Source organism: Phaseolus vulgaris, chromosome 8, assembly GCF_000499845.2.
Source record: "Phaseolus vulgaris cultivar G19833 chromosome 8, P. vulgaris v2.0, whole genome shotgun sequence".
Taxonomy (NCBI): domain Eukaryota; kingdom Viridiplantae; phylum Streptophyta; class Magnoliopsida; order Fabales; family Fabaceae; genus Phaseolus; species Phaseolus vulgaris.
Window position 1 is genome coordinate 59643408 of NC_023752.2, and position 51184 is coordinate 59694591.

The 51184-nt window shown below is 29.3% G+C and overlaps 5 protein-coding genes across 5 annotated transcripts; all 5 read left to right on the forward strand.

Moving 5' to 3' along the window:
• Positions 1 to 6738: 6738 nt before the first annotated feature.
• LOC137823724 (trans-cinnamate 4-monooxygenase) lies at positions 6739 to 10467 on the forward strand. Its single transcript, XM_068628961.1, has 3 exons — positions 6739 to 7767; positions 8596 to 8729; positions 9642 to 10467. Exons 1-3 carry the CDS (start codon positions 6983 to 6985, stop codon positions 10238 to 10240), a joined length of 1518 nt encoding a protein of 505 aa, XP_068485062.1. The 5' UTR covers positions 6739 to 6982; the 3' UTR covers positions 10241 to 10467.
• Positions 10468 to 16480: 6013 nt separating this feature from the next.
• On the forward strand, positions 16481 to 22661 carry LOC137825908 (B3 domain-containing transcription repressor VAL1-like). The gene is made up of 12 exons (XM_068631712.1): positions 16481 to 16593; positions 16816 to 16897; positions 16988 to 17089; positions 17833 to 18443; positions 20089 to 20185; positions 20343 to 20517; positions 20720 to 20799; positions 20905 to 21318; positions 21460 to 21509; positions 21974 to 22041; positions 22170 to 22198; positions 22280 to 22661. Exons 1-12 carry the CDS (start codon positions 16481 to 16483, stop codon positions 22583 to 22585), a joined length of 2127 nt encoding a protein of 708 aa, XP_068487813.1. The 3' UTR covers positions 22586 to 22661.
• Positions 22662 to 24439: 1778 nt separating this feature from the next.
• Positions 24440 to 25963, forward strand: LOC137823725 (probable O-methyltransferase 3). The gene is made up of 2 exons (XM_068628963.1): positions 24440 to 25354; positions 25516 to 25963. The coding sequence occupies exons 1-2, from the start codon at positions 24584 to 24586 to the stop codon at positions 25816 to 25818; spliced, it is 1074 nt and encodes a 357-aa protein (XP_068485064.1). The 5' UTR covers positions 24440 to 24583; the 3' UTR covers positions 25819 to 25963.
• Positions 25964 to 30257: 4294 nt separating this feature from the next.
• Positions 30258 to 32306, forward strand: LOC137825825 (uncharacterized). Its single transcript, XM_068631616.1, has 3 exons — positions 30258 to 30793; positions 31021 to 31124; positions 31864 to 32306. Exons 1-3 carry the CDS (start codon positions 30284 to 30286, stop codon positions 32117 to 32119), a joined length of 870 nt encoding a protein of 289 aa, XP_068487717.1. The 5' UTR covers positions 30258 to 30283; the 3' UTR covers positions 32120 to 32306.
• Positions 32307 to 38628: 6322 nt separating this feature from the next.
• Positions 38629 to 41743, forward strand: LOC137825648 (transcription factor RF2b-like). Its single transcript, XM_068631371.1, has 4 exons — positions 38629 to 39389; positions 40014 to 40146; positions 40664 to 40748; positions 40879 to 41743. Exons 1-4 carry the CDS (start codon positions 38881 to 38883, stop codon positions 41241 to 41243), a joined length of 1092 nt encoding a protein of 363 aa, XP_068487472.1. The 5' UTR covers positions 38629 to 38880; the 3' UTR covers positions 41244 to 41743.
• Positions 41744 to 51184: the final 9441 nt, after the last annotated feature.

The following is a 51184-nucleotide window of genomic DNA, read 5'->3' on the forward strand; positions in this document are numbered from 1 at the left end:
TTCAGAGTTCTTGTGTTAATTTCACAAAGAAAGGCTGAGGGTCATGACATGTAGTTCTTGAGAGGGTTGAATGATCAATACAATAATGTCATGTCACTTGTTCTTCTTATGGATCTCATTCATTTAATTACTGTTTTTTTCCTATGGGAAAGACAATGGTTATTGGAAATACTTCTTCTCTGTACAAAAACCTAAATCAATGCTACTATTATAACATCTTCTCATTGTGAAAGAATTGGACATACTAAATCTGTATTCTATGGACAAAGAGTCATCTTTGTGGTATCTTAGGCTTGATCATATAAGTGAAAGGGGAGTGAATTGTTTATATAAAAAAGATGTGCTTTCAAGATTGAAAATTGCTGAGTGGAAAAAATGTGAAAAAATATTCTCATTGCATGGCTAGTAAGCAAACAAGCACATCCTTTAATAAACAACTTTTTCTAAGAAATTTGAGTTGCTCAAACTAGTTCATTCATATGTTGGTCATTTATGATTGTTCTAGAAAGTTATTAATTTATGCTTTAAAGACAAAAGACCAAGTGTTGGAGAGGTTCAAACAGTTTCATGCTTTGATTGAGAACAAGGATATGAAATGAACTCGTCCTTGCGAGTATTGTCTGAACTCGTCCCGATTTTGGCGGGAAATCCCTGCATTGATTGGTACTGGTATGAGTAATGGGTAATGGGTAATACCCTATTTTTTAAATTGGGTAAGGGAATGTGGATGGGTATACATACATTCGCTCTTTCCCTGTCCCCATACATTTCCCAATACCATTCTCGTCCTCATACCCGTTTCCGTTTTAAATTATTAAAACATCTTTAATTTATCAAATAACCTACAAAACTTATATTAACTTTTCTTCAATCCTTAGTTTCATAACTTATTTATAGGTCATACATTTGATCATTTTTTTTTATAATTATTTAACCTTTAATCAATTGATATGTGATACTCTCATTTGATATTTACACAATTATAATTTCTTTCTTGTTATTTGACATTGGAGAAAAAAAAATGTGTATCCTTTCGACATTAAATACTTGATAATGTCATGTTTCCTTTGAGGTGATTTTATTATTTTTAAATATAAATAATAATTAATATTTGGAAGATTAAGGATGAAGATTAAGGATGTAGATTAAGGAAGTACGGGCACGAGTATAGCTATACCTATTTTCTGTTGGGAATGAGACAAAAAAAAAAATCCGTTGAATATGAGATGTAGAATAGAGATGAGATAGTAAAACTTGCACTTTTTCATCATGTTGCCATATGTAATAGAAACAACCATATAAAAAGTTGGTGGTGAGTATTGTGGAACCTTTTCTTTTTACTCTAAACAATATGGTATTGAAGTGAGAAAAAACCCTTCTCCTAAAATTCCTCAATTAAATGGTTTAGTAAAAAAACCAACTCCTAAACTCCTAACTTTTTCTTTATAGAATCACACTTTATAATATTATTTGTAGGAAGTAATTTTGCTCGAATAATTTAAGATCAATATACACGACGCCTTTTTTAATGCTTAATGTAACTGTGTATTCAAATTTTAAAATCAAAACTATTAATTAAACTAAATAATTTTGTATCTAGTTTATACGGTAAAACTTATAAAAGAATGATTTATACCGAGTGAAAAACTAACCCAATAAATAAACCAAATAATAATAACGCAAAATTTAATGTATTAACTAAACCCAAATTTGCCTTATGTAAGTACTTAAATTAAATAAATACATCTCTGCATGTTAGTGGTCAGAAGGTATCTGTTATAAATGGAAAGCTAAAAAAAATAATTATTATAATTAATATTAAGCTTTAATATATTGCCACTTGACTAATATTATGAAATGAAGGAACAGAGAGAATTCAACAATGGCTGGTTCAGCCGTTCATAGTCCACTTTGGTTGACACTTCCCCAATATTATATATACACACACACGTTGACTGAGTTTTTAATGCTATATATTATATTCCACTTCGTATGCACTTCGGATAAGCCTATGTAACATTCAAGCTTTTTTTTAAAAAAAAAAAAAGAGAATAAAATTAAAATTAAATATTTAAAAAATATTCTAACTCGTTTCAAGCAAAGAGCACTTCTCACACCAGTCCACACAAAAAGAAACAAGATTTGTTTACAACTATATAAACCCCTTCTATTTAAGTTATCTTTTGTTGTCACTCTATTTTGTAGAAACTTCCAAGCTAATAATTGTGTTGATGATAAAACCTTAACCTTCCAAAATATAAGAAATATAAATATAGTTTAAGATTTGAGTTATATATGGATTAAAATCTATGTAAAAAAATATATGTTTTAAATTAGCTTTATTTGTTGTTCTTGTTTACTGTATTTGTTGTTATACTGTAAACATAGAAGTACACATTCTTCGTTATTAGGTCACGTGGCGATTTAAGTTTAGTAAAGGAGAGTCGTGGTCATGGGGTATGGTTAATTAAAGAGTGACAGCTTTATCATTAAACCCACCATGTTAGTCTCACCATTCATCTTCCTCAGCTGCCTCTCACAATCACAACACTCATTCTTCAGTTTCTCTGTAGGTAATAAAGTCTTAGAGAATGAAAATTAAAGACAACTTATGACCTTTTTATCAATTACAATTTTCAAAATAAAACTGTGATAATTATATATTAAATATTTGATGCATAAGTACAACTAGGTTGATTTGAAATATAACATAAGTTCTCACTGTAATGTTATTGAATATTATGAATAATTTATTTCTCAACGTTAAACATATTATATAAAATAAACAATAGTTACTTATAACCCTCTCATCCTGATACTAAAAAAAAAATATTTAACAGTGGTTTATTTTTCCATTATCTAAGGTTAAAACTTCTATTAAGTCATTCACTCAAGATTGTAGTTTCTCCCGTTAAACCATCATAGAAAAATGTGTTCCATGAGTTTTTTTAAATCTAAAAAAAAGTCTTTCTTTCAGAATCTCTCTGTTAAATAACATGAGTTTAAGAATCTCCGTGAAATAACATGAGTTTAAAAACCTTCTTAAAATAACAATAGTTTAAAAACCTCCATAAAACACTCTCATTTTAACAGTAAATTACATTCCAACCATATCTGTATGTAATTATTAAATATTGTTAATATTATTAAAGTTATTAAATATTATTAATATTAATAATAATATTATAATATTAACTATTAATATTATTATTCATATTTATATTAATTTTAATATTATTATTAATATTAATATTGTTATTATTATTATTATTATTAATATTAATGATAATAATATTAATATTATCATTAATATCAATTTTAATATTATTATTAATATTAATATTAATGATATTATTAATATTATCATTAATATTAATATTATTATTATTATTAATAAAAATATTAATATTAATATCAATAATAATATTATTATTATTATTATAATTATTAAAAAATTATGTATGTAATATTTTATACAGAGATACAATTTCATGGTGTCAAAATTACATATTGATTAAACTTGTATGTAATAACTTTTGACTTATATTAAGAAAAATCGTATATAACATTTATTTACATACTAAATTAATTTTGTTTGTAAATATCCATATATAATCACTTTTGGTTTATATACGGAAAAAATTATATGTAATCACTTTTATTTTTATATACAGAAATTTTTTTATGTAATCATTTTTATTCTTATATACGGAAAAATCCGTATGTAATCACTTTTATTTTTAGATACGGAAAAATTCGTATGTAATCTTTTTTTTTCTTACATACGAAAAAATTCGTATGTAATGTCTATTTACATGCTAAATTAAATCCGTATGTAATAATCGGTATGTAAATAATTTCTATTAAATATTAAAAATTATAACTAAAACTAAAATTGCACATAAAATATACGTGCATCAAAAATTAAAACAAAATAAGTCAAGATTTATGAAGAATGAGCGCGTAACAAAAATAAACTAGGAATTATATAAGTCAACTACCAACAAAACTACTAGCAAATACGGTTGAAATATTTATTATCCAAGATTAGTTGTTAAAATTCTTATTATCCAAGATTATTTTGGTGAGTTTTTAAAATAAATTTTTGAAACTTTAAAAAACTTATTTGTAACGTAAAGTTACACTTTCAAAATTTTAGAGAATTTAATTATAAAATATATTAAAACTATATAGTTTTTAATTATTTATTTATAAATAGATTTAATTATATTTATTTATTGAAGTTTAGAAAATTTGGAGTGTTTTATTGAAGTTCTAAAATAAATCTTTGGAATTTAACAAAGTAACATAAGTTATTTTGATGAGGTTTTAGAATAAATCTTTGGAATTTAACGAAGGTTTAAAAAACTTCCGTTATTTTACTAAGATTTTAAAAATAAACCTTTGAAATTTAACAAATGTTAAAAGAACCTTCGTTATTTTGATGAGGTTTTAGGATAACCTTTGAAATCTAACGAAGGTTAACAAAACTCTGTTGATTAAATTAATTTATAAGATGATAAATAACTTCCGTTAAACTTTTTTTTTTATGTGACATCAATGTGAAAATTATAAATAAAAGATATACCTAACTATATACAAGAAACATTTGTTTTTTTTTTCATATTGATTAAAGTAAAAATAAGGTTTTTCTTCCATGTGAATATTAACATATTTTACGAGGTTGTGATAAAGTATCTCAGTTGCACAACATGATAATGGTTGTTATCTCTCATATACTTATTCTCTTAATAACGTATATTGTATTCCTACAAGAAAAAATATTTTTTTTCCCTTGTGCATTGTCTCTTCTAATAAAACTAGCTTCACTTTTACATGCCGAACAAGTGCAGGTCATAGAATGGAGAGGAAGGCGAAAGTTTTGGTATTGTCTTCTCTCATGTATGTGGAAAGCTTTGGGTATCCTCATTGGAATGTAAAACAAAGCCATAATCTAGTTGAAAAATGTGTGGAATCATATATACTCAAAGCCGTAACTAAGTTGTATAATCGTACCCACAAAAAAAGAACATTAAAAACAAAATTGAACTTCTAAAATAAGGATATACTTGAAGTTGTCCACGTCCACGTCAATTCCAATCTCTTGAATTAAGTATGGTTCAAAGTAGGAAAAAAAGGGTGGCGAAGAATCACAATATGTGATATGAAAGCCTGTAAAGTGGATTTTACATTCGCTTGTTGTTTTAGTGCAAGAAATTAATTGAATTTCAAAGCATTTTGAGAAATGGGAAACAAACAATGTGGAGATTCGAAACATGGTAAGTGCATAACTTTAGCTTTTGTTGACTAAAATATGAAGATCATTATTACGCATGTGTGCTAATGGAGGCACTAGAAGTATCGTGACACCTCGCAAAACATATCATGCATGTTTTATTACTTGAACTGACACGACAGATGAATAAAAAATTTGCAAATTTACTTTACCAAATTCTTATAATAAACGGATTAATTTATGAATTTTCAAAATTATCCATGTCCAGCTACAATACACAGTCGTACAATGTGAATTAGCAGGGATGTAACGTGAATAAGAAACTCCATTCAAATTAAGAAGAAAGTACTTAAAAAAAGAATATTACATCTTCCTGACAAGGAGATGAAACTAAGAATTATTGAAGTATTCGTCTTCTTCATTTCTTCAGGCACGTTGTTAGAGTTTCGTTGGATCCTTCTCGTTTCTGTGTTACTCATTCGGCTCTCAGTCTCAGGTGAATGTCAAATGGGAAAGGTACCTGCAGAAGACACTTCGACGCTCAAGTCATTAAAGAGGGTGTTCGACACTCGGTAGGTGTACTGTAATAATGACCTACCTTGTTCCTTAGAATGTGTACTATTTATATTATTTTAATGAACTTACCTCATTGGACTTGATTAGTGGAATAAATCACACTTATGATTGTATTACCTAATTCTTAATGATTGTTTAACTTTACTGACCTTAATTTAAATGTTAATAATTATATATGTCGATTGACCATATCGTCCAGCGCTTCAAGCTCCCGCCGGACCCACTCCCCGTCCCCATCTTTGGCAACTGGCATAAATACCTCAGTCAACACGTCAGCATGTCGATCGGACATACCAGTATAGTACAAATAACAAATTATGCTGGTTATATTAACTCATAAAATGTTCCCTTTGGTATAGAGAAAAAATAAATGAAGTAAAAATTGAATATAGTTTATATTTATTTTTTCTGAATGAAGTATCATTAGTTTGTTAGTGTATAAAAAAATGAAAATGGGTGAATGGAATGATTGGAGAAGGAAGATATTTGATCGAAATACAAAAGGGTGTGGCAGCCACCAACCCCTCTTCACCTACTACAACCAAAACAACGTCATAGGTGCGGCCACCCTCATCACTCTCTCTGCCTACCATCCACTCATCTTCCTCAAAGTCAGCGTCATTTAACGCCGTCACCGTTACATTCTAACTCAAAAATTTAAGTTTAAATTAAGTGTAACCTTGTTTTAACTTTAATAAGAGTGGCCAAAATGCTTCAGTCCCAATTAATTTAATTTAAATTTTTCTCTCACCAACTCACCTAACAAAATACACCAGTAAAAATGGGTTCACTGCAAGAATAGTTAATAAAAAACGGTGGGCTCCTCACATCCACTACTTAGTAGTACTACTACAATCACAATTAAAATAATTAATATAATAATTTGGCATGTCCATTCATTGAAACTAGATAAAATTAGTCATTTAAGAAAATAAAATAAAATAAAATGATTTGGTTAATAAATGGTAATAAAGAAAATAAAGTGAGACGTACACGTAGTACGTAAGAAACACAACACACGAACCACAAGCTCCACCTAACACCCTTCGAGCTACCGTTACAATCCCTTCTATAAAACCCTCACAAACCTCTCAGAATTAACAAGTCACTAAACAAACCAATCCAAACTTTATTGATTTTACTCAATTCAACACCGCCACGCCACCAATAATGGATCTCCTCCTCCTGGAGAAGACCCTCCTCGGCCTCTTCCTCTCGGCGGTGGTAGCCATTGCCGTCTCCAAGCTCCGCGGCAAGCGCTTCAAGCTCCCGCCGGGCCCACTCCCCGTCCCCGTCTTTGGCAACTGGCTCCAGGTCGGCGATGACCTCAACCACCGCAACCTCACCGGACTCGCAAAGCGCTTCGGCGACATCTTCCTCCTCCGCATGGGGCAGCGCAACCTGGTCGTGGTTTCCTCGCCGGACCTCGCCAAAGAGGTGCTGCATACGCAGGGCGTGGAGTTCGGCTCCCGCACCCGCAACGTCGTTTTCGACATCTTCACCGGCGAGGGCCAGGACATGGTCTTCACCGTCTACGGCGAGCACTGGCGCAAGATGCGCCGCATCATGACCGTCCCCTTCTTCACTAACAAGGTCGTCCAGCAGTACCGCCACGGCTGGGAAGCCGAGGCCGGCGCCGTCGTCGACGACGTCAGGAAGAACCCCGACGCCGCCGTCTCCGGCGTCGTCATCCGCCGCAGGCTCCAGCTCATGATGTACAACAACATGTACCGCATCATGTTCGACCGGAGATTCGAGAGCGAGGAGGACCCTCTGTTCCAGCGTCTGAGAGCGCTGAACGGCGAGAGGAGTCGCTTGGCGCAGAGCTTCGAGTATAACTATGGCGATTTCATTCCCATCTTGAGACCCTTCTTGAAGGGTTACTTGAAGATTTGCAAGGAGGTGAAAGAAACGAGGTTGAAGCTTTTCAAGGATTACTTCGTTGACGAGAGGAAGTAAGTGTTCTGTTTCCTTTTCTTCCTTCGTTATTTCACCCTTTCTGCTAAATTCAAACTCGGTGCTGCATCATAAATATGATTTCATTTTGCTCTTTTAAATCACAGTAGTAACAATCTCTCTACCCCTCAAATTTGAGAGCTACACTTTCATATCATTTCTAAAGATCATAAAATTAAACACTTTCTAAGGTTAATTTTCTGATTTTCACTTAAATTTTGTTATCATAGATTATCTTTCTGAAACAGCGAATTGAAGAATTTTGTACTGTAATTCTTGGTAAACGGTTCTAACAGAGGGAAATATAGAAAGTGTTCAAAAGCTTTGGGGAAATATTAATTAATAGTTTGACATTCCTTAAATATTTTTTTCTTGATTAAAGTTTTCCCTTATCCCATGTGTTTTTGTGTTTTCTTTTTCTTTTGTCTTCTATTTTCAATCATATAATTTCTTCTCACTTTTCTTATTCATTAGTACTTTTCTCTGTTCCTTTTGTCAGATTCCTAACTAGTTTTGCTGCTTGGTGTGGGGCACAAGTAGTTTTGATTGAGTCAGCTAGTTTTTTTTCCTCTCTCTTTATCGTGTGAATGGTACAAAAAGTGTTTAGTTTCAACAGGGGATGGAAACTAAGTTTTGTTTTACTTGAAAAGAACCCTCCTACTATTTTCTTTTTGCTTTTGATTAGTTTGGTCATTGATGACAGGGTCCAAGATTAAATAGCCAATTTTAGTGATAGAAAATTGACGTTAAGGAGTAGTTAAAAACATAATAGTGAGTTAAAGTTTGGTATTTATTGTAATTAATTAAATAATTGCAAATTAAAACAGGAATATTGGAAGCACGAAGAGCACCAACAACGAAGGACTTAAATGTGCTATTGATCACATTTTGGATGCTCAGAAAAAGGGCGAGATCAACGAAGACAACGTCCTTTACATTGTCGAGAACATCAACGTTGCTGGTAAGATGCTCTCTCTTCTATTCTATTGTTACAAAATACTACAACACATAAATAAAATAATTATTAATTGTATATTTTAACTTCAGCTATTATCCCTTTAATTAATTATATTTGCACTATCGTCAACGAACGCCAACTAATTTGTTGTTTTCGAAAGTTACCACAAAACAACAATTTGACCCATTCTTTTTCGCAAAACCAGTTTACTTAGTCTATTTTAATAAAAGAGTATGAGATTGGTACGGAATGAAGAAAAGAAAAAGCCATAAAATAATGTGTGTATTTGATTTTTGTTTCTATAACCTACAGAGCAATTGCAATACTAATATTCTTCATTTTTGAGATACCAAACATAACTGTATTTAATAATAATAACCCCACAGGAAAATTTCCGTTTTGATTTATAGGTTTGAAAAAGGTACACGTAGAGATTTAGGTATTCATTGAATTTATCCAAAGTGTGGATTAGGTGGAAGCTTTAACTGCAGCCTAGCTACTCGTCCGCAAGCCATGTTGGGCCACTCTTATTTATTCTGAAATGTCACCTTACACGGAGACTTTTCATTTCTCTCTCACTTTTTACAATTTTTAATTTGTTTTATATTTATTTAATTGGTCCTCAATATAAGTTGGGTGAAGTGGTAGTAGTAGTAGGTAATGTCGGTGACAACTTGGGTAGGTGGACCTACATTAGCCAAAAGTCTCAGGTTGTTTACTTGTTTTGCTTTTGGATTAGAAGGTAAAAGAATGATTGATCAAGGGGAAAATGAAGAAGAAAATCATAGAATGATTAACATGCAATCATGAAAATTCAAACCTCCTTTATATATTGTAAAATTTATTATTGAACTAATTAGTTGGTAAAAGTTGTGAGTAAATTATTCTAATGTATGAAATGTGTTAATGGAACAGCAATTGAAACGACTCTGTGGTCAATTGAATGGGGTATTGCTGAGCTTGTGAACCACCCAGAGATCCAGCAGAAAGCGAGGGAGGAGATGGACAGAGTTCTTGGAGCAGGGCACCAGGTGACTGAGCCAGATATCCAAAAGCTTCCGTACCTTCAAGCAGTGGTGAAGGAAACCCTTCGTCTTAGAATGGCCATCCCTCTCCTTGTCCCACACATGAACCTCCACGATGCTAAGCTTGGTGGCTTTGACATCCCAGCTGAGAGCAAGATTTTGGTGAATGCATGGTGGCTGGCCAACAACCCTGCACACTGGAAGAAGCCAGAAGAGTTCAGGCCTGAGAGGTTCTTCGAAGAGGAAGCCCATGTGGAAGCCAATGGCAATGACTTCAGGTACCTTCCCTTTGGTGTTGGCAGAAGAAGCTGCCCCGGAATCATTCTTGCATTGCCCATTCTTGGCATCACTTTGGGACGTTTGATCCAAAACTTTGAGCTTTTGCCTCCACCTGGGCAGTCCCAGATTGACACTAGTGAGAAAGGAGGACAGTTTAGCTTGCACATACTAAAGCATTCCACCATTGTTGCAAAGCCAAGGTCATTTTAGCCTCAACTACATGATCATTACCAATCAATCCCCTTTATTATTTTTTCTTTCTTACTCTCCTGTATTATCAATGTTTGAAAATGGGGTTGCTCAATGTCATGTATAATTCGCCTGCTAATGGGTAGGTGTTGATGTTTCTGTGTTGGTCCCATTGTAAATCTCTCACAACTTCAACTCATGGATGGTTTTGAGATGGTTTTATAATAAACCCACACTTTTGTCTCTAATATTCTCCTTTCAAACATAATACTTTCAAAATCCTAAAAATCTTAATACTCACTTCACAACCAATTTTAATAATATAAAAAATATATTAAAATATTATTATTTTAAATTATTAAATAAATATATATGTTTTATTTTTTACTGGTGTTAACTTTTAGATTGTTGTCTGTGCAATCATCTCTCTTGAAAAATTGCAAACGTGAACCGATAAACACTAAGTTTACATAAAGTTTTTCAAATAAAAAATATAAATTATTTTAACTTCTGAATCTATTAAATACTGTATTTTTTAATCAAAATTTTAATTTCTTTAACAGATACTCTTTAGTCATTAGCTAGAAAGACCTTAGGAAATAATTTGTGAAAGTATTTTCTTGTCAAAGAATTACAATTCACATACATTAATTTAGGGGTTGGATTCACCCCCAACCACCATCATTCATCTCTCTCTTCTTCTCACGAGTGTAGGTACCATGTTAGGTGTGAGGTGATTGTTTTCCTTCAATTTTAAGGTAATAGAAAAAAATAATCCAAGAAAATAAAAAGCTGTTACAATTTTTTTATTAATAATGATTATAAAGGTTTAATAAAAACAATATACACAGCCATTTCATATTTAGTTTTTAGTAGAAAATAATGGCATTAAAGTGTGTGTTTTCTGAAAATCTACATATTAAAGTTGATGTTGGTCATCATATCCATTAATTGAAGTCAAAATTGTATGTTACTGTGCATGCTAAACATTTCCAGCATATAAAATAATATAAATATGTGTTGAGTTTCAAGTTTTATAGAATGTTATGTTCAGTTTGATTATTTTAAGATTTAATTATAAAATTAATTATAATCATAAATGATTTTTTATGTTTTCTTAAAGTATTTTCATACATTTTCGTATGTGGATTAAATTATTAAAAAAGATATGTTGAAAATATTAATTCATGTTAAAGATCCTTATATTAAATTAAAAAAAATATAAATAAAAATTCATAGTTTGAATAATATTTTTATTAATATTTATGATGTTTCAAGTTCTGACTATTAATAAAGAATAATTTTATTATGAAACTGGAGAAAAACATATTCAACTCTTTATTTTTTATATAAAAATATGTATTTAAAGTTTAAAATAAATTGTTGAAAAAACAGTTACAGGTTTTTGAATTAATAAAAATAACGTAATTTCCCAGAAGTTGTTTTCACAGATTTCAATTACTATTTTAAATACAGCCGAAATTACAATTTTGTATTTTGAAAATAGCTATATATATATATTTTCAATAGTTAAAATTCCCTAAACAAACTTTTTCCACATCTACGGGCGATAATGAATCGGATATTATTATTTTAAAATCATTACTGAGAAAAAAGGCTCAACCTATGTTGCCTAGGAAGGATAAATACAATTTAGGTTTAACTATATTTTTATTTCTTCAAAGTATTGTAATTATATGATTGTGGTCTTTTCATGTTTTATTTATTTACGTCATTTGAGTTTCTCAAGCACAATCGTGGAATGTGTGTGTATTATTAACGAGCTTTTAATTAACACTAAATTTATAAAAATATCTCAACTTTTAAATGTCATGGTTAGTTTTATCCAAAACATTTTTGTTTGAAGGGTGGATTGGTATTTGTTGAGTTGTCCTTGTCCATCATTAATCCTGAAAACCAAACTTTTGAGGCTACCATCCATAGTAATTGCATATTGCATAAATCATTTTCAACATTGCTTTCTTTTTTCTCTCTTCAAAAAAATTCATCACTAATTCAAGTGCCAGTTAGGAAGCACCTAATTTTCTTTTTCACTTTTATGGACACAACTTTCTCATAAGAATTGTTTGAGTAAGCTTTTGTATACAAAATTTTAGTAAATAAAATAAACGTTTTTTTTCATGAAGTAAATTTTTTTTTTGTATAAACTGTTTTTGAATTAATTTATGAATAAACTATTTTTATAAATGTGAAAGTTTTTATACATTAATTTGTGAGTAAACTATTTTTAGTTTTAAAAAAATTGTTTCAATTTTTTTTACTCAAATAGACTCAATCAAAATACAAATGAAAATTATAAATGATTTCATCATGATTATGATGCTAAGAAATATATTTAATTGTGGATAAGAAATTAATATGCCCTCAATTTTAATGATATTAAATACAATTGATGCAATTGATCTTGAATAATGATCAATGAATATGGAAGTTAGAGGGGAAAAGACCTTTATTTGAATGAGAAGTGGAAGATGAAAGATGACTTATGCAATGCTTAGAAGGCGTACAGTGTGTGAAAGAAAGAGATGAATCATGAGTTTGGAAGGAAGACGAAAAGTTAGAGTATACGGTCAGATCTCCATACAAGACTTTAAGAATGTAGGTAAGCAAGGAACTCAAACCTTTGTTTGAATTTTTTTTGGGTATTAATTTTTTACCTTCGACGCATATAGTAGCGTGACAAATACTAATAGATAGGTTACCAACGAGAGCCAATCTGAAGGGTAGAGGGATGGTTTTGGAGAGTAATTTGTGTGCAATATATGTGGGGTAGAGAAGAGGAAATAACAAACCATATTTTCTTTAAATGTAAAATTGCTTGGATGGTATGGAATAGGAGTAGTTAGTGGTGAGGGTTTTCGGTAAATCATGGGGAAGCCATAAATCATTTTCTTCATTTTCACATAGGGTGAGGGGAGATTTGGAAACAAAGAAACAAAATCATTTTTAAGAATAGTATAGTGGATAATATAGAAACATTCACTTTGGTGTACAAGCTTGGATTTTAAACAAAGAAAAATTAGTTGATTTCACATATTTAGAATGGTGTTTAGAACTTAAGGAGTGCTTGATGATGTTTAGAAAGAAGTAGCCAAAGAAAAAAAGTAAGAGGTAATATGATCGGTTAATATTTTTTTATTAATAATATAAATTATTTTAGATACCAATAATTTCTTAGTTTATAAAATAATATTTACTTAATCATTTTATATAGTGAGTAATTTTTTTTTAAAATTAATTATTATTAAATAATATTTTTTTAGTGAGAGAATTGTAATGAGTTAACTATTAATTAAATAAAAAATTAAATGTCAATTCACTTAATTTTGTGACCTGGATCTAGTAAAACATTATGTATAAATGTTTTGTTTGTTTTTGCATAATTACCATCTGATGTACATAACATTATTTAACCGTTGATTTTTGAATAATTTATTTACACATGTACGTCTTATGTAGCATTTAGCTGTTGATTTCTGAATAATTTATTCATTCATTTTATTCATACTGTCTTAAAGAAGGACTGGGCTTATCAAGGGAGACCCAGCCCAAGATGTAACCCAGTTGGACAATCATAGCCTTTTAATGAGTAAATCATAATTTCACTATGAAGTATGGTAATAAATACGTTTACTTCAGGTAAGGAGTCTCAAACTTATTATTCCTCATTTAATGAAAAAAATATCAAAAATTATATATTAAAATAATATTGTTTTTCATATGTATTAAAAATTAAAGTATTTTAAATTCTATAAATTTTTTACATAAAATACTTTCTTTTCTTCTTTTATAAAAAATAAATAAGTTAAATTACGGGAACAAGTGTTCCAACTCTTATGACACATAGAATACTTTTTTTTACTTTGCAAGAGTCATTATCTACTTATTTCTATAAGGAGAATACTATATGTATAACATCAACTAATAAATAAAGTTTTGTTGGAGGGCAAAAATAGGTTTTATACCAAAACTTTAATCAATAACAAAAATATGATAACTAAAAATAAAATGATTATATTCAAGAAAAAAAAGTGAGCAAGTATATGCAATTGTACAATTATGTTGAAATAATATTATATATTTATAATATTTATTTTATTATTTCAACATTATACTTTAATATTTCAATACAATTTAAATAATATTATTTATTTATTTTCTAACATATTTGTCCATTTATCAACTATTTATCAGATCAAGCTACTCAAGTTTTTCACATGAATTATCTATTTTTAAATATTGATATATTCCTTTCTTAATCAATGTCAAAATATTCTTCTTCTTTCTCTTTATTTCTCTAGTTATCTTTGTCTCCACCTGCAACTGCACTGCTGCATTGCCACCAAAATGTGAAGGAAGTTACTGTCACTAAGAGTCAATGATGACAACAATACCACTGCAACTTCTAAATTAGAAAAAGAAAACCCTAAATTACATAATCAATGCTTCGAAGGAATAACATAATTTCACATGTTCTCAGTGATAGTTGTCACGATCTGAAGATGAAGAAGAAACACATGAGGAGTTGTTTCTACACAGTAAACATCAGATGTGAAGCCCTAATTCCTCTGCACAATAATCACAAAATGTGGAACCCTACTTCCTCTCCCACTTGAAGATGAAAATTACTATAAACAATATAAAAAATATCACATTGACATCTTAAAAGTTATGTCAGCACATACATAAATGAAAGATTAAACTTTAAACTAAGAAAACCTTAACAAAAAATAAAAATACTGGCAGATTTTTGGAACTATCAACTATTTTTTGTTAAATATTCAGAAAAACACTAAATTTATTGGACACTTAAAACATTCCTAAACCTAATAAAATTGATATATGAAAATTTTCTGGTTATATATTCATTGAAGATAAGTTAAAAAGATAAGTTAAAGTTATTTTAAATTGTTAATTTATTAAAATATACGTGTACTGAATAAAAGTATCGTTAAAGTGTTGCTAATTATTAATGATAGAATGTATATATATTAATTTTTTTATTGATAAAAATATGATCTGATTTTTTATTTATTTTAATTTTTAATTAAAATTTAAATTCTTATAATTTTTTATAGGAAGAATTATTATAAGATATAACATAAGACAAATAATAAAATACGCTGATAAACAAACATAATACTTGAAAGTAAAAAAAGTCACTAATTACATTAAAACCTATAAAAAATATATGAAGATAACTATTTCTGTCATTTTATTTTTTAACTATTTTAATAGATAGCTTCTATTTAACTTTTTTGAATTAGTTTAGTTAAATATAACATAGGTCAATAGATCCTTTATCCCAATTACATTTTTTTTATTAACATTACTCAAACTTAAATTTTATATAAAATTTCATTTAGACACATGGGGTGTTGATACTTAGCCTCCATTCAAATATAAGGAAAATATTTGGTGTACTTCAAATTAAAGAAACCTTAACCATTTTAATTTTATTTGATCCCATTGTTCCAAAAAAACCTCTTACTTTTTAAGATAATTTACAAAACAAATTTATTAATTAATGTGAAATTAATATTTTTTGCATACATTAAAATCCAATAAAAAGCAGTAAATAATAGATGTACAACCATGCATATATTTTGAATTTGAACAATTTATAGATATTTATAATAATTTTCTTTAACCTAACATACAATTACTTTTAAAGATAACCATTATTAATATTTTGATTATTTTTGTCTGGATTTGAGTGTCATGCATAATGCAATACATTTCTGTTTTGAAAAATTAATTGTGACATAAATACATATAATTAAATTTATTGAAGTATTAAATAAGAGGAATTGGTGAGAGATGGTGAGTCCAAAAGAAAAACGTTAAAGTCAACCTGAAAAAAACAGTAAACTTAGTGTGAAGAGAAGGAAAAAGAGAGTGATAAGGAAATTAAGGTCATTTGTCTCCTGCATGCCTTTTTTGCTCTTCTCTTCTACCTTTATTATGCAAAGCCGCAATCTTTTCCAACTTTGCATGCGCTTTCTCTCTCCCCTCATTCTCTATACTAATTCACTTTCTCTCTATTAACAAAACACAACAATAATTCACGTTCCCAAATTCCTTAGCGCCTGTAAGTGTATTGTTGTGGCAGCACACAGAAAGCACCTAAGAGTTGTTTTGTTTTCCGAGGATGGTTTTGTTGTCCCTTTTTATCTCGAAATTTGTGCCGTCATTTTAATTCGTTTTTGTGTTGTTTCTAGGGTTTTGAGTTTGCGGTGGATGGAGGTCGAGGTTTGCATGAACGGTGCGTGCAAGAATGGCTACGCGAGAGAGTGGAAGAAAGGGTGGCCTCTGCGATCGGGTGGATTCGCCAGGCTCTGCGATAAGTGCGGGTAAATTTGATTTCTCTTATCTTTTTTTTTTTCTGTGCTGAATTTTGATGGGTTTTTCCATTGTTGTTGGGTGATTTTGCGAGTTTGACTCTTTTAAAATGAATGTGTATAAGGAGGTATTATTAGATGACCAGAGAGTTTGTAAGGTCAAGGATTTTGGAGTGTTTGTGACTGTAATTGTGACGGCGTGAAAATCCTTAATGAGTCACTTTGTGTGCTTAGATCTGCATATGCCAATTCAATTTTCTGTGAAAAATTCCACCTGCATCAAACTGGTTGGAGAGAGTGCGATTTTTGCAACAAGGTATAGAGTAAAATATTTTGTTTTTCTATTTAGATTCTATTCAATCCCTGTCTTTCTCTCCTTAGTGTATCATTTGACCTGGTTTTGCAGTCTATCCACTGTGGATGCATAATATCAAGGTTTTCTTTTGAGTACCTTGATTTTGGAGGTATACGTTGCTCATCCTGTCTAAAGGCTACTCAACTTCCTCTGGTAAGGTTAATCTGAACATTTTCTTTTGAAAGATGATTTTCAGGCTTAAAGTTTACTTGCTTAGTGATTAAAATATGGTTCTTGCTATGTATATTTTAGTCAATCTCATATTTTTGAAAATTGTACTTCACAGAAGTTACTTATTGACACTCACTGAGAGTAAGGGTTGAATGTAGTTATGTTACTATTTTTTTATAAAAAAAATAATAAATAGAATCACTTTAAAAATGATACAACCTTTATTCATGAAAATAAAGCACTTACTCACCTAACTATTCAGCACCCCAATTGAGGAGGAAAAGTCAACACCTAACAAAGAAACCAAAACACTAACCTAGACGATCTCAATTTAAAACAACGGAACTAGTAATCTAAACAAACAAACAAAACAGATAGCACTGAAAAGTGACAATCAACACTCAACCCACACAATATAAAAAAGGCAAATGCAATGTCACTGATGTATTTGGAAGACTAAATCTTTACTTATTTTAATCTTCTCAATCCCTAGTTAATTTCTGACTGTCTCTCCTTCTGTCATATAGTTCATCTTCCAATCATGTTTAGCAAATTGTTTCACCTTGCTTGCTGGTTCCTCTTAGGGATATATACCTAGTCTTTTATCTCTCCTGTTATTTTTCTTGATATAGTGTGAGATGTAGCTAGTAATCATTTTGAAGAGTTTTTTAATTCCCTGATGCTATTATTTATAAGACTCATTATTATGTAATGTTTTGTTGCAGATACAGGAAACTGGAAACTCTATCAGGCCTATTAGATCAGTAAAAAATCATGCTGAACATATTGATGATAGACTATTCCTCGATGGTTGTAGCAAAAGAAAACTTATGCACATGCGAAGCATTGTTGATGGTAGAGAATCCAGCCGGTGGCCTCAAGCTAAGAGAGATGACATAGATTCATGTATTGATCTAAACAGGGAAGACATGAGATTTTCAAATGTGATGAAACCGAGTAATCATTCATTAAAATTTACTACATTAGAAAATAATAGACCATCATGGGAGAGTAGAAGTATGCACAGATCAAGTTCATTGAATATTTCTCTGGGAGATTCATCAGGAAACTCTGTGCTACCTTCTGCTTTAGAGATTGCAGAAGGGAGATTTGAGGGTAAAACATCATCATCTTCCTTTCATCAAGGGAAAAGATCTCTCTCCATGATGCCTAAACCATTGATAAATGCAATAACCATAAATATGGAAACAAGCAATGGCATGGTCTCTCAAGAGCGTGTTGCACGGCCACCTACTGATGGAAAAGGCAGGAATATGTTACTTTCTCGTTACTGGCCTCGGATTACTGATCAAGAGCTTCAGCAATTGTCCGGAGAGTATCCTTTATATTTTTGCTTAATACTTCTTTTTAGCCTCTGCATTATACCTATGATAAATGCCTATTTTTATATAATTAAAATCCACAATAAACAAATATTTTTAAAATTATATTATAGATTTACAATGAACAATTTAGACTGATTTAAAGGTTATTTTTACTATTGACAAATTTATCTTACAAAAACTATAGGATGAAATAGAAAGGAATAGACACTTGCTCAGTATAGAAACAAAGATAAAAGAATTGTAGTTTGAGTTTCTGAGAGGATTGAAAGAGATAAGTATTTTATATTGTCCACTTGTCTAATAAGGTTGAATCACCCACAATCATAATTTTTATTAGAAATTTTTTTAGCTCACACAAGAGACATAAAAATTTGTTGGGAGTAATATTTGCTTATTAATAAAAAGTTTCAGAAAAAATATATAAATAAGTTTATGTATGATTAAAAATAATTGAAAAAGTAAAAAACTTTTATATAATAATTTATTTCAAATTCTGAGGAGTGGTGGTCTCCAAGATCTAACCTAGAGTGATCCTCTTTAACCAGTAAATCAGTAAATCTCCCTAAATTCTGGTAATAAATACATTTATTTCAGTTTAAACAGTTTCAACTTAATTATTATTCATATAATAAAATAATATCTCAAAACACTGTTATTAAAAAAATATCAGGTACACTCTAAACTTATTCTGAACTTTATATTTTTTTGGCATAAAAAATTCTTACTTTGCATAACATTAACTGCTGATTTGAATGCTAGCAATACTATGTACTACATTTTTTTTATGAAAGTACTATTTATTACATAATTTGAAGTTAATAAAATCCACTAACATAGAAAGTTTTGTTGTAGGTCGAAAATAGTTATATCAAAATTTTACTAGTAAAAAAAGTATGATACTTAATAATAAAATCAATTTATTAAATAAAATTGAGTGAGTACACAGTTGTACATATAAAAGTGAAATAGATTAATAAAAATGTTGGCAAAGAAACTTAAAACAAAATATAAGGGTTGATATACTACTTTACTAGTTTTTATACACACACGCATATTATTCAGTACAATTATATTTCACATATAATTTTAATTAGTTATATTTTTTAATAATTTTTAACAATTTTTATATACTATTTCGAGTTGTTTTAGTTTTAAAATTTTATAATTTTAACCACAAGTAGCCGAAAAGATAATTAGTAATTGAAAGCTGTTAAACTGAAAGTTTATTATCTATTATAGTAGTTAATAATTATAAATGATAGATTTGAACATGTTTATACAATATTTTCAATTTTATGTTATTATTAAAAATCTAATTTATTTTAAAAACTATAGAAAGAAAAAGAGATGAAAGAGGGTTGATTGAAATGAATAGACCCTTAATAGGATTAAGTATATAAGTAAAGATGAAAAATAGTAATTTGAGTTTATGAGATGGTTGAGAGAGAAAGCCATTTAGTAAGTTGGAAAGTGGTATGTGGAATACACTTGCAAAAGAGAGAAGAGAAAGAATATTGAGAATGTCTGATAAATTTCTGAGTTATGTATTCTAATTAACAACATTTACACATCATCTGCATTAAACTTTGTTATAAAGTTATTTCATTATACAAGTTTCCTTAACTTTATCATCAGTTTGAAGTCTACTATAGTGCCTTTATTTGAGAAGGTACTGAGTGCCAGTGATGCAGGTCGAATTGGTCGTCTTGTTCTCCCAAAATCTTGCGCTGAGGTAATCCTTCATTCATTTAATTTCTGTTTCTATCTGTTTGTTTGTGCACATGTTTATGCATGCAGTTCTTGTAAAAAGTTTTCTATTAAAGAAACGCTACCACCTTCTCCTTCTAATTGCAGCACATCTAATCTAATCATTTGCACATGAATTTCAGGCCTACTTTCCTCCTATTTCACAATCAGAAGGTCTTCCTTTGCATATGAAAGATGTGAAGGGAAATGAGTGGACATTTCAGTTTAGATTTTGGCCTAATAACAACAGTAGGATGTATGTATTAGAGGGTGTAACCCCTTGCATACAGGCCTTGCAATTAAATGCTGGCGACATTGGTATATAACTTCATCTGCCCAATCATTTGATGCACATACTTATTTCTTTATGATTTAATACTGAACTAAAAAATTCATTTGGTATTCTGATTTTCTTTGTAAATGTTATCAAAAGTAAATGTCCTTCCATGGCTATAAACTTTGTTGACTCACATAGGCTGATTCATGATATTGGTTGTGTACTATGATCTTTCTGCTACAGTGATATTTAGTCGGATAGATCCTGGAGGCAAATTTGTTTTGGGGTTTAGAAGGGCATCAGATTCTATAGATTCACAGGTTGTGACATTATTTTCTATTTTTCTGTTTGTTGTCTCTTCTTTTGATAATGCATGTGTGTTGTTTATTTCTTTTGATAAAAGTAACAAATGATCATTATTGAAACAGGATGGCTCTGCTGCACATTCCAATGTTTTTTCAACAAAGAAAACAACCTTTTCTGGTGCAACTGCAAATATGCACCCAGGAAATAGTTATCATGATCTACTCCAGACAAGGAAAGGGAATGGTGATCCTTACTTAAATAGATGTTCAGAGCATTTCCGTTTGGGTACTGGAATTGCTGATTGTCTTCGAACTGAAAATTTTGAGATGGTAAACAACGATTTGGTGCAACTTCCAATTTCAGTTTCAGAGAAGACTCAAAATATTGGGCCTGTGTGTAAGAGGTTGCTCGTACATAATGAAGATGCCATGGAGTTGAGAGTTACATGGGAAGAAGCTCAGGGCTTGCTTTGTCCGGCGCCCAGTGTCAAGTCCAGTATTGTAACAATTGAGGACCAAGAATTTGAGGAATATGAGGTAAGTCTGAGTGACACTGTCATGGCTGTGTTTGCTATTTCAAGATGATGAACATGGAATTGAATGATATCTGGTGTGTACTTTCAAGCATTACGTTCAAATTTCAGTTAGTTGGCTAATACATGACTTCATTTTATTCAGGAACCCCCAGTCTTTGGAAAGAGAACTACAATAAATGCTCGTTCATCAGGGTAAGATTAAATACATCATTGCATAAATCTTAATTATATTTACCCCAGCAGAAAATTTTGATTGAGGAGTAACCAGTTTATAAGTTTTTGTAGCTTGATCTTGTCTTCAAAATTTTCATTCTGTTTCATTGCATGCTAAAGAAAGTGTAGTAGATCGCTTCCACTGGGTTCTGTGGTGAAAAGGAATAGTGGTCCTGAGGCAATTAAGGTTGAGGATTAAGGTGTTGGTATTGCTCCTTGTCTAGTGTTTGGATCTGGTTTATAAAACAAATAGGCATCGAGACCAAAAATTGTAAGCCTGAAAGATAGCAAGAAGTAATAATAATATATCTTTTTTAAAATTCTACTGTGCTCTACTTGTATTTCAAGTGTTTGGGGTGCAAGCAGGTGAACATCATTTTGTTTTTAGACCTTGATGGTAGTACATGCATGGTCTATGGTTCTCACGGACAATGGCTCTCCAGGTCTTTGAGCTTTGCATCAGAGGAAACGAGTCCACAGGAATTAGATAATATTCTGGTAACCAATAAAGGTGTGATGATCCTACTCTCTACTTTTTATATAAAACTCTGTATTTGACAAATTCTCCTGTTCTACAACTGATTGAATGCTGTATATGCTCGTTCTTGAATGTGCATGTGTGCATGTGTTCATCCCCAGATTCAAAAAAGCGAAGAATTATGGAAAAAGCCAAGTCAATTATAGAACATGAGGCTTTCTGCTTGAATGAAGAAGCGAGTGCAGGAGTTTTGGATGATGATCTTGCTGAGCCTGGTGATTCATCAGGTGGAGCCACCACGAAACATGCAAGGCACCGTTCTGGTTGCATTTGCATTGTGTGCATTAAACCTCCAAGTGGAAAAGGGAGACATAGAGCAACATGCACTTGCCCTGCATGCATCACTGTGAAACGCCGTTTGGACACACTTATGACGCGTCAGCAGCAATGGCAATCAGAAGGTGAAGCAGATGGTAGCCAGAATGATGATATTTACGAGGAGGGTGAACTCAGTGCAGGACAAATAGACCTGAATTGTCGTCCCAATCATGATGAAGACATGCAAGTGGATATATGAAACCACAAACTATCCTCACTACAGGAATGGATGAACCAAAATGGCCTAAAACTTTTATCCTAAACTGCAGTTTAGATCAAACACAATACAGTTTTGCTTTCCTTTTCTAAGGAGTGGGAAAAGATGCTTCTAATTTTACAGTCAAGAAGTAGAATTTGACTCTGATTTATTTTTGAAGTCTTCTTTTTGAAAATGGGTTTGCCAAAAGTATTAGTTTGCTACAAACATCCCGATGGTAAATATTATTGACGCAATCACTATACGGAATATCCCAAATGATAGATTTTCATTTAAAGAGGTTTATTCACCCAAAACAAATCTAATGAAACAAAAAATTATTTTTAACCTGTCAAATGATCAGAAGATACTTTTTAACCTAAAATATTTTATACCTTGTCTTTTCTTGGTCTCGAACTCCTCCTTTCATAATTGATTTATTTTTATTCAAATTATAATTAGGTTTCCACATTGTTTTCCTCTATAGGAATATATCTTTTTTTTTAATGAGAAGATATTTTAAAAATTAGTTAGTCTCTCTTATTTCAATAATTTAGTATAACTATATTTAATGAATATAGACTTACTCATGGATTTACATAGCAATATAAATTTGTTTTCCTATATTCTTTAAGGCAATGGTGATATATATTTGTATTTATGACTTTTGTTATCCAATGATTGAATGAGTTGAGGGTCGAAAAACCCATTCGTATCTTGTTTCCTCTAAACATAATCCACAAATATACCTAAATTTCAATAAGTTATTAATAACATATATAATATATAAAGAGTATAAATGTTTTAATAATTGTAGAACTATTATGTTAATCTCCTAAATTTCGGATGCAAGATCCAACAAATCAGATATGTGAAAGTACAATGATACATGATTGTTCCTGCCAAAAACATTAGCATCCCATGAAACTTTTATAACGGTTGTATTTAAAGTTGTAGCAATTTCCACCAATGTTGTCATAGAATCAATGGAAAATGTTCTCTTCTTTTCCTCAAGCAATAAAACATATACTCTAAAGGAAAATTATTCAAAAAGTGAACAAAAGTTGTACCATTGATACAACAACGAATAGGTTTTTTAATGGATATATATCAGTAATAACCTATGTGTCGACTTATACAAGAGACACCATTTATAATAATAAAAATATATTTATATATTAAATTTATCGGTTTTATTTCTTATAAGTTTCTGAAGTTACTTTCTTTCTCGTTTTTATTTAAGATGATTTTTGTACCGGTCAGGGCCAAATGGTTCCGGAATTTTTCGATCCTCGATACCGACTCACATATTTAAATGCATTAAGGTTAAAGGATAGTTAACAAGACTAAGATGTTCAAAAAATTAGGTAATGCACCTTTAATTATGATCTACATATAAACTAATCTCAGTCCAAGAGTAATAAATTCATCACATCGGTATAAATAGACGTAACAACCAAGACAAATGTATATCATTATTACTCAATTATATATAACACTTATACCTATGCTTTTTTCATAAAAGTTCAAATGAAATAAAATTCACACCTGTAAGATAGTAAATGCAATATTTATTAAAGAAAACATTTGAGAGTATGAAAAAAAAAGTTTGAAAACTAATCAATCTATCTATCAGTATATATAAAGTGTAATGATAGGTTTACACCATATATATAGTAAAAAGCATTCACTCAACAACCCAATAAAATAATATTTTAATTGTATTTAATTTAAAATATTATTATAGCAAATGTAGCTTACTTTTTCAATGTATTTTCATCAAAAAGGTTTGGAAGGTAGTGAGCCGAACTTGCAGACGCTACGTGCTGATAAAAGAAAAAAATGCGCAGACACTCCATGCTGGTAAGGAAAAGGGCAGGCACTACGATAATGGCATCCAACCTAGCCTTCCAAAAAAAGCATACAAGTTGCTTATAAATAAAGCCAAATAATGTGAGGTTTCATACCCCAAATTGAACAAGTAGTTCAAGGCAGCAAATAATGGAATCCCGTGAAGAAGATCAATCTGCAAAACTACTGAGAGCTCAAACACATGTATGGAATCATATTTTTAGCTTCATAAACTCCATGTCCCTTAAGTGTATTGTTGACTTAGGCATACCAGACATCATACACAACCATGGCCAACCCATGTCCCTCTCAAACCTCATTTCTTCACTGCCCATTCACTCATCCAAAACTCATTTCATCCATCGCTTGATGCGAATCATGGTCCATTCTGGTTTCTTCTCTCAACACAATCCCACCGAGAATGAGCTTGAACTCAAGTATGCACTCACTGATTCCTCTTTACTTCTGCTTAAGAGCAATGCAATGAGTGTCACACCTTTCTTGCAGGCCATGCTTGATCCAGTCATGACAAATCCATGGAATCAATTTTCTAATTGGTTCAAAAATGGCAATCCTACAACATTTGAAATGGAAAATGGGAAGCCGTTTTGGGAGTATGCTAGCTGTGATCCCAGATTTAATATCTTATTCAATGATGCCATGGCAAGTGATGCTCAATTAGTCACTAGTTTGGTGACTGAGAAATGCAAAGGGGTGTTCATGGGACTGGAGTCATTGGTTGATGTTGGGGGAGGTACAGGAATCATGGGAAAGGCCATTGCCAAATCGTTCCCTCAGTTGGAATGCACTGTATTTGATCTTCCACATGTTGTTTCTGGCTTGCAAGGAAGTGAGAACCTTAAATATGTTGGAGGGGACATGTTTGAGGCAATTCCTCCAGCTGATGCCATTTTGTTGAAGGTAAAATATTGTGCTCATGCTAGTAAAACAGTTTTAGATACATTGAATTTGTGTTTTTTTTTAGGATTAATTATATATAGAGATTAATAATATTACATGAGGTGATAATTAATTCCTTTTGACTATTGTTCTGATGAGTGTTTCTTTGAATGAGAAAACAGTGGATATTACATGACTGGAGTGATGAGGAGTGTGTGAACATATTGAAGAAATGCAAGGAAGCGTTATCGAGGAAAGGCAAGGAAGGGAAGGTGATAATCATAGACATGGTGGTGGACAAAGAAATGAAAGATGATGAATCATTTGAAACACAGCTCTTCTTTGATATATTGATGATGGTGTTGCTCACAGGAAAGGAAAGAAACAAGAAGGAATGGGTTAAGTTGTTTTCCTCAGCTGGTTTTAATAACTACAAGATAACTCCCTTTGTGGGATCAAGATCTCTCATTGAGATCTATCCATAGTATAAGTGAATAAGATTGTGTGAGGCTATAAATCTTTTGTTTCTTCAATGTTGAGTATGTAACAATAAAAGAATGTGTGAGTTTGTTTGTATTTATAATTTAAAATAAAAATAAGCAAATCTGAATGTTTTATATGTTTCTTTAATATATTTATTTAAAATCTACCTAATCTTTTAATTTGGCTGCACAATTGTATTTTTGTTTGTTTGCATCATGTGGAAACACATTCAAAGAATCTGAAACCACCAAAATTACTAAAAACAGTTCATGTCTTCCCGTTGCGGCTTCAATACAAAAAGCAACCATTTTGTATATAAAAAACAAAATATTCCCTTAACAAATTTTTTAATAATATATTAATATTCTAAATAAAAAAACATGTGACTAATAAAATATTAATATAATTTAGTCAGAAGTATTTGTTTTTATTGTCAAAATGTAATCTCTTTGTATATATATATCACAAATATAAATGAACACGTAACATCTTATTTAAAGGATGCAATGAATTTTGTGACCAGTACATGTAATCATTCAAGCATATTGTGGAAAAGTTCTCACAAAATCACGTTAAGTACAGGAATTTTGTGATGTAAAATATTTATCTTTAAAATTGTGTATCACAAAAAAATATGTAAAGAGAATGAATAGCGATTTTTGTGATAGAGTTGTCACTGTGAGTGTATCGCAAAAGTTGTCAAAAAAGAATATTATCACTTAAAAAGGACTATTATTAAACGAGAGTGCGTTATAAACAAAATGTTAACTTATCATTGATTAAACGAGTATTGGGTGTGTTGCACTTAAGAGATAATACATTTGTATGTTTTATATGTTTCTTTAATATATTTATTTTAAAAGCTACCTAATCTTTTAATTTTGGTCAATAGGGGTGTTCTGAACTAAACAAGTCAAAAAAAAAAAAAACCAAAGTCCAACTCAAAATATCAATGATCACTTAAAATAAAATAAAAATTGGATCGATTTGGATCCTTTTTTTCAAAATTGAACAATTTGGCTCTCTTTGCACTTTGACACTTTGAACCGACTAAAACTAAAGTAAAATAAAATACTAAAAAATTATTAAATAACAATTAAATTTAAAGACAAAAAATAATTAATTATAATTATTAAATTAAATATTATTTTAAAAATTAAAAAATTATTAATATCAAAATAGTTTCTATTATCAATAAAAAAATTATAAATTAATTTTTAAATTGGTATCTAAATTAAGTGTTAACTACTAATATTTTAATTCTAAATTAAATCTAATTTTATTTTATCTTTTATTTTTTATTTATTTTATTTTTTCTTATTTATTTTAAATAATTATTTTCAATAACTAAAACTGTATTTTTTTTATTTTTTTACTGAGTTTCTTATTGTTATTATTATTTTAAATTTACTTAGTCATAATAATTTTTTTAAATATTTAATTTATTTTCAGTTGACTTTTTCTAGATCCAATACGATATATATATATATATATATTAAATATGAATTTAATAATAAAAGTTAAAATGTAAGATTTTTTAACTTTTATTTGAAATTAAGAATAATATAATTATTTAAAAATATTTGACGGAGGATCATACGAAAGATTTCAAACAGAATTAATTATTGTTTACTCTTCCATTTTTTTTTTAGTTTTATAAACATTGTATATAGTAGTATACACTTTATTTTGAACTTCTATTTGGATATTTTTTTGGGTTATGTTTTGGACCAATTTTTGTGGGTTATGTATTGACCAATTAGAGTAAGGTGTAATAATAGCAAAAAAATCAGTCTAGCTAGAGTTACAATTGGATCTCCTTTGACCCAATGCAACTCTAGACCATCTAGGATGCACAAATAAATTACTAAAGTGTAAATAAAAAGCATGAAGTGGCAAAGAAGGCATAAATGTCCACATGTCATCCCTTCAATGGGGGGATTCTCACCAATGTCAAAAGGTCATTTGTCTTCATGGGAATGAAGATGATTTTTTCCAATTAGAGGAGAACACTTGACAACCTCTAATTTAAGAAAATTTGCTCCAATTAGAGAGAGTCACTTATCCTTCTATGAGTGGAAAGTTTTTATGGTTAAAGCTTGCATCTTGGCTGCTCATATCACTATAAATACAAGTGTTAACCTCCTTGTAAATTAGCTTTGAATAAACTATCAAATTACTGTCAAATTTTAGCCTTATTTAAGTGTTTTAGCATGGAACCTATACCAGATGGGACCAAATGAACCACACCACTCAGTATCAAAGAGATGAAAACACGATCGAGGGAGAAGATTCAATTTTCAAGCCAGTTACAAGTATTGTCAAGCCCTATACAAGTACAAAACCTCTTAGGAGTTGGCCTAAACTTTCTTAAGTCTCATTATCATTCTCCATACCTCAATACTTCCCACATTCTTTCACTCATTTTTGCCACCAAATCCCACGAAATTTTGCATCCCAAAAATATAAAACAAAAGACACAAATTCTTGCCAGCTATAGAATTGCAAAGGTGATATTCTGCTATAGAGGCGCTAACATCTTTCTCTACACTTAACCGACTCCTAAACCCTAAATTTGATTCACATACAACTTTTTTATAATTTTTCATAATAAACTAGGGTAACAACTCTATTTTTTTTTTGTTTTTACGAAATAATAATTATTTTTTAGTTCTCTCTCTCATATATATATATATATATTACATGTTTATCATATTGCACCATGAATTCTTTACCTAAATACACCCACTTCATTGTGCACGCAATTTCTTCAAATAATGCAAGATAAGACCGTCTTTCTTTATTTATCTACGTGATTTTCTTCGTTCATTTACGGTCCATGCAAAAATGGAAAAATTGTGTTTCTTCACGTAAATCCACAAAGATTAGTAAATGCAAACGCATTTCATCTTCCAAATCAATCCAAGTAAACAATATTCATCTATATCCTAACATAAAGTTAAACTCAAGAGCTTTATTTAGGTTCATTCTAATTTGTAAAACACCGAAATGTGGGCTGACTTTTTACACCCTACAATCAACATTACTTTATTTTAATCTTATTATTTTATAATATTGTTTGTGTATTAAATATAACTAAATATTTTTATATATTATTTTATTAATATCATATATTTATTATAAGTACAAATTTAAATATTATTTCATAATTCATTTTTAATATATATTTTTAATAGTATATTTTCTTATATTAAATTTGTAAACTACTAGTTTTGTTTTAATTGTTATACATTCAATTGTTGTTTTTATAAGATACTTAAATTTGGAATTAAAAAATTTAAAAGAACTTCTTTAATTTTTCTCCTAATTTATGGCCTATTAATATATTGAAACCTATTATTTTCCTTTAGAAAATCAAATACCATCAAAATGGGACACATGGGTCCGTAATGTCATCCTATCGTAAGTTCTTTTATCAATTGTTGCAATGTATGTATTAGTAATTTATATATATATATATATATATATATATATATATATACTAAAAGAAAATCATGAAATATAAACTAATTTTTAGATATCAAAATAATTAGTTACAATACTAACTAAATTAGAGATCATTTTATAAACTAAAAAAAAACGGTTTCTAAATTAGTTTATATTATTATTAAATAGTTTCTAAATTAGTATTTAATTAGCAACCAAGATTTTAAAGATCAAATTTATTTATTTTTTTAGAAGAAAAAAAATATATATATATATATATATCAAAATATTTTTCTAATTTACAGATTCGAATGTTTATAAAACCAAAATAAAAAAACATCATGATTATTGTCTTAATGAAAAGGACACACTTTCTACATTTGTTAAAAACAATCTATACTTTTGTTTAAAAAACAATTTTCCACGTCCTTTTTTTCATTGTAAAAACTCTTCCGAAAGGGGGTAAAAGGTTTTTGTCATGTAGTGAAATATATATTTTATAAAAAAATGACAAAAGAATACTAATATTGTAAAAAGACTTGAAGTATATAATTTTCTTTTCGTTAAGTAAATATGAAAAATAGCAGAAAAAAGAGTTAGAATTATTATTCTAATCTTTATTTATATGGTTATATTCTAAGGTCCAAAGCATTTGACAGGTAAGTAAGAAGAAAGAAAAGGGCATGGTTTGGGTTCGTAAACCTAAACCATTTTAAAATATTGAACATATATAGCTAGCGTTACTTTTGAATGGTTCAAAGAAGTGATTGGATATATCTCTTAGAAAATGGCTACAACCAATGAACAGAAAACTTGGAATCTAATGTCTGTAGCAGACAGCTTACTTTCGACCGGCCTCAAAACACGTAAACCTTGGACACATGTGGTCGTCCTTATTTTCAAATAGGACCGAATTAACAAGCATCTTCCCTTGTCCCTTTGTTTTCATTCTTTGCTTAAATATGTTGCTTCAAACCTATACCTATCTACCCTTATCTCATCTTAACCTACAACTCTATAATGGGTGATCACATGAATAAGGACATGCAGGAAAAACCAATCTTACTATCTCTTGAAGATTTGTACCAAGGAATCCCTGATGAATCCGTTAACCTCACCTTTCAACACCTTGCTCAAGTCAACAACACATCAGAGAAGAACACAAAACCCACAACAACCCTAACACCGTCACGCTCTCTGGCCAAACTACCTAGTCTTGATTTCACCAAAGGCTTGCAAGGTAATTTTACTCATCACCATGATCAACACCACGTACAACAACACTTTGGCCATGCAGAGTCTTCACCATGGGGTCATCCTGGTCACTTTAACCACCATGCTGCTGCTGGTTCAAAAAGAAGTCCCCAATGCATGACCAGTGGAGATGATCATTCCAAGTATGGCGTGAGCTTTGATGGTGTGAGTGCTGCTTCGGGAAGAGGTAGCCGAAGACCACGACCTGGGATTCCGCACTCTAAGATTTGCGCAACTTGCAATACCTATACTTATATATTCCGCACTAGATGCCTGGTACGTACTTACATATACTAACAAACTAAATTTCTGAGTTTCTAAACAATAAATTAAATCTTTTATACCATATATCTATCTATTTTTCTTTATAAATATATGTGTGTTACAGATAACAAAACATACAATAGGTGCAGGGAGAACATGACATTAGATAATATAGCTGATTATGTATATAGTTGCACATTCGATCCTTCTGCTGATAATAATGTTTCTGGTGCATGCAGGTGTGCGGGAGGGTTTATTGCAGACAATGTGTAGAAATAGGAATGGGGGAGATGGTAGAAGGAAGAAAGTGTATTCAGTGCCTTGGATTGAGATTCAGCCATAGGTAACCATTTTATTCTTTGTTTTACTTAAGAAAAGGGGAAAAAAAGTTCTCTGTTGTTTGAACTAGGTAGTTGAGATTGTAACTCATTTTTTTTTGGCTTTAAAAATAGCCATGTCGATTTGGAAAGACTAATAATTTCACATGAGGTACTGATAAGTACCAATGTAACACCTAAACCAGATAACAGCCCAATGGAAAAACATAAGCTTATGCTACCCCACCTAAAGATATATAATATTGTAGAAGGCAATCACAGGAAGATGCAAAGTTATTTTTTCCTTACTAAAAGATGATGATGTTGAATCCTGTTAAGCTGAAAAGTTCTATTAAGTTGGTTGTTTTCATGACAGCATTATTTATAGGTTTTTGTTTGCCGTCCCGTTATTTTGTCTATATCAGACAATAAATAATTCATACATCTGAATAATAAAAGTTGGTCTGAATCAACATTGCACATGCATAATGGAACAAAACAATACTAAATAGTACGATACATTTTCCATCTTATCTCACAATACTCAATCCTAAACTACTAATCTCTTTTCAACCAATATTTACATTACAGCTAGGTTGTTGTCTAATAAGTTTGGAGTTTCATCTTAATCATTTATTAGGATAAACACAAAATCTAATTAAAGAACACCACTCACAACACTTATAATATTATCTAATCATTATACATTAAAACATTTCTCGATATATAGAAACATGCATATTCATAATTTGATTTGTGGGACAGGTATATAGAAAGAGCAGGGAATGTAGGATGCTGTAGCTGGAGGTATCCAAAGACATTGAAACAGGTTGAGCTAAAGTGTGCTGAGAAAGGACCAAGAAGGAGTGGAAGGAGGTATGATCATAGTGGGATGGGAAACTCAAGATCTCGAAGTCCTGTTAGCCCAAGAAGGAGCCATGGTGTTGCTACCAATGAACTTTCTTTTGTCAATTCCTCATCCTTTTCTCCTTTCTCACCACATTACAGCCTCCCTCTATAAAGGAGTAAAGAGTGCAATGACAACAATATATCCTACGTGTACCACCCATACATTCACAATTTGTTTTTTTTTTTTTAACTTTATTCTATGTTTTTAATTTAATTTGTTCCTCTACTTCAATTCAACCCTTATTATGTTTCTTCTAGATTTTGCATATATTAAAAAAATACTCACCTAGTATCTCAATAGTAAATAATGTGTTTGCAACTATTTCTAGATATTATAAATCTTTAAAAATTATGCTTGTGTTTTAAGCAAATTATAATGGATTATTTTCATTGGTTAATAATGTTAAGTAAATATTTCTAAAATAGTATAAATATCTAGATTCAAACAAATGATTTAGACGAGAAGATCCGAAAGGACTTCCTCTCTTTGGCTTCGAACTTTCACATCTCTACAAAAAGTGATGAGACAAATTATAATCACTATTCAATCTAAAAAAAATTGTTTAAACCATAATTTTCAGCATCAAATAAACAAAGCTCATGTCATAAAGACAAATGAAATGGTTCAATTAACATGATAAAAAAGTTATTATCATATTTATCATTTACTAAATAAACTAAACAAATCTTATTATAAATATTTCACATAATATAATTGAAAAAAAAATAATACACATAAAATGTAGACAAAAATTAAATGAAAAGGAATAACCTTAATTAAAAATAAATAATAGATAAAAAGTTTAAGACACAACCAGACCAATTATTCAGTTAATAGTCATTGCTTTGAAAGGCTATTACATAAATGACTTTTTACAAATATATTCTTCACTTTCAAAAAAACCTACAACATTCTCCTTATAATATTAAGATGACCATTAACATTTCAAAACTTTTAAAACTTATATGACTCTCCAATTTGCATCCAAGTTGTCCAATTGTCAAGAAGGTCAATTCTCTCGAATTAGGTATGTCATTGGCCTTTTGAATTTTATTTATCCTCGAGTTTTTTTTCTCTCGAGATGCATATCATGAATTTAATTTAATCTCACACGTATTTCACCCTAAACAACTTTATACAATAACTAAATTTTATTTAGTTGTAAAACATATTACAGAAATGTTTATATAAGTTTATATAAATTAAAAAATAATCTGTCATTTTAAAAAAAAATGGTTACCATATTAAAGAATTTAATAAGGGTGATACAATAATGTCTTCAACAAAACTTTCACTTTAACTCGTGAAATTGAGATTTTTTTACCGTCCTATGAAAATATTTATTTTAAGAATTTGACCACAAATCATTTTCGAAAACATCATGTTATAAAGTAATATTTTATAAAAAAATTATGAAATTTTAAAAAAAAACTATTATCGAAATCCACTTAGTTTTTTTTTTCTAAATAAGAAAAGAAATTAAGTCTAATGACATTTGCAGATATAAATTTGAAAGAATGAATAATTTGAAAGAAACTATAAAGGGCTGCTTCTTCGTGCACCCCTATCTTCCTCCGGCACCCTATAAATTTGATAATTCCATGGTCCTTTTGTAAAAAAGTTAAAAAGTATGAGGCATTTTGTTGTGTTGGTATGGTGGTGTGGAACTCTTGGTGAGTGAAGAAAGTCTTCAAGGTGTTGGTGGATGTGGTGGTAACTTGTGTCGACGGGTGTTTGTGGTGGTTGTGTTAGTTTGAAGTCAGTGTACAATGTTGGATTTTTTTTTACGTTTTTATAGTATGTTTATGTGTGTATTTTGGATTGGGTAATTCTTTAAAAACTCTGAATTACATAATTTAGTAACTAAATTTAAAATTTATGTGTCTTTTGGATGATCCGGAACTTTTCTTCGGATATGGATAAATAATCTGGATTATGCCATTCGTAAGGTAATTTTGTGTTTTCAAATTTCACCAGACATCTAGATATATATGTAAATTTTTATTAATTTTAGAGACACACAATAATTAATATTTTATAAACTAAAAGATTATAGATATTTAATGTACTTTCTATTATTAATAAAAATTTATAAATTACTTTTTAAATTGATATTTAATTAGTTACCAATGTTTTAAATACCAACTTTATAATATAAAATAATTAAAAATTTAAACTTTGGTAGTTAATTAGATATCAATTTAAAAATTTATTTATAACTTTTTATTAATAATAAAAGTTACTTAGAAATCAATACCTTTTTAATTTATAAAATAATATATAATTTAGTCAATATAATAACTAATTAACTTTTTTAAAATTAATTTTATTTAATATTTTTGTTATAGTAAATAAAATATTTAGAAATATTTATTGAGTATTTCAAGTTCAATAGGTAAAGTTGTTACCAAATGTTCTTAAATCTATCTCATTATTGAAAAATAATATTTAATTTTAAAATCAATGTATAAAGAGTGGTGATAAAACCATTTTAATCCAAACATAATCTTTATAGTTTTAATAACAAAATATAAAAGAAAAAGACTACAAATCAAATATACTCAAATATAAATGCAATAATCTCAACAATAAATTAAGAATTTTGTATGAGGATATTCACTATCAATAAAATATAAAATAAAATACTTTAGAGAGTGAATAAAATATTTATTTAAAAATATTATTAATCATCTTCATAATATATAAAAATCATAAAAAAAAGTAAAGAAAAATATCAAAAGAGCTAACGATATTTAAATATTATTATTTTTAAAACAATTTATTAAAAGATAATAACTCAAATATAAATATATATATATATATATATATATATAAAAGAAATTCAGGGGGTCAAGGCCCTAACCATGTTCGTAGTTCCGTTTCTAGTTACTGCCCAATGAATAAGGTGCCACTAAATCAGATGTATTATCAACATTTAGAGTAGTGGATCTTTAATAAAAAAAAAATTGTTAGTGTCAGAAATTTTTAATCAATTTATATCTTTGATTGAGATACACTGAACATCGCATTTGATTTTGACAAAAGGGTAGAGATCCATCCAAACCATTATGTAAGCAAATCATATAAATAAAATAAATAAAAAAACACATTTTATCATCGAATTATCTATTGCCTTAGTATTATATACTTGAGCATACCAAGATTCATCTCTCCTTCTCTTTAAATATTAACACCAAAAAATATATATAGTATGATAGTTGTATGGTCATTTAATGTTCACGTGCTCAAAGTCTCGTCTCTCTATATATTGCCCCAAAAGGGTGTATAATACGAGAATCCGTGGGATAAGAATATGGAAAAATAAGAAATACTACAAACCACAACATGTTCGTAGGAAAAAAGCTTAAAATATTATAAACATTATGTACGCACCGAGAGAATCTAGATGCATATGATTGGGAATGTAAAGGAATTCGTATACCCAAATATATATGTTATAAGTTAAAGTTATTTTTGTTTTAGAGTTATATTGGATAGATTTGAGAGGATATTATTGGTTTAGATTAAGGGATAGGCAGAAAATAGGAGAGTAGATTCATGGGAATAGTGATCTCTCTTCCTCTTTCATTTTAGGATTTGTTTGTTTTTAAAGATACAATATTTATGGATATTGTTCAGTGGATATATCACTCCTTTGAATTCAAGGATTTGCACTAAAAGGAAGGGGAGGTAAATAACATCCTCCCTCAAATGAAGAGAAGGTCATGAAAAGTCAACTCATTATGATTTTTTTTCATTTTACCATTTTTTTTTATTTGCATGCACGTGGAACATAATATTTTTCAAAGAGTCATGCAAAGAGAGATTCCTGAGAGTCATAAGAGATATCCCTAAAGTGCATAACTTTCCTTTTCCTTGACCAAGATCCTAGGTCACTGAACGTAAAGCAACAATAATATGTCTCTCTTTGTTATGCATTCTTTATATAAACCATGAAAAGTAAATTAGGACGTTGGATAAATTTTAAGAGAGTTTGTTCATGAGTTTTGCATTTTCTTTGGTTTTGGTGGTGAGGTTCTTCATTGTTCAGGTTCAACACTGCACTCTGAGTGTTTATGTAACTTCGTGGTGTACGTGTGTATGCGGAGTTAGAATGTGCATGTGTGTCTTCCTTGACGAGAAGCAAGTGTCATTTCCATGTCGATAAGTAAGTGTCATTTTAAACCTCCATAACACAACATAAAATATAGCATAATTGATTATGCGTGAATACAAACTACACACATAATTGATTATCTATATAAAAACAGTGGGATAATCATTCTCCTTGTTCAAACTACCACTGGATAGTTTAAAATGATATTACTTAAATAATTAATTGGATACTTTAGCAATGAATATCAACAACAAAATTAAATGACATCAATTAGCTCTATTAGAACAATCAATCCATTCCTTAAGCAATATAATAAGCAAACGACAAGTCCATTTGATTCCATTACTTGAATAATCTGAAAAGCAACAATATTCCACATCAAGATCAACATTTTCACAATCAAAACAAACTTCATAAATGTATTTTAAGTAACTATATTGTTTACTTTATCTTTACTTTAAAAAAAAGGTTAAAAAGATTTTATTTTGTGTTCTAACCAACTAAAGTTTAAACATCAAAAAATAAATTAAGTAATTTTTAAGAAGCATTGTGATAAAGTAAAATAAAAATAACAATAGTAATAAAAATAAATAATAATAAAAATAATAAGAGAATGAGGAGGAAGAAGAAAATTAGTTTAGATAATTTATCGTTTATCTATTATCTACGTGAATTCTTAATAATTATACTTGATATATGAATAAATGTTTGTAAAGATTCAATTGAACGAGGTAAGAATGCTACTTTATTTTATATTTTATAACTTTTTGAAATACTTAATTTTTATAAAGTCTTTATTGAGTAGTGTATAAAATATACTTTATGTATGTAATTTATAAGAATTAAAACAATCAAGAGCATGAAATATAGGTTTGAGATTTGATTATAGTTTTTTAAATATTACATTAAATTATATAACATATATATATATATATAAGAAATTAAAATCAATCACAAACTAAAATAAATAAACATTAGCTTAATTCAAAAGTGTTTAATTTATTGTAAATTCCTTGTTGGTGGTAGTTGTATTCAATTTTAGAAAGAAAATTTTAAAGTAATATATAAAAATATAAATAAACTTCAAAATCTTTTCCACTTTTTTTTAATAACTACTTTTTTTTAATAACTACTTTTTTTTTTATGATGTGAAGTCGAATTCAATGAAAAAGAAGTGTTTAAATGGGAAGATTCTATTAAAATCCAACTTGTCAAAACAGTTAAAGTTTTGTAATAGCATATTTACTTTACATATCATTTTTAAATTATACAATATTATTTTTTACATTTTTAAATGTAAAATTTTATATTAATATATGCTCTAATTATCTATAAAAAATGTTCCATAAATCGTAACAATGTTGATTACTTATTTATGCAAAATATTAATAATAAAATTGAAGTTAACTTTAATACATGCTATTTTGATGGATATATTAACAATTAAACCATACATTAATTATGAATCAAAACTATTTAATTTTGAAAATCTCTATAAACAACAAATTTACAAGTAAAATTTTAATTGTAAGTAAAAATTATACATTCTCAAATATATTTAAACCTAAATGTTAAAATAGTAACATTTCAAAAGGCTTTTCTATTGATACTTACCTCAACTTCTTCACCTACACACTTAAATATATATAAAAAAAACTTTTAATAGGTAAAAACATCAATTCACACAGTGTATGGTGACATATCACTGGACCTTTTCAACCTAGTCACATGATTGTGCATGTGGTGTTACTTGATGTTTGAAAATGATGTGCATAAATTATTATAAATCTATATATATAAAATTCCATATGATACAAATTAAATAAGACTTTTTTGGGCAACAACCAATTAAATACCAGTTGGGTCCTCAACCACACATAAGATAATATATATAAATATTTATTGTTTTATTCACATTGATTTCCTTTGCACAAGGCGGGGATCACAAGGTAGTTTATAAAATAATAAAGTAATTTTTTTTATACTATTTCTTCGTTAATAATAAAAAAGAGTTTAATTGAGATTTTCACGAAAAAAATTATTTATAATTTTGAATGTAATTATTTCTTTTCTCTTTATTATAAACCACATTTTTAGGAATTGTGTCCTCTTTTATTTTTTTTGCAAAATACTTTATAGTAATAAAATTTAAAAATCATTACCAATAAAATTTATTTGATACATTGATGACATTATTTACAAGTTTTATTAAATTAGTTATTTTTATTAATGTGTTTAATTATTATATTAAAAGTGTCCTATGTTAAAATTCAGAAGAATTTTTTTATAGAATAATTCTAATTGAATTAAATATAATAATTATACATTTATAATGCAATTATATAAAAAACTATTTCAAAGTCAAACTCTTCAAATGTATTTGTACAATTTGTTTATACATGTATCACAAATCTTAATTGTAAACTGTTGTGCATCTTATTTGTCATAATTATGAGTTAAAAAAATGTGTAATATACATACTTCATTTCAACATTTGAATCGTGAACTTTTTTTTTAGTATGTTTAATGAAACAATTATTTCTATGAATATGTGAAAAATCATTACATATAACAATGTACAAGTGCATATTGAACAACTTTACATTGATACATTTTAATTAAGTTAGATTGAAAACTATTAACATTATATACTTCTTATTACTCATATTATTTAAATACTATGTTAGAAGTGGAGAGAAAGAAGGAGGAGAGTTCAATTGTCTTGGGTCACAAAACCATTAGCTTTTGAGAACAGATGCAAGATCCATCTTCAAACCCTAATTCCAATCCCAATCCTCACAATGCCAATGCCGCATCCCAGCCACCGCGACCATCGCCGTCCACGGCGGCAACCACCGCTGGCGCCTCCTCATCCTCGATTTTCCCACGCTCCGGTGGGACTCACCACCGGCGAGCACACTCGGAGGTGAGTTTCCGGCTTCCGGACGACATGATGGACCTTTCGCCGTCGGATCCGTTTGCCGGCGGGTCGTCGACGGCGAGCATGGAGGAGATCGGATCCGAGGATGACCTGTTCTCAACGTACATTGACGTGGACAAGCTGGGAGGTGCAAACGGGTCGGGCGCTGCGGGAAACGGAGTGGATCCGACCGGAGATCGGGAGAAGAGTCCGGCGAGGGCGCGGCACCGGCACAGTAGTTCCGTCGATGACTCTTCGTTCGGAGAAATTATGGAAGCGAAGAAAGCTATGCCTCCTGATAAGTTAGCTGAGCTATGGACAGTTGATCCCAAGCGTGCTAAGAGGTTCTCAACTTGGATCTCAAAAAGGCTTCTTTTACTTTTATTTTTGGTTTCTAGTGATTAGGCTTCGATGTGACGTGTGAATTTGTAAGCAGTAGGGTTTTATTTGCTTGTGGTTTTACTTTTGCTGATTTTCGTGTTTCAAATTTAATTGGTTTTTGAAGTTAAATTGAGGCTTGTTGCGAAGGCTGAAACTGCTCCACCTCTCTGTTTTGATATTTTGATGATGCTGTGTGAATTGATAAGTTTGTAATTTATGAATAATTAGAGATCAGGGTTTTTAATTGCAGTTGTGGTCACAGTTTCATTGCAATCCATGACATTGCGAGAAAAGTCAGGCATATGTGGCCTTAAATTGCGTTTGCCACTTGGTTGCATTGAGTAAAAGAACCTTATTGTGGCAAATATTATTGTCATGATATGGTAAAAAGAATTGACGTTGTGGCTGAAATTGAGGATGTGAATGCATTTTTAAAACCTTGTTAGAGAGACCATGAAGAATCTTCTTGTTGAGGGCACATCATTTAAATGCCGGGAACGAAGGGTTTATGTTAAAAATATTGATTGCTATGAATTTGATTCTGTTTATTATTATTCTTATGATGTTGTTATTATTGTTGGAAATAGAATACTTGCAAATCGGCAATCTGCTGCTCGATCTAAAGAGAGAAAAGCTCGCTATATACAAGAACTCGAGCGTAAGGTTCAAACACTTCAGACGGAAGCCACGACTCTTTCTGCCCAATTGACATTATACCAGGTTTGTGCTGACATGTGTCTAAAACTGAAAGTACTTTTAGAAGTTCCATTTTACAGAGTAGACTCTGATTTTTTAATGGATTTCCTGATGCTGCTTGGTGCAATGATTTCAACTGTATCATGACATATTTACATTTATGTCAGAAGTATTGTAAAATTTGCTTCAACTTGTTTTAGTATACCAATCCAGTTTTCCTTTGTATGCTGCATAGGATTATATTTTTATAATTTCTGTCCGTGCTTGTTACCTTTAAATGTTTGCTTGATCTGTAGATATCGTTGTTGTTTTTAATTACATAACATTATATTTTTGGATCATTTTGTTTGTATTTCTCTTCTGGAATTCCTTCTTTTATATGGAATCTAAAATTATATAGAATTTTACATAATGTGATTTGGGGGTGTAATGTAATGGTGCGTTTTTTTAGGATTTACTGTGGTTGACTTTAGTTCCTATGCATATACAAACCAATTGTGGCTAAATAGAAATGACTAAGATACTTATTAATTCTTTACAGAGGGACACAACAGGCCTGAGTACTGAAAATACAGAGCTTAAGCTTCGTCTGCAAGCCATGGAGCAGCAGGCACAGCTTCGTGATGGTAACCATCATCATATTCTTAATATAATTTAAAAATACGTACTTTACTTCTTTTATTTATAATTTTTTAATGTAACTTTTAAAAGTATGATTAGCTAATTGTACTGAAATTTGTTTCTGATACGTTGTAGCTCTTAATGAAGCATTGAAAAAGGAAGTTGAGAGACTTAAACTTGCTACTGGTGAGATGATGAGCCACACTGAATCCTTTAATTTGGGAATGCACCATATTCCGTTTACAGGATCAACTTTCAGTCCAATCCTGTCACAATCAGGTCCTTCTGGTCACCAGAACATCCACTTATCATTTGGTCACTCCCCGTCCACAATGCCAACTCATCAACTGCATCAAACAAGTTCTCATCCACTATCAGAAATATTGCAAAATGACCAGCTCGGTCGTTTCCAGGGGCTTGACATTAGTAGCAAAGGATCAACTGTGGTGAAGTCTGAAGGCCCCTCACTTTCTGCAAGTGAGAGTAGCACGACATTTTGAATTGACAGAAATCACTTGACCTGCTGACTTATCCATTGCATTCATTGTTCGTAGTGTTGACATCTAGTCAACTAATGAAGGTACCTTATTTCGTCATTCAGATTTGAGGATTAATTCTTAACTATTTATTCTTTGGGATGCTCACCAAAAAGGGGAAGCACCCTTGGGTTTTGTTGTGAAGTCCACACAATCGTGTTTCAGCATGGCAATTGGTGTTTCTGGGCGCTGAAATATCGGGAATGAAAGGTCATTCCATTGTATCTTTGTATGTTGGGATATGCATGGATCCTCTGGTCTTACTGTATCATCGTTTACGTGATAGCATGTACACTGTGTGATGTATTGTTGTGTTTCACTTCATTCACAGTCCTATATGGACTCGTTTTTTTTATATTTTTAGTTACTTAGTTTTTGGTTTATTCATAGTCGTTGTACAATCCAAGAGTTTCGGATACCTGTTGTATTAAAAGCTTCTTCCGATATCAGACCTTTTTCAATTATTGGCATTTCTTAGTAATTCTAATCTAATGGAGGACACTTAAATTAACCAAAATATAAATCTTTGTAATACTACACTTTTGATTGTAGCATGTTTAGCCACACACACCATAAAAGTGCAGTATTTTATGAGTAATTATCCAAGCTTCTTTAAGCTGTAGCTCTATTGTAACTCCGGCATAATTCATTCATATATTGAGTTTTCGGCTTTGCCAGTTGCAGCCGTCCTTGTTGAAGTTTTTACATAAAGTTTATCTATTGTTCTTTCTCTCTCCTTCTCTACATGTGTGATGTGATCTTATAATACTCATTTCAGAGACTTTCAGATGTTAGATTCCCAACATGGAACAATGAATCTTAATATTAGTTGATGTGGTGGCATATTATGTAGGCCAAGCACGATATAGTCATAAAATATTGTACCAAAGCATTGTAATGCAACCATATTGGTATTAGATGCATAATCAATGATGCCGGCAAAGGGCATAATTTGCAACAGTTTTATGATGCACAAGTGGGTCCCTAGTAGACTCTGCAAACAGGACATATCCTTGGTAACAAAAAACGTGTCTCTTCTTTCTACCCTTTAAAATTCTCAATCTACACTCTCTTTTAGGTTTAAAAAAACCCAAAATATTATCAATCTGTCACTCTTCCTGAACATTATCCGGAACACATGTTCTGAGTATTCCAGAAAATGATAAAACAGTATTATGGAACAAATATTCTAAAAAATAATAAAATTAATTTCAAAACGAATATTTTATAAAGTAGCTTTGCATTTCAGATTACTAATTTGGTATACCAAATAAAGAGGTGGAAGAGGGAATGTATAATTTAGAACAATAATTCTATTATTCGGAGTTATGTTTTCAAGAATAAGATAACATTGTTTAGAATTGGTAATATTGTATGTATCAGGGATGAGAAACGATGGTATAAAAGAAGGATAATATTCAAGTTTTGAAAAAAAAAAGAAAAAAGAGGATTTAGGTTGAACTTGTTTAGGTAGACAAAGAAGTATTTCCTAAACATGTCAATGTGTTTTTAATTCTACAAAATAAGCTATTGATTTTGGGTTTTTTATTTTTTTATTTTTCTTTTCTATAGAATTTGAAATAGTTTTTTTAGTCATGATAAAATCATAAATTTTGGTTTTAATTTCTGCAAAATATACTTCTTTAACTTTTACCTTTTTAAATTTTGAAACCACTAAGTTTGGTTCCTAATATCCTTTTTAGAATAAGTAGCATATATTTTTCAATTTTTTTACAAAACTAAAATGTTATTTACTGATATTGTACTCAATATTAATATTTACTATTTAAAATCGTTATTTCACTTTTCATTCAACACAAATAATTAACATGTCACATAATACTAGAGAAAGAAAATAGTTTAAATTTTTAGAAAAACTAAAAACAAAGACATTTTTTTTGAAACCAAAATCAAAACAATTATTTTATATGGACTGAAATTATGGGTGACAATGCGGGTTTGTCTGCCCATATAGGCCCACCTTGTGTTTGGTCTATCCTGCATAAGGAATGCAGACTCATTTTACTGATCCACTTTGCATAAGAAGTAGCCCACGAGTCAGGCCAAGTAAGAATGAAAATAAACTATCTAAATGATAAAAGTGAATGCAAACAAAACAACTCATATTACAAATTACTCATATCTTAATTATATTATAAAATTAAAAATAAAAATAAACAACCTAAATGTTAAAAATGAATGCATACACATCTCAAGAATAAAACACTTTCAAATCACTTATATCTTTTAACAACACAATATAATACAAATCACCTAATAATTAAAAATATATTGACACATAATCCCTCTTTCTCACTTTTATATATATATATATATATATAATAAAGGGGAAGAGGTGAAGAGGGGATATTAGAGTTGTTGGAGATTTCATTTTTTATAAGTGAATGTAAATTCACTTCATAAGTTGATTTTATGAGGTTGAGTTAGGCTTAAAGTCTACTTCATAATAAGAGTAATCCTTCCGATTAAAAATGCAAGTGATTATTGGAATCTTAGTTTTATCTTATATGTTGTGTAGATATTTTGCTAGGATCAATAGGGTTGATGTACAATGTTTTATCTCTAATTATTCAATTTAGTCCTAATTATTAAATATATAGCAAAATGATAAATGTATCACTTATTATATTCAATTCATTAATTTATTACTTAAAAATAATTAAATTTTACTTTTTTTACCATTAATATATAAGTTTATTAATTATTTATATTTAAAATACTATTTTTTTGGTGAGTATTTACATATTAATTTATTCCTGCATTAAAAGTTTAGTTCTTATTATATTTATCATTTATTATTATATTAAACTTTTAATTCATTACTAACTATTAATAGTTATTAAATCATACTTATTAAAATTTCTTTAGTCATTACATTTATTCATTTATTACTTATTATTATTTATGACTTATTTACTTATCTAATTATCAAATATATTAATAATCATTAATCTTACTTATTTTTCAATACTACCTATTAAATTCATTAAACTAAAATTAATCATTTCAATTAACATATTAATTTATGATCACTTATCAGTTTTACAAATTATTAAATTTATTACTTTTTATCAGATTAAACTTATTATTTAATTACTATTTGTCAAACTGATTAATAATTATTAAATTACACCTATTCATTATATTAGTAAGAAAGAGATAGATATATAGTAGTCATTGATGTGTAAAAAATCATTCAAATTTATCCATTCGACTAAAGAAACATTCTCCTATAAACTTTTAAGAGGGTAAAAATAATTTTCTACACAAATTAATAATAATTTTGTATACAAGTCAGTTTTTTTTTTAAAAATTCTCTCTCATATAATTTTTTAATATTTATCTTCATAACTTATAAACAAATTAATTTAATTTATAAGCAACTTCATTTTTTATTTCTTTTCTTCTAAATAACCCAAAGAAATTTGAAAAATACAATAGTTATATAAATATCACATCATTTGTACCCAGAAGCCACAGAACAAACAAGTACCAGAGTAAACCCTAATTACTAGAAGAAAGCCATGTTTGCTAAGAGGAGAGTGAAGGTTATATTTTTGAGCCAGAAGTTAGTGAGGCAAGCAACATTCAAGAAGAAGAACATGGTGAAGAAGTTGAAAGAATGGAAAATGGTTGAGTGGGCACAAGAGGAAAAAAGGAGGATGGAGAGAGAAGAAGAGAGGAGAATAGAGAATATGATAAAGGAGGCGAAGAAGGAGCTAAGGAGGCTGAAGGAGGAGAATAGGATGAAGGAGTTGTTCCTTGACATGCTTCAAATGCATGATGAGACTGGAGAATTTCCTAATCTAAAAGATTTAAGCAAGAAAGAGCTTAAAGGGTTGTTGGCTTTGATTGATGTGAGTATGAAGACAATTAGGCAGCAGATGGAAGAACTGAAGATTGATGAAGACACAGTGGTTAAGGAAGATGAAGATTATTGAAGCCATTGAAGAGCAAATGAACCTCCATTTTATGACTTAATAAATGGTATGCTAGAGATTAGATAGTAGTTTTAAATTTAGACATGTTAAGCTCCAAATTCTGCACTGTATCTGCTGTTACCAACCATCAACATCATCCATCTGCAATTATTCTAAATTTTACTGTCATGTTTTTCCTTTAAGTGGTTTTCTGGTTTTTGGGATAGCTTCAGTAGTGATGGGTTATGAGGGAGGAAAGGTTGAATATAAATGGAAAAATCAGAAAAGTAAGAGAAATGAAATAAATATAGAAAAGGAAAAAATAAAATCTAGACCTATAATATTAAAAAATTTAATCAATTTTTCCACTTAAGAAAAAAAAAGATAAAATAATTTGGATATGAATTATCTGATTGAGATCGTAAATAAACTTGTACATATATATAAATGTTGTTTGAACTTATTTTTATATATATCCAACTTTTTAATTTTGTTATAAAGATAGGAATAAGTGCATATGTGTATATCTCATCCCTATTTTAAACTGCTAACATTCATAGTTTATTTGCTATTTTAGTTTAAAATTTATATAATTTTTTTATTTTTATCTGATGTTGAAAACAAAAACTATCCTCTTAGAATTTAATTTTTAATAATATATTTTCCTTACTTTTTTTATAAAAAATTATTTAATAAAATTAAAATAAAATATAAAAGCGAATATAATATATCCGTTAACGAATAAAAAATGAGACACAAATTGTATAAACAAAATATGTATATATATAATTAACCAATAACATGAAATAAGATATTAATAGTAATAATATTATTAATTATAATAAAAATAATTATGATAATAATAAAAAAATAATAATCTTAATAATAATTTTTATAATAATAAATATAATAATTTTATTTATATGGATATATAACAAAATAAAAATATTAATTTAATAAGTCGATGTAATAATAATAAAGATAATAATAATGACAACAAATTATAATAATAATAATAATATTAAAAAAATTATAGTAATAATAATAATTTATGATAATTGTAATGTGAATAGTTTTATTTTATATTAAAATAAAAATATTAATTTAATAATTTGTAATAATAATAAAGATAATAATAATAAATAATGAGGATAATTGATATAATAATATTAAGAATTTTATTATTAATAATAATTTATGATCATAATAATAATACTAACAATTTTATTTCATACTAATATATATTGAAATGAAAATATTAATTTAATAATAATATATGAAACATAATTATGATAATGATTATAATAATAGTAATTCTCCTATTATTAATAATAATTTATGATTATAATAATACTAATAATCTTATTTTGTATCAATATATATTAAAATAAAAATATTAATTTAATAAATTGATATAATAATAATAATATTGATAAGAATAATAAAAATAATAATATTAATATTAATCACTAAATTATCTAATAATTACGTATTTTCAGATATTCAATTCACCTTGGTTCGATCCTTCCTATAAACTTTAATAATAATATGTAATGATATTAAAAATGTGAAGTGTCACATGAGTTGATAAAATACATAAATGCAAACCAATTTTGATAATGCAAATGGCTCTATCATTAAATGCTAGATTCTTTGCCTAACCCGTACGCTCCAAATCTACTCCAATCAAATTTCACTCATACTTTCTCTGCAATTACTGTTGTGCTAAGATGTCTCATTATTTTTCATTTTTCGTACTCTTTACCGATTAAAAGAGATTAAAATAATACATATATATATATATATATGAATTTTAAAAAACAATTAATTATAAAAATTGTAAAATTTATTCTACTAAAAACATTTAATCTTGAAAAAATTTAGGAGTGATCAAAAGTAAACCTAGTTTGAAATAGATACCGGAGAATTATCTCGAGTGAAATATATGACAGGTTTCTTAAAGTCATTAATGTTTGCTAATTGGTTTTTTATGTTAATTGTTCATTTCAATTGAGAAAATTATTTTACAATTAAGTTTTGTTTGGATAAAAATGAAAGTTGAAAGAAAAAGAGGAGAAAGAGGATGGAAAATGAAATTATTTGAATATAAAAAAAATGGATGATAATATTTCGTCTGATATATATAGACAGTACAATCCTATAAATAAGTAAATATTCTAAAATGAAAAGAAATTGTTCTCGAATTAGTTTGGAGATTGGAAGAACTATTAGTTCAAGATGTTGTTCGGTCGGTTTTCACGTATTCAACGCTCCTTCTTCGGCCTCTTCCGTCGAGTGGTATCTCAAACGGGTGAGGTACCTACAGATGGTGCTCCAACGCTCAAGTCAGTAGGGTGTTGTATTCGGTTGTCAGAATACTATAGATAATGACGTACCTTTGTCCTTGGAATGCGTGATATTTATATTACCTTGATGGGCCCTTGTTGTTGAGTCAGATTAATGAATTGGTTTGTGATTAGGGTTGGATTAGGTCATCTCTTAACTATGGGTTAGTCTTGCTAACCAGGTCAACCTTTGACTTGAGCGTCCTATGTCGGTCGACCATGTGTGTCACATGGTCGACTTTGTCGTTTAGGTTGGGATTTGGTTATCTGGATCAGTCGAATCAGGTAGACCGGTCGGTCATCCCAGTACAAAAATAAATATCTCATATTTATTATATATTATTTATTCAAACTAAATATTAACTAAAGGGTCATATTATAATCTCACATATTCTTATCAAAAGACCCCAAAACCTGAGAATGTGGCCTGTTGTAAAATTAAATGTTTTATGTGAATCACTTTTTTAGGAAAGGGTTTAGGGAAAATTAAAGAAAATTCTTAAATTGTTTTTGTATTCATTGTGTGTGGCTTCTGATTCAACCTTCCTAGAGAAAAAACGTGGCATCAAAAGCTCTCCCACGATCCTTAATTTGATATGACAAAATGCGACAATTTTGGGACAATCCCTTGTGAAGGTCACTGACGTTGATCCCTAAACCCACAGCACAAAACGAACTATTTATTCCCAAGGAGAAATCCAAACAAAATAACATGTGTGAGACTAATTACAAAATATTTCTTTTCCTACATTATTTCTCTCCATTTAATTTTTTAGAAATAAATAATTTTTTAAATATAAAAATATTTTTATATAACAAATATTTTTATATTAAGAAAAAATGAAACATAAATAATTTCTTTTTTAGTATGAAATAATTTTCATATTACTTTTTTTTACGGTCAGCAAGTAACCCATTTTTCTTTTTCTTTTTTTAATTCTTTCATTCATAATTAAAAAAATACGTGTGTTACATGATAAAAAAATGGATAAACTTTATATGAAAATGGTTATAAACTATAAAAGGGGCTTACCCAATATACTTTATGTGATTTTAATTTAAATAATTTCTGCATAAATGTATTTTCTCTCTCTCATTTATAGTGAATTATCGTTAAATACTCTACAGTTAGATATATAAAGGGAAAGGAAATAATTCTGTACAAATATACCTTTCTTCGTCATGCGTCGTAAAATTGTTGATATCTAATATAATTTACCCAAAGAACTGGAAAATTGTTAATAAAATTTGTTGCTCATTCTTTTACCAGCAAATGAATTGCTTTAAATGGGTTTTCTTTTGGGACGTATATAAGCCAGCTCCTCCAAACTCTTTTGGGATGACGATATTTGCACATTTGGAATGTCATGTAGTAAATTGTAATTGCTATTTCAATATTGTAATACATGTTTCTATTTTTTTTTTCAATCATTAACATAATTATTCATTATTAAATTACTAAATAAACATATTGTTTAAAAACTTATCCAAGAACATATTAATAGTAATATTTAATATAACACATTTTTTATAAAAAAAATAGTCACATCAATTAATCTATTACAAACTTTCATACTACTTCAATTTAAATTCACTTTCTTCCTTCAATCTAATCAATATTGTTTTTCACTTTTTTATTTTTCCTTCCCTTTTTTTTCAATCCAATCTCACATTAATCCAAACACAACATAAAAAAAAAAACATCACTTTTATTAGAGATTGTCATTATAAAAGTCAAGTTAAGTTGTCAAAACAATTCCTTACATGATTAATTTTAATATATTTAGATTTATATTTAAGCAAGTAGAGAAATTATATTATATTTATACTTATCTTTTCTCATTATATATTTAATAAAATAGAATGTGTCATCATCAATTCTTATTCAATTATAAATAACTTTGTAGTAGATTCATCTAAATTGTTTAAACCTAATTCAGACAATAAAAACGTTGTATACACTCAATTTGTGTTAAAAATAAACAAATGTGTATGAATAAAAAACACACTAAGATGATTTCTGCTAATTAGGTTATAAAAAAATATGTATGTACCTTAAAAGGTTTATTTTAAAACAGACATAAATGACAAACTAGAACTTTTCTAAACATTGTTTGGTTAATACTCACGTAGTGTATTTATCATAATGGTCCAATGGTTATAACCATTATTCCATATGTTAATTTATTATTTGTTCAAAACTTTCACATGTAAATATAATTATGAATTAATCAAATTTAGGAGGGATTGTACACCAATTAGTCATGATCAAATAATAATAGAGACTTTTAAGATAATAAATTTATAGATTTTTATCATAAGTTAGTTCATTATACTCTTGAATCTGAGATTTCAAACCTTCTATTCCAAAGAAAGTGATCTCCACTATCCATGTCCCTTCTACGGCTGATACTCATCCGAGGCCAAAATGACACTAAAATTAAGTATCACATGGTGCATTTCAGGTTTTAAAGTATGGTCTGCCACCACATTTAATTTATCCTGCAATATCAACGTCAACAGATTTAAGATTTCTAATGTGGTAGAGCTGAAATGTGTCTTCCTGTAAAAATGGATAGAGGCATAAAAAATCACTCAAAAAATGTTAAGGTCTCATGATTTATTAATAAAAAAATCTGTGTTTGCTTTTGGAGAACCCAACATTTGTGCAATGCAATTGCTATTGTAACAGGGATGAACACAATTGTTCAAAGTTTCTCACAAAAACAAATATCACAAAAGATGTCAACTGCAATTATAATTTAAAAGTTTGGTACTTCTTGTGTTCAAAAGCAGGAAATCTCAATCACTATAACAGTTCTAGAATATTTAGAAATAAGAGAGAATCATTCTCTGTGATGACATTTTGATTCAGTAACATCTAAATGCAATAAAGTGCTTCCAATATATGAAGAGAACAATTAGGAGAATGGTTTATCCAAATGCCTTAATTGGGTGTCAAATGCATAATCAATGATGGCTTATGATATGTGCAACAACTAATTTCATCTGATCTAATAAAAAATATCTGAGCATGCACATCAACCCAATCATTCTTCAGTTCTTTTTGACGGACACGAGCATACATTAGGCCACGTATGAATCCAACCATGATTTGGAAAACCTGTGTCTAATAAACTATGAGCCAAACACTTTAATTATGTTGAAGAAACATCATAGTTAATGACACATAGCCTATGTAATCCTGTCTATGTGCCAAACTGTGAAGCACACAGAAGATACTGTCATCTTTTGCGCGTGAAAAATGGGAGGCATATATCATGAAAATGCCCTCAGATGCTCCTGCTTTTGCTTGCCCAGATGGACAGATACCCTTTCATGTGCAAAGATAATGTTAGGTTTATGATTTCCTTAATTAACACCCTACCCTACCCAATTCAATTGGGGATGCATTTATAGCTATTGTCACTGAAACACAAAACACCTACACAATTGTGCAGTGATGATTTGAGTATTAATAGCATGTCCTTGACGCTTTGTTCCATGATTTTGTGAATCTCTCCCTATTCTATCACTCTTATACAACTAGCAGTACCCTAAGTAATGGTAAAGTAATGGCTAAGAGAAATATGATAATAGGCCTATAAAGTTTGTTGGC

Excerpts from the sequence above, each read along its gene's own strand:
- LOC137825648 (XM_068631371.1), top strand. The coding sequence starts at position 38,881 with ATGCAAGATCCATCTTCAAACCCTAATTCCAATCCCAATCCTCACAAT. Across the intron at positions 39,390-40,013 it reads GATCCCAAGCGTGCTAAGAG|AATACTTGCAAATCGGCAAT; the intron begins GTTCTCAACTTG and ends TGTTGGAAATAG. Across the intron at positions 40,749-40,878 it reads GCAGGCACAGCTTCGTGATG|CTCTTAATGAAGCATTGAAA; the intron begins GTAACCATCATC and ends GATACGTTGTAG.
- LOC137825908 (XM_068631712.1), top strand. The coding sequence starts at position 16,481 with ATGGAGGTCGAGGTTTGCATGAACGGTGCGTGCAAGAATGGCTACGCG. Across the intron at positions 20,800-20,904 it reads ATTCTATAGATTCACAGGTT|GATGGCTCTGCTGCACATTC; the intron begins GTGACATTATTT and ends TTATTGAAACAG. Across the intron at positions 22,042-22,169 it reads TATTCTGGTAACCAATAAAG|ATTCAAAAAAGCGAAGAATT; the intron begins GTGTGATGATCC and ends GTTCATCCCCAG.
- LOC137823725 (XM_068628963.1), top strand. The coding sequence starts at position 24,584 with ATGGAATCCCGTGAAGAAGATCAATCTGCAAAACTACTGAGAGCTCAA. Across the intron at positions 25,355-25,515 it reads CTGATGCCATTTTGTTGAAG|TGGATATTACATGACTGGAG; the intron begins GTAAAATATTGT and ends ATGAGAAAACAG.
- LOC137823724 (XM_068628961.1), top strand. The coding sequence starts at position 6,983 with ATGGATCTCCTCCTCCTGGAGAAGACCCTCCTCGGCCTCTTCCTCTCG. Across the intron at positions 7,768-8,595 it reads TACTTCGTTGACGAGAGGAA|GAATATTGGAAGCACGAAGA; the intron begins GTAAGTGTTCTG and ends AAATTAAAACAG. Across the intron at positions 8,730-9,641 it reads CGAGAACATCAACGTTGCTG|CAATTGAAACGACTCTGTGG; the intron begins GTAAGATGCTCT and ends TTAATGGAACAG.
- LOC137825825 (XM_068631616.1), top strand. The coding sequence starts at position 30,284 with ATGGGTGATCACATGAATAAGGACATGCAGGAAAAACCAATCTTACTA. Across the intron at positions 30,794-31,020 it reads TATTCCGCACTAGATGCCTG|GTGTGCGGGAGGGTTTATTG; the intron begins GTACGTACTTAC and ends TGGTGCATGCAG. Across the intron at positions 31,125-31,863 it reads GGATTGAGATTCAGCCATAG|GTATATAGAAAGAGCAGGGA; the intron begins GTAACCATTTTA and ends TTTGTGGGACAG.